This window comes from Cyclospora cayetanensis, unplaced genomic scaffold (genome assembly GCF_002999335.1).
Source record: "Cyclospora cayetanensis isolate NF1_C8 unplaced genomic scaffold, CcayRef3 CcayRef3_contig_148, whole genome shotgun sequence".
Taxonomy (NCBI): domain Eukaryota; phylum Apicomplexa; class Conoidasida; order Eucoccidiorida; family Eimeriidae; genus Cyclospora; species Cyclospora cayetanensis.
In genome coordinates, this window is record NW_020312090.1 from 1 (window position 1) to 64,125 (window position 64,125).

General features: G+C 53.7%; 13 protein-coding genes and 1 non-coding gene across 14 annotated transcripts; 8 read left to right on the top strand and 6 right to left on the bottom strand.

The window, feature by feature from the left end:
• The first annotated feature begins 1,999 nt into the window (after positions 1–1,999).
• LOC34618972 (rab GDP dissociation inhibitor beta) lies at positions 2,000–3,308 on the top strand. The gene is made up of 5 exons (XM_026336783.1): positions 2,000–2,077; positions 2,318–2,385; positions 2,527–2,603; positions 2,795–2,960; positions 3,236–3,308. Exons 1-5 carry the CDS (start codon positions 2,000–2,002, stop codon positions 3,306–3,308), a joined length of 462 nt encoding a protein of 153 aa, XP_026192568.1.
• Positions 3,309–3,996: 688 nt separating this feature from the next.
• On the bottom strand, positions 3,997–6,913 carry LOC34618971 (putative uncharacterized protein DDB_G0271606). The gene is made up of 5 exons (XM_026336784.1): positions 6,790–6,913; positions 6,536–6,558; positions 6,128–6,251; positions 4,846–5,780; positions 3,997–4,815 (listed from the first exon to the last, which is right to left on the bottom strand). The coding sequence occupies exons 1-5, from the start codon at positions 6,911–6,913 to the stop codon at positions 3,997–3,999; spliced, it is 2,025 nt and encodes a 674-aa protein (XP_026192569.1).
• Positions 6,914–11,172: 4,259 nt separating this feature from the next.
• LOC34618970 lies at positions 11,173–11,679 on the bottom strand. Its single transcript, XM_022732282.1, has one exon. It carries the CDS (start codon positions 11,677–11,679, stop codon positions 11,173–11,175), a length of 507 nt encoding a protein of 168 aa, XP_022590946.1.
• Positions 11,680–12,263: 584 nt separating this feature from the next.
• Positions 12,264–13,556, top strand: LOC34618969 (60S ribosomal protein L17). Its single transcript, XM_022732281.1, has 3 exons — positions 12,264–12,303; positions 12,821–13,107; positions 13,305–13,556. Exons 1-3 carry the CDS (start codon positions 12,264–12,266, stop codon positions 13,554–13,556), a joined length of 579 nt encoding a protein of 192 aa, XP_022590945.1.
• A 982-nt stretch (positions 13,557–14,538) lies between these two features.
• LOC34618968 (VAMP-like protein YKT61) lies at positions 14,539–16,322 on the bottom strand. Its single transcript, XM_022732280.2, has 6 exons — positions 16,237–16,322; positions 15,967–16,036; positions 15,648–15,760; positions 15,188–15,356; positions 14,811–14,867; positions 14,539–14,643 (listed from the first exon to the last, which is right to left on the bottom strand). The coding sequence occupies exons 1-6, from the start codon at positions 16,320–16,322 to the stop codon at positions 14,539–14,541; spliced, it is 600 nt and encodes a 199-aa protein (XP_022590944.2).
• Positions 16,323–17,464: 1,142 nt separating this feature from the next.
• LOC34618967 lies at positions 17,465–22,600 on the top strand. The gene is made up of 10 exons (XM_026336785.1): positions 17,465–18,288; positions 18,580–18,860; positions 18,918–19,123; positions 19,473–19,693; positions 19,938–20,087; positions 20,426–20,544; positions 20,735–20,906; positions 21,051–21,213; positions 21,379–21,595; positions 22,041–22,600. The coding sequence occupies exons 1-10, from the start codon at positions 17,465–17,467 to the stop codon at positions 22,598–22,600; spliced, it is 2,913 nt and encodes a 970-aa protein (XP_026192570.1).
• A 2,267-nt stretch (positions 22,601–24,867) lies between these two features.
• LOC34618965 lies at positions 24,868–26,043 on the bottom strand. The gene is made up of 3 exons (XM_022732277.2): positions 25,582–26,043; positions 25,290–25,447; positions 24,868–25,141 (listed from the first exon to the last, which is right to left on the bottom strand). Exons 1-3 carry the CDS (start codon positions 26,041–26,043, stop codon positions 24,868–24,870), a joined length of 894 nt encoding a protein of 297 aa, XP_022590941.2.
• An 888-nt stretch (positions 26,044–26,931) lies between these two features.
• On the top strand, positions 26,932–28,850 carry LOC34618964 (pre-mRNA-splicing factor RBM22). The gene is made up of 4 exons (XM_026336795.1): positions 26,932–27,113; positions 27,328–27,445; positions 27,606–27,901; positions 28,283–28,850. The coding sequence occupies exons 1-4, from the start codon at positions 26,932–26,934 to the stop codon at positions 28,848–28,850; spliced, it is 1,164 nt and encodes a 387-aa protein (XP_026192580.1).
• A 1,653-nt stretch (positions 28,851–30,503) lies between these two features.
• LOC113147167 lies at positions 30,504–31,910 on the top strand. The gene is made up of 2 exons (XM_026336786.1): positions 30,504–31,006; positions 31,169–31,910. Exons 1-2 carry the CDS (start codon positions 30,504–30,506, stop codon positions 31,908–31,910), a joined length of 1,245 nt encoding a protein of 414 aa, XP_026192571.1.
• A 6,269-nt stretch (positions 31,911–38,179) lies between these two features.
• Positions 38,180–41,775, top strand: LOC34618962 (probable protein phosphatase 2C 21). Its single transcript, XM_026336787.1, has 8 exons — positions 38,180–38,815; positions 39,242–39,410; positions 39,752–39,838; positions 40,167–40,370; positions 40,523–40,707; positions 40,934–41,045; positions 41,289–41,448; positions 41,694–41,775. The coding sequence occupies exons 1-8, from the start codon at positions 38,180–38,182 to the stop codon at positions 41,773–41,775; spliced, it is 1,635 nt and encodes a 544-aa protein (XP_026192572.1).
• Positions 39,852–39,955, top strand: LOC113147170. Its single transcript, XR_003297372.1, has one exon. It is a non-coding gene; the product is annotated as a U6 spliceosomal RNA (small nuclear RNA).
• Positions 41,776–43,718: 1,943 nt separating the features above from the next.
• LOC34618961 (ATP-dependent zinc metalloprotease FtsH 2) lies at positions 43,719–45,606 on the bottom strand. Its single transcript, XM_026336788.1, has 5 exons — positions 45,342–45,606; positions 44,814–45,174; positions 44,473–44,591; positions 44,079–44,185; positions 43,719–43,835 (listed from the first exon to the last, which is right to left on the bottom strand). Exons 1-5 carry the CDS (start codon positions 45,604–45,606, stop codon positions 43,719–43,721), a joined length of 969 nt encoding a protein of 322 aa, XP_026192573.1.
• A 1,863-nt stretch (positions 45,607–47,469) lies between these two features.
• LOC34618960 lies at positions 47,470–51,068 on the top strand. The gene is made up of 9 exons (XM_026336790.1): positions 47,470–47,800; positions 47,891–48,122; positions 48,249–48,863; positions 49,102–49,414; positions 49,633–49,755; positions 49,951–50,047; positions 50,275–50,448; positions 50,584–50,785; positions 51,005–51,068. Exons 1-9 carry the CDS (start codon positions 47,470–47,472, stop codon positions 51,066–51,068), a joined length of 2,151 nt encoding a protein of 716 aa, XP_026192575.1.
• Positions 51,069–55,344: 4,276 nt separating this feature from the next.
• Positions 55,345–62,892, bottom strand: LOC34618958. Its single transcript, XM_026336791.1, has 10 exons — positions 62,326–62,892; positions 61,414–61,914; positions 59,653–60,648; positions 58,039–59,072; positions 57,185–57,610; positions 56,710–56,867; positions 56,290–56,368; positions 55,906–56,032; positions 55,625–55,692; positions 55,345–55,420 (listed from the first exon to the last, which is right to left on the bottom strand). Exons 1-10 carry the CDS (start codon positions 62,890–62,892, stop codon positions 55,345–55,347), a joined length of 4,032 nt encoding a protein of 1,343 aa, XP_026192576.1.
• Between the last annotated feature and the right edge of the window lie 1,233 nt (positions 62,893–64,125).

Consider the following 64,125-nt stretch of genomic DNA (forward strand, 5'->3'; position numbering starts at 1 on the left):
GGTGTGGGCGGCTGACCAGTTTCTAGCTTTTTGGTTTCACCCCAGCTGCGCCGGCCGCTCCGTTGTGCACTGGGATCTCCAGGAGTCTCCTCCCCCTCTCCCCTAGACGGCGCCCTTCCCCCGGCAGCCCCCCTCGCGCTCCCCGCGCGTCAGCAGGGGTCGCTGCAGCTCCCTTGCCCCCCCCCCCCCCCCCCCCCCTCATCTTTTCCTCCTGTCTCCCTCTCTGGCTACTACCCGTGTCTCTCCAATTTATTCTGTTGGCTTGGCCCTTTTGTTTGCACTCAATAGTCCACCTCGCTTTTTCTCCGGCACTCAGCTGCAGGTCCAGCCCTATTTATATCCATTTCTGCGTATCTAAGTCGGCTCGGTATTTTCGTTAGTGCCTTCTTGACATTGCGCGTGATCTCTCTAAACCTCTGTCCGGATGTTCGTACACTTCATTCCCCTCTTGTGGCTTCCATCCTTCTGGATCTGTCTCCGCTGCTGTCTCAGCCTTCCAGATCTCTACATTTCTTTGTCCTTTTCTCTCCAGGAACTTCTCCTCCTCCCGAATACGGCTCTAATCGAGACTGGAACGTGGACTTAATACCTAAATTCGTGATGGCGTGTGGGAAACTCGTGAAGATCCTTCTCAAGACTAAAGTCACCAGGCATGTATCCCGATACCCTGACACCCTGCCGCTCTCTCTGACTCTTATATGTCTCTCGTGTGCTATCTATCTGGTTATTCGGACTTATGCACATATCTATGTAAACCTTTGCATATATTTCGCTCTCATATCTCTTGGTTTCTATTTCTCTCCTTTCTTTTATGTCTCCTTGTGTATCAACTCCTTTTCTTGTGTTCGCTTTTTCGCCCTGCATTCCTTAAATCTGAGTGTGCCTCTCTTTCTTCCCCAGTTGGCATCGATATCTTTCCATCGGTTTGTATACATCTGTCTTCCTGTCGCATTCAGGTACCTGGAATGGCAGGTTGTCGAAGGCACCTTCGTCTACCAGTACCAAAAGGCTGGCTACTTCTCCAGCGAGAAGTACATTCATAAGGTATGCGGCTTCTTGCGTGGTGTCAGTGCGGCTTTCATAGCGCTTCCCCCCATGCTGCTGCTGCCCGCCCTCAAGAACTACCGAGCTGCCTCATTCGGCTCGACGTGTCGCTCCCAGTTCTCCTGGAATCACTGCAGAATTTCACGCGATTCAGCGGCTACCCTTGCATTCAACTCGTCGGCATGTATATGGGTGTGATTTCCTGTGCCGCAGGTGCCTGCAACTGAGTCTGAGGCGCTTATGTCTCCTTTGATGCCTTTGCTGGAGAAGAATCGCTGCCGTTCCTTTTTCGCATATTGCGCCCAATGGCAGGCAGACAAACCGGAAACGTGGAAGGGATTTGATCCGAAAAGACACTCCATGGATCAGGTCTGGCGCTTTCCTTTGCCTGCATTTTTTTGTTCCCTTCTCAGCTGCCGCCCGCAGTGAGCTAAGGGTGAGTACATGCATGGACGTTTGCGCCTGTGAATACATACTTTTTTGAGGATGAGGGGTATATGGTGATTCGCAGGTCTATAAGTATTTCGGATTGGAGACAAATACAATTGACTTTGTCGGACACGCCGTGGCGCTCTACACATGTGACGAGTCCGCAACCCCGTCCTCCGATCTCTAAGTCATGAATAAGAGACATGAGATGCATTACACACTTGTTTAATTCCCGACCCTCTCAAAGGGGACCGGGTGTATAACGCAGACTTGGGGAGGTTGAGCTGCCATTCAGTGTATGGAACGTACTGGCCTGCCTGCGTGTGTTCGTGTTTGGGGTTGTTTGGGTCGGTCTGCCTTCTTTAGCTACCTGAAGCAGCCCATGCACGAGACCATGGAAAGAATCAAGTTGTACATGTACTCTGTATCGCGCTATGGCCGTTCGCCCTTCATTTATCCCGTCTATGGCCTTGGGGGTCTCCCTGAAGGCTTCAGTCGGCTGTGTGCTGTCAACGGAGGCACTTACATGCTGAACACCCCCGTAGAGTCATTCGAGCTTGACGAGCAGGGAAAAGTGTGCAGGGTTAGAACCAAAGATGGACAGGTCTGCTTTAGAGCCAGGAGTCTTGGGTACAAGCTTTAGCTTCAAGGCTTGGGTATTAAGTGGGTACGGGGGTGAGTAGAGCTTGGTTTGCCGGGGGATCCTGGCTGGCAGGATTCTCTGCGGACTTTGAGGTGCAGTGCATGCGTCGATATGCAGGGTTTTTACCATGAATCGATCCCGCTTTTTTTCGCAAGTAGCTTGAGAAACAGGCACTCGGTGCTCTTTGCGGCGTTTCCTCAGGTGGCCCGCTGCAAAATGGTGGTGTGCGACCCTTCGTACATTGCACAGCAGTTCCCATCCCGTCTGCGGTGTAACGGCAGAGTCATCAGGTGTATCTGCATCTTGGGGGCCCCCGTGCCCTCGACGAATGGCAGCACCAGTTGTCAGATCATCATCCCACAACGGCAACTCAACCGACACAATGACATCTACATCATGGTCGTCTCCAGCCCCCACGGCATCTGTCTCAAGGGGAAGACCATCGCGATTGTCAGCACAACTGTTGAAACTGACGACCCGGAAAGCGGTAATTTGAACTATAAATAATAGGCTTTGGGCGTGGATTTCGATAACCTTGAAATGATATGCCATCTAGCACTAACCTGTGCCTGTAATGTATCCTTTTTGCTTCTTTGAGCCTGGACGCAGCTTTGCTTTAGGGGGCTGCAAAGCTGCTGGTGAAGGAAAGCAGCCGCATTTGATCTTTGGTCTCTGCAGAGCTGGCCCCCGCTTTGAAACTGCTAGGAAACATTGAAGAGAAGTTCGTGGCGGTCAGCGACTTGCTCGAGTGCACAGACACTGGAAGAGAGAGCAATATTTTTGTCTCCAATTCCTTCGACGCCACTTCGCACTTTGAGTCGGCTACCCAGGACGTTCTCAGGATGTAAGCAACTCAAAGTCCAATTCGACGTAATGACGGTGTTTGGCATGCAGACAGAGGGGTAGAGTGGACAAGAAAAAGCAAGTAGACGCACCAGTAAAAGGAAGGCATAGGCAGGGCCACTGAAAGAGGGGACTTCGGGATATATATATTCATATGCAGTTAGTAAGGTGCAGAGTTTTGAGCACAAGGGTGCTGGTGTAGACATGCGAGTATGGAGAAGAATAATTGCGAAGCCTGTAGCTTTTTTATCTTGTGCTGTTCTGCTCGCTCTGCAGTTGGGAGAATATGACGGGGGAGCCCCTGGATTTATCTGTCAAGGCTGACCGGGAGGACCTACAGGAGCAGTAGTCAGTTCGCAAAGAGCCAATGAATGAAGCGAATCACGCATTACTCTAAGCTGTAATGGCTGTACAGACATTCCAGGGGACTGCTGTACCTGCAGCAGCAGTTGCTAGTGCCGCTGCTGCATGTAATGTTGCAGTGCAGTGCACCCCGAAACTTCCATTTTTCTCTTTGTTGGGTGGATTAAAAGAGCCGCCTATTAACCCAAAAGCTGACTATGCACTTCAGCATCTTTCAATGGCAATAGAGGGTGGATATCGCGCCATGGAACGGCGGCAGGCAGCTACAACAGCAGCTTTTGGTGCTGTTGCTTGCCACGTATGAAAAAGCTTTAGGGACAGCGAACTGTTCCTACATCAGCACCCGATGACGCTACTTTGCATGGAGCAACACAAATAAGAGCAGTCGTCCCTCTTGCTGTTAGTACAAATAGGTGGTGTGTTGGCTCAACACTGCACTTGCTAATCAGCACTGACAGCACCACCCGCTGAGAAGGGCTCTTGGCTGCTACTGAATACAGCTCTATTGCGGGCAGCTGCCTGCTGCTTTTACAACGGTCGCAGTGGCAGCAACCGCCACTGCCCCAAAAGTAGTGCAGGAGTTCTAGATATAAAAGCCATAAGTTCACACCTCCGGCAAGCAAATGCCCTACTGGTAGCAAGTCCATCATGCAGCAGCAACCTGAAATTCAGAGCTAAAATCCCCTCACTTCAGTGGGTACTCCGGCCATAAGGTGCTTATCTAACTGCAACTCGTTCCATTCAGCATCAGCAAGGGGTGGCAGCTTGTCGGCCTGCCTCCTCAAGTTTGTTGCATGTCTGCTGCTCTTGCAGTGTACGCGCAGTTCCACTACGTCTTTGAACATGTCGCCGCAAACACGGCATCGTGGTCCACGCTGTTCCTGCTGTTGAGCTGTGGATGCGGAGGGGGAAGCCTCGGGAAAGGCAGTTGTCGTGGATTCTTCTTGGTGTTGCTGCAGCACGTCGCGGTTGAGCCATCTTAGGGCCTCTCGAGTCAGGCTATCGTGCAGTTCTGGCTCTTTCGGCTGCTGCTGCTTTTGCTGTTGCTCCTGCAGCTTCAGTTGCTGCTGCTGCAGCTTCTGTTGTTGCTGCAGCTGTCTCCTGCGCTGGTGCTGCTGCGTGCGACGGGGAGCAGAATCAATGGGTTTGGCTGTCTTATCTCTCTGGTGCACACAGGTCGACGCATGCAGGGGGCAAGGAACTCCAACAAATCCACCACTTGCCCCCGGAGGGAGCAGTCGCTGCTGCGGCTGCCGCTGCTTTCTGCCCTTGCTACCGCGATTCTTCCGCTGAGCCCTAGTTGTGGTGTCTGTCCAGTCGTCGTCCCCCCACTCTGCGCAGCAGCAGCAGCAGAGCTGATCCTCACTGCTGCTGCTGCTGAAACTGCTACGCCTACTGTTGCTGACACTGGCGTCTGTCGATGGAGGCCCTGGGGTGTTTGGACACCCCGTGCCTTCCCTGTGAGATCGCCCGCTGTGAGCAGCAGTGGCTTCGGCAGCAGATCGCGATTGCTGCCGCTGTTGCCGTCGCTCCTGCTCCTCTTGCTCTTGCAGTCTTTGCTCCTGCAGTTGCAGCTGCAACTGCTCCAGCTCCTTCAAGTGCTGCTGCAGCAGCTCCTTATCCTCCAACTCCTGCTCCAGAAGCTGCTGCGAAAGCTCCTGTTGCTGCCGCATTTGCCGTTCCCGTAGCTGCTTTTCCAGCTGCTGTTGCGCTTGTATGCGCTTTTGCGTCTGTTGCTTCGCTTGCAGCTGCTCCTGCCGCCGCTGTCGCCGCTCTTGCCGCCGCTGCTGCTCCTCTTCACGCACCTGTAGCCTCCGCTGAGACTCCACCTCTAAGTCCTGCTGAAGCTGCGCTTGCTGCTGCCGGAGTTCGTCCAGCTGTTGTTGCAGCTGGTCTTGTTCCATCTTGAGCTGCAATTGCTGCTCTTTCTGCGTGCCATGGAGACAGTTCCATGCGACAACAGACAGAGAACCCCCTGCTTCCTGCACCTTTTCCTCAACCTCTCTATACGCTCCGGGGGGCACAAGAAAAACAACTAGCCACTCTGTGGCTGCAGCCGCAGACGAGACATCCTGCTGCTGGCGCTGCAGCAAAACATCTACCGTTGGATCTTGCGTCTCGATGATGCCCGCGCACTCGCGTACGATGTAGTGCAGCATGGAAGCCGCAGCAGCAGCAGCAGCTCCTGGCAGTTGCATCTTGAGTCGCATGAGTCTGCGTCTAATCTGCCCAGGGTTGTGGTGCTGTAGCAACAACGCTGCATGCAATGCCTGGGCCTTGGGAGGCTGCTGAAGCCTCACTGCAAATCCTAAATCCTTCAAAGCTCCAGACACAGCCGAGCGCGAGAGAGGAAGGCCCGTAACCGCCGAGTAAGTAAGGTCTATCACCAAGGAGACAATGTCGTTAAAATGCGACTCCAGCTGCTGCCGCCGTTCCAACTCGGAGACTTGCAGCTCCCCTGAGCAGACAGAGAGAGACACTGAAGTGCGCTGGTCCACTTAAAACGCGAGGGCAGCAGGAGGGAATGAAAGGGTGAGCGCCACAACCCCTAGGCTGAACAGAGAGAGAGAGAGAGAGAAAGAGAGAAAGAGAGAAAGAGAGAGAGAAAGAGAGAAAGAGAGCAAGAGACAGAGAGAGAGAGAGAGCAAGAGAGAGAGAGAGCAAGAGAGAGAGAGAGAGAGAATGAGAGAGAAAGAGCTCGTCAAAATGCCACATTACTGGAGGAATGCAGCGAACAGGAAGGATACGACGCTGGTTCAACGGCGGCAGAGTAGTGGGCCCTGCATGTTGCGACTCTACATTTACCTTTTTCGAGGATCTTTAAGATGCAGGTCCTTCGGTCGTCAGTTCCGAAGTACCTAAGAAGCTCTGCTTTTCTTGCCAGCTCGCCCTTAGACACATTCTGGAAAACCGCGTCAATCTGCAGAACCTGTGGCAGAATTAAGGTTCGCACCAGCATCAAAAACTGCACATGCAACTGCGGCGAAAGTAGCGCAAGAGGCAGGCATGTTTTATAAGGGCCGGTTTCACCGGCAGGAAACATGCCCGTGCTGCAGCTACTAGCTTTCGGATCTACAGCAGTAGCAAGTTGCTCGGTGTACAGTTGCCTGTTTGGATACAACCATCGAACCCTCTTTGCTTCGAGGAAGGCTCCGCAGATGATACGTGCTCATTGAATATATATCACGTGCATGGGATGTGGGAGAAACTTGCCTCGTTCAAATTCGTTTCTTTGCCTGCAAAAACAGGGTGGGCATGCAGCGCAGTTTCGTAACCTACAGCCGTTAGCCACATGTGTATGCTGCAGCCAGCCAATCAGTGTATACAAAGCTACTGGGTAGTATCAGCAGAATCTCAGTCAGTATCGCTATATGCCCGAAACGGCTCCGGCGCAGCAGTGCGTGGGAACAGTTGGGGCTTGGCATGGGAATCTGAACGTGCCCCTATATCTGGTGTTAGCGGCTCACCTTCTCTCCAGTTGATCACTTTATTCTTGTAGCAGGCAACCTCGAACCTCTCCCCTCCTAGCCGTAGCCTAACAACGGCAACATTTGTTAGTCTGACCTGCGTGACAGGCTGCTTGAGGGACATGGTCACTGGGTTTCACAACGTAAGTTTTAAGATTTGAGTGCCCGTCCGCCTATGATCCCACACAACATAAGAAAGTATGTTGAATAGGGAACCAAAGCGGAAGGAAGGAGGCAAAAACGAAGAACCTAAGATGAACCACCAGGAAGGCGCCTAGACCCTGGGGGTTCAGCAGCCGCTGACCATGCAAGCGCTGGAGTGGCAGCCAACTGATGAAGGACACTAACGAAAGTTTGTAGAGAGAGTTGCTGTGTGAGCATTATGGATGTAATGAAATAAAGTAAGCAAGTTAAGAGGTCAACCCAATCATGTTACCCACCGGCCTGCATGCGGCCTCTGGGCTGGCTCGGTCGGGTGTCGCTAGGTGAGCATTCATCCAGAAATCCAAATCGTAAATCCTTAGGCCTACCTCGTAATCCTTACTGCACATTTCAGCCCTAGCATATTATACAGAAGGGGATTCCTTTACGGTGTGCAATTTCAGGAATGTCATCTCACCTTTTCGTGCTCTGTTCGTCCCGCCAACTGCAGTGATGATGTCGAGTTGGTCAGAAGGCACCATGCAAAGAGCCCTAAAAAGAAAAAGTCCACACATCAAAGTCTACCTTTCTTTTAAGCAGCGTTTTACCTGCTCATTTCGTGGTCGGTCGTTTCGTGAGCAGAAACCAAAATCGGCCACGCCACGCAACGAGTGAACAGCTGCAACACCCCTTGTAGAGTCACGTTGAGAAGATTCATAGCCCCTACAGCCGATCCACGCATTAGGTAAAGCTGTTGTGCTCCTACTCTTGAGAGATCCTCCTCATGTCTTCCCGTACCCCATATAGTTTCGGCCGAAGAAAGGGAAGGACAGCGGAGTGGCGCACGCGGAAGTAGCTGACCCCAGTGAGCCATTAGGGTGTTCACGGTGCCCTAACCTGTCGCCGAAACACAGTGTAATGCGCTGCTCTCCCTAATCAGAAACAAATAGACTAGAATAAGCAGGCCCTGCCGCAAGTCCCTCGCTGAACGTTAACTTTACACAAAAGGCCTGCAATCGCGACTGGACTTCGCCAGGCCCGCTGCAGGAGACGGTACACAAGCTCTGAAAAAATCCTTTATTGACCAAAAAGATTCTAATTTCGTAAACTTGCTGAGTAGATTTCAGGGGCAGGAGCTCTGCTGGTTGAGACAGGGACACGAAGTAGTAGACCCGCCAGGCGGGCACAAAGTACCACGCAGACTTTAAAGTTGGGTGTTGCATCTGGAGTATCCTGACTGAAGTCAACGCCCATAAACGTCGCGACACAGAATCAAGGGACCAGATTGAACGGTGGTGAGTTTTAGTGGGCATCTCCTTCAGGTCCCTAAACCACGGCGGAATGGCGAACAGTTTTGGTATCAAGCCCACATTACCTGGACCAAGGCTCCTGCAAGCCAATTTTTTTCCATTGAATGCTTCATAAATAGTGGCTCGAGCACTAAAGCTGAATTACTTCAGATGCGGTTTTGACCAGAGGGCATTGAATTTCGAACCATGTCCTGCCCAGCAAGGCGAAATTCTATGAAGCTGCCGTACAGCAATTTTCTTTACAGTTGGCCTGAGAATACCAACCATGAGGCCTTTCCTCTGTGTAGCCTAGTTACTGTGTTGTGACGATTCACTGTCACGATTGGACGAGCGCGTGTACGAATACTTGGTGGCAAAGCTGTGTGACTCTCTGACTCAACCTTTCAGTCCAGCGAACCATATGATACTAATGGCTTCTCGTACCTGCTCCTACCTCTGTAGACTCAAACAATTCCTGAGTGCGGTAAATAATTTGTGACATGCCTTCGGCGTACCCTCGTGAATCTCTCCAACTAAATTCACTAAGTAACTCCCACTACGGGGAAGCGGTGAAGAGGCTAGCGCCTCTAGGGTGAAGGCATTTTGGCAGACAATCTTCCAAAGAGTGCAACCGAGAAGCGTTGTTGATCTGTTCTCGTCGTTCTTGCAACCCGCTCAGGTGGCTCCTAACAAGCAGCGGCAAACTCGAGGGGAGTGACGTGATGTGTATGCATACAGGATCGCTCAGTGTCCATTGTAGCAAGCCCGATGCTCTCCTCATGCCGAAGAAGTGAGGGGTCATGTTTGTGCAGTGGCTCCTAACCATTCAAAATTTTGCTCCGAAAAAGAAATATCGGAATACTCCAAAAAGCACCCGGAAGAAGTAAGGTGTGAACCCTTAAAGGCCGTCTCGTTTGTGTACCATCTAGAACTCACATGATAAAACTACGTTGATTGTGCATTCGTGAAGTCCCACCAAGTATGACCACTGGAAAGAAAGTAAGCGCCTTTAAAGCTGAGGTGCCCACAAGCTACCTACTTGCGTAGCACAGCGCGAGCATGCAAGTCTATCCCATAAAACCAGAACGGCTCACTGGCAGTGGCTTTGGCAACACGGCGTCAGAAGGTTTGGGGATAGGCCACAACCGTTGAAGCCCCTTTGCCTTACCACTTCACCAGCACTGAACGGCAGGAAATAGCCACTCACATGAACTACCTACAGGCAGCGTTATTACGTTCGGAGAGTGATTGATCTCACACCACAAACCTGCCATTGTGCGATGCCGTATGCTGATGCGAGACAAGCGCTATTATTGTGGTGTGTTGCATTCTGGTCTGCATAGGGTGAGTGCCTGGAAACAAAACCTCAGTATTTATTTCTGTCGTGGGCCCGTACCAAACCTTACACTCTCTTCCTGGTGTTTTCTGCATCGATGCTCATCGCTGTAATTGCTGTCTGACCTAGTGGCTCGATACTCTGTCGTACACCAGCACTGCTCAAAAGTCACGCCAGCTCTCGTGTTCTGTGTAAACTGTAGTCCTAGTCTCAGAATGTTGATTCACAAGAGCTTTTGCTGGTGCTGTGCCATCAAATGCAGCGGTGAAAATTGTACCTTTTCCTGGGCATCCTCTGCTTTGTAAAGCTGTGCAAGTAGAAGAGGTGCCACTGGAATAGATAGTAAGGCGCACTGCTCCCCGAATTCAATGCCTCGCCTGTTCGCAATTTGGGCCCTTCAAAAGGCTTGCCCTTTTCGGAAAATCTACGCAATTTGCGGTCGCTTTAGCAGCTGCTCAGAGGAGCACAATATCAAGCAATTCCCTGAGGCAGCACAAACAGTCCTGTGCCCCGAATACACTGAGTACATACAAGTACAGAGGCAAGGTGATAGGCACCCCAACAGTCTGCTCGAGTCAGGCGGCAACGTAAAACAGACAAACTTTCGTCATTCCTGGGCTGTCCCCAAGGAGTCCATCCTCTAGGGTGTTTCTTATGCCAAGGCCATACGTCCCCAGCTGATACTTTGGCTTAGCCTGACAGCCCTTCTGCAAATCTTCTTGGTAGGACCCTGGAAGCTGGGAGATTCTGGGTTCATGCCTTTCCCCAACTCAAAGTGGAAGCAACTAGACACTGAACATGGGGAAAAACATGGGAGTCTGCAGAGCGACACTACTCTACTCGTATCTCTACCAAGCATGTATCATCTAGTCACAAAGCCACCAAAAAATTGGGGTGCTTTTGAACGCACCACGGCCTGAAGCACAGTAAAACCCCTGGCTCTTCGTTGCTTCCTAGTTCTTGATGCAACACACCTAAATGCTCAACCACTACACGTTGAGCCCTAGTGCCTAAAGCTTTCCTCTAGCTTCTACTTGCTAACGTCAAGACCAAAAGTTCGAAGCCGTATACGTGAGTGTCATCCCCAACTCCTAGATCTTAATTGAAGGTCCCGAGCTCTAGAATCAACTGCTCAACGCAAACCTCAAATTGTGTTTTGTATCGAGGCCGCTCAGTCTCAGCACTTTGCCGATACAGAATAACGGCCCATGCACCTCCATCTGCCCCAGATGATGAACCCCGAAGGAGAGACGGCGGGGTCGAAAGCGCACATGCATGCCCTGTCGTGGCCATAGCATGTGCTGCTGATTATGCCGCCGTTCGTGCTGCTGAGGAGACAGATGCCAAGGAGGCGCAGCGCCCATTTGGTCCAAGCGTGGAACACGCAAACCTTCAACACACTAAGTGCTTCCCCCCCGCTCCTAGTGCCGGTGTAGTTGTTAAGGCGGCTAGAGCAGCCCCAGCAGCTAGCCGCAGTAAGCACTTCACATCAACGCTGCCAGAGCAGCCCCAGCAGCTAGCCGCAGTAAGCACTTCACATCAACGCTGCTAGCTCTGGTACCCGCACATTTAACAGCGGAACTCGAAGGCTGTCACAAGCCTGTGAAAGCTCTCCCCTTACTCCAAGATCCACCAGAAAGGACCCTCTCCCCTGGATCCATCGGTCCTAGCGGGAGTCCACGGGAAGTGTTCGTTCTCCTTGGCGAAAGAGCCGCCAATTATTGTCATGGGCCAGAAGAAGAGGAGAATAGACCAAGTGAACCAGACGCAAGCGACCTCTAGTTTGTTGAATTCCCTCATCTGCTCGATGGTGGGAACCTCCCGCTGCTTTCTTCTCTGTTTCAAACGGTTCCACAGCACGAGACGCAGAACCTCACCACACTCAGGCCCGTGTAGGCCGCTACCCCTCAGCAGCTGGCCCTTCGCAGGTGCAGGGGCTTTAGTGGCTCCTACAGGAAGAATGGCCCCAGAGAGCTGCAAGGAGGGGTGAGGCAAGTATTCCCATTGATTGTAGTCATGGTACCTACCCAGATATACGTGGTTGCCACCCAAGCGCGCGCCAGACAGACGCAGGGGCCCCCCGAGACTCCGCCGAAGAAGCGATGCAGAGGCCGAGGCTGACATCGGGGAGAAGATGGCGCACAGATGACGTGCCAATGCAGGGCAGGTTTACTGGTAAGGGCAAAAGAAAAGGTGGCAGCACACCGGGTGCAAGTCGATCCCAGTGACACAGCTGCAGAGACGGTATATAAAGGGGAATTTTATTGCGCCTTCCGGAGAAAATAGCTGGTGACGCGTATTTTGGCATACAGCAGGGGCGGCCACTATGGCAGCGGTAGCGGCTCCCTGGGGCTGGAACAGCCATTAAAAAAGTGTGTGAAGGCCCTTGCCAGGAGTCTCCTAAAAAATCCTTTCGGGCAGCCTGCTGCAAGCTATTCGTGACGCTTAATTTGCTTGCAATAGAAAGTTCGAAATCATAAACATAAGTATATTGCACTCCCGCAAGAGCGGCAATAGAGGACCTACAGCAGCAGCAGCCTCCGTAGCAGCTGCAGCAGGCAGAGGGGCGCTGCGTGGGGGCTGCTGTTGCGGTAGCGGCACAGCACAGGTTTGGAGAAAAGAGACTGTTGTCGCCTTCAGGCAGGGTTTAGGGATAAGGGTATAGGGTTTAGCCTGCCACTTTTGGGTGTACATTCAGCTCAGTGAAGATGGTGAAGTACTCCTGCGAGGCCTCGCACCCCAACAAGTGTACGTTCCGTTCCTTCGCAGTTGCTCTCTTGGCATTTCATTGTCTGCGTGTATGATCATATCGTTGTTTTTCCCTGCTCTTGTAGCATAAGAAGAAGAGCAACATCATAGTGGCGGTAGTAGCGACGGCATCGGTGGACTCTGGGCTGTGGGGTGCGGGTCTTGACCTCCCGTGCAAACGGGCTGTTTGAGCATCACTAACATTATCAACAACTAAACTTTCCATGGCGGATCATTTTGTTGATAGTAGTCTTCAAGTGCTGCCTCCCCCGTTCTTCCCGTGGGGGATGCATGCAGTAGCCACAGCAGGGTCGGCAACAGAACCGCATTCCCTTTGTTGAACCGTGTGCCCTTTGTTGCATCCCGTTGCGTGAAGTGTGTGATACCAGCTACCAGCTGTTGCCCCAATGGTGCTTCATGGGGAGCGCGTGTACAATACTCGACTGCGGCACGTGTGTGTCACTTCACGGGAACGGGAAATTGCGGGGGAGTGCTGCCGCTTTCTGCATCCTCTCAGGCGCAAAGGCTCTGGGCCAGGACTTGCGTGTTCACTTCAAGAACACCTATGAGACCGCCATGGCCATTAAGACTGACAAGAGAGGAAATCCAATGAAGCTGCAGGCTGCCAAGCAGTACCTGGAGCAAGTCATTGAGGGAAAGAGATGCGTTCCCTTCCGTCGCTACTCCAACAACATTGGCCGCACTGCTCAGGCTAAAGAGTTCAAGGCCACACAGGGTAGATGGCCAGTCAAGAGCTGCAAGATTCTGCTCGGGCTGCTGAAGAATGCCGAAGCGAATGCAGAGGTCTGAACTCGCGGCTGTGACTGAGTTCCTCATTAAACTCGGAAGACAGAGGCCATCCTAACACCGCGATATCCCTTGTCCAGTAGTGTGCTGCTTGCGCATAAATAACGCACCTTTATTCCTAGAAAAGCCCTTTCCCCCTATCGTAGGGCTCGTGTTTATTGTGCTTGCGTCTGCCTGGAATCTTTTCTTTTCAGCAAAAGAATCTTGACACAGAGAACTTGGTTGTTGAGCACATCGAGGTCAGCCGTGCCCCTCGTGGTCGCAGAAGGACGTACAGAGCCCACGGCCGAATCAACGCTTACATGTCATCCCCCTGCCACATTCAGCTCATTCTGCGGGAAGACAGCAAGGCCGTCGAGAAACCAAAGGATAAGAAGATCATCAGACTCAGCAAGAAACAGCTAGCAAGAAGAAGGATCAGAGTGGGCAACGACAACAAGGCATAGATTGTCTAAAATATTGTGCGCGTTTAGGGTTTTAGCGGGGGGGGGGGGACGGGCGCCATGCCCGTTTATTCTTAGACTCCACACCCAACGCGGCAAACGTTGCTGTTTTGCAGAGGTCGTGCGTCAAACTGTTCGTTTAGGGTTCACGGAGGCGCTTAGTACTAGTGGAATCGATTAGAGTAGCGTATTGAAAATTTCCCTTTGCAAGGCCCTGCGCTCTAACTAGACTCGAGATTTAGAGTATCTAGCTCAAGAACCGACGTTTCGGGCTTATTTCTAGGCTTGGCAGATTCCCGTTTCCGTTTTGATGTAAATAGTTGGATTCAAACAATGCAATTTTCCTTCTGTTCCCCCTATAAAACGCCACAGTGCAGGCAGCTGCAGCTCAGGGAGGCAGCAAGAGCGGTAGCGGCGGAGGGAGCTGTGCACTGCAGCAGCGATTACCTGTACGGCAGCCACTGCTGCTGCTGCACAAATTGCTCGGAATTATTGGATCTTGCAGCAGTTGAGGCTGTTTTTGACTTTGTTCGAGCTCTTGAAGAGTTGTTTAGAGCTGCCTGAGGAGCAATGACGCAGGAGAAGAGAGCCACTTCCAGATGTGCAGCGGGAATACGCAGTATTCGAATGAGTCAAAAAGAGAAGCCCCTTAAGGGGCAGAATGGTACGCAAGCAGTAACCAACGCCGGCTGCAGGGTGGCTCGCTTGTTACGTGATTTGGAGGTGCTTCGAATTTATAGGAGGCGACGCCTGCCGCTCTCTCTCTCTCTCCCTCTGAGGGTTTCTGCCTCTCCAGCTGATTTGTGCATTCAATAGAGGGCCTCGTCCCCGTAAAGGCGATCATGGTGGCAGAGCGAATTTAATCCGCTTTGGGTGGAGGGGGGAGAGGGAAAGACACCAAAGTTGCGGCGTGGTTGGGGTGAAGGCTGAGGTGGCCTACGCTAGAGTGAGTGCCTGTGCATGGGGGTCCACAAACCAAGTGTTTCTACACTGTAGTGCCCCTACTTGAGAGGTCTTCGCTTCGGTTGACTAACTCCTGCAAACTCTCGCCATGCCGCAATACCGAGCTGATCGTCTGCCGAGCTACATCCTATTCAAAAGCGCAGCGCCTAGGCACAGCAAATGCCTTTGAGGCTCCAGGAAAAGGCACACCTGCCGCTCATCAGAGACTGCTTCAAGTCCTCTCTCCACCCCCACCCCACCCAGTATCCTAGCCCCTTGCTAAAGGCTGCGCAGTGGCATCTGTGGTTGGCATGCCTGTGCAAAGTTCGCCTTTTGCTGCACCCTGAGAAGCTCATCAGCGCGCAGAGGGTCCTGCAATCCCAGCAGACACACAGATCGAATAAGCGGGGATGCCACGCAAGCGGGAGTAGGAGGAATCAGCATGGATTGCAGTCACCACGATCGGCATCAGCCGCACATACATGCATTTGTGCAGGCATCAAATCCAAGAAAACAGAGCTATGAACACGCAAGCCACCTACCCATGGTTTCCCTAACACCACAGACGCATCCCTTGCAAGGGAACCCCGGCAAACTACATCTCCTGCCTTACACCCCAACTCTTCCTCCTCCCCTACTGATCTTTCTTCTGTGCTCCTCTTCCATGCGCTTTATCTGGGAGTCCTCTTTACCTTGTACTTCTTCAAAATATCTGCGAGGGTTTCCTGGAAAGGAATATCGGGATGGTTGGATTTGCTGCTCTTTGAGGCGGCACTCCGCCCCTCAATGCGTGGCCAGTCCAACCGAGAGAAGCTGCTGGTAAACTCCTCGTGCACCTCGTTCAGACATGCAAATACTATTCTGGAGCAAGAGCACAGAGCATCGAGTCGTTCCCCAGGGCAGAGGAAAAACCGTGGCTTGGGGTTGGGGAATGCGGGGGAAGGGGAAGGAAGAACACGATGGAACGCAAACGCTGATGAGCGTTTGTGCAGATTCAGGAGGGAAGTCAGCTGAAGGCTTCAAGAAATTGTTGAACATCCATCTAAGGCTTCGTGTAAGGTCATCGGTGCAAGACAAGGGATTTTGGTGTGCACCAGGGTGCAGAGCTTAGGAGAGATCCTCCGCTACAAGGCTTCGACATTAGGGTCCTACCTTCTCGGATATTCGTGGTCGCCTATGGCCAGGATCGCAAGAGAGTCAGGGTATCGAAAGACAAAGGCAACAGAACCCTCATGCTCCACCTCCTGCTGACGGCCCACTGGTAGCTGCGCGCATGCAGTGACTCCAGACGTTTTGATTAAAGCCTGCGTGCCGTAGTTTCTGAGGCTGCAAGGCATGCAGAAGCGCGTGGCCCCGAGAACGACACATTAAGATGAATCGAAACAGACTGAACGAGCTTTGAAGCAGCGAACCGAATCCACAGACAGCAAAACGAGTTGGCTGCCGCTCGAAAAATGTGGCAGGCACGTACTCGTGGGATTGCCGTCCGTGCAATGAACTTGATGCCCTCCTTCACGGCGTTGCGCTGGTAAAACGGATACCTGTGGCGTACGCGTCTCAAATCGTATCGGTAAATATAATCCCCAGAACGCAAAGCGCACATTCATGTGTTGGAAGAAAGCGTGCGAATGAGGTGTACTGCAACTCTAGGGGACTGCTGTACTGAGCAAGCACCTCCTCGTGGCTGGCGGCACATAGGAGGCCTCTGCATTTGCATGAGAGCTTTGGCGATGAAGCCCACCCGGAAAGGTCGTAGGCTCCACTCAGAAAGACTAAGTTGTCCAAACCTCCGGAGCAGCGGCAGACGAGGAGCGCAATGAGCTTCATCTGCAAAACGTAGGTCCCCCAAACTAAGCCCCTTCTTCTTCCGATGCTGGGAAGCCTGCGGCTGCATGTGGCGTGCAGCAGCCCATGTAGACCTCAGAGCCTCATCTCATGGAGCTTGGAACCCTTGAAGCGTACGGAGAAGATCTCAAGCGCGACAGCAGCAGCAGCAGGAATATCTTCGCTATCGGTTTGGTGCTCCAGTTGCCCGTGTAGCGAAGGAGATCAAGCCGCCAAGAAGCACCGAGGGACAGGGCGATAAAGCGGAGAATGGAAGAAGGCACAGGATCTTATGAAAAAAAACCAGGAAGCAGTTATTGTCGGGCTACACACCAAAAATAAGAGTTCGCCTGTACACAAAGATATTTCCGCGTTGAACTTATTTTTACTGGAGAAGATGGAAACAAGAGCAAAATCCTGTGATAGAATGCGGAAGGCGAGAAGTGCGAAAACAGCAAAGTGAGGGACGAGCAGCGACCGCCGCAGCAGATGCAGACCCCAGGGCCAAAAGCATACAGCGTAAACACTAGATCATAGAGTTTAGCTCGCTAATTACCGCCCTTTCTGAATTTTTTATTTCGTTTCAGGATTCGGTTGTCTTGTTGAAGGAGCAGCTAGTCGGGGGCTGGCTGCTGGTGGTGTTTACGGGGGGTTGTGCGGTTGTCCGTTTCTCCTTGTCTGTCCTTCACTCTGCTAAATCGAAAGACAGCTCGGATTGACAATGTGTTTCTCCGTCTGTCCGCGCCTCTTGGGGGCTATTAAGCGAGACCGAGGCGGCGCGAATGGCACACTTCCTCTCATGTGCCCAGCGTACAACACCAGCCCTCTTGAATGGGTGCCCTAATCCCCCCATTCAAGATCGAAAGAAGCACAAGAATTCAGAATCCACCTCTTTCTGCGGTCTAGCTCCGCCGTGGGGTCTGTGCATCACGCAACTCTGCGCTTAAGTCCCTTTTTTTGGCTCTTCTCGCAGCGTTTTTTGACTATCCTCCGTCACGTTTTCTCCCCTGTTCTCTTGTTTTCCCCAAACATGACCCCGTACACCTAGGCCCCTTCGCTCCTCGTGTGCGATCTCTAGTGCATCGACAGCCCCCAGTTGGCAGGCATCGAGGCAGCGCCTCCCCCGACTTCCCCCGTCAATCAAGATGGCTCAACAGCAACACCAACACGCAGAGCCACCCCAGCAACTCCAGCAGCATCCCCCCCGTCATGAACCTTTACAGATCCCCCCTGAGCCGCCCTTCCAAACCACGAACGGCCTTTATTGGGTGTTGAAATGCCGGGGCCTGCACACGGCCAAACTCCCTACGGGCTCAGTACAACTTCCCGTGTATAGTCAGCTCGGATGCGGGCAGTTCGGCAGAGTCTTCGAGGTTCTCCCCGCGCAGCCTCCAGATTCAGCTCCTGCTTTTGCTGCGACTCCCGCATCAGACAGAGCCGCAAAAGAAGGAGACTTACCAGCACAGACTGCACCGCCTTCTACATCAGCATCTGCAGTGCCCGGATACGCACAGCCTCCCAGTGTGCTCCCACATGGACAGCTGTATGCAGCAAAGCTCTTGCTGCTCTCCAACTTCCCCACCGAAGGCTCAACCGCCGATTTGGTCCGGGAGTTTTCTCTGTACGGGGACCTCGATCCTCCAGGTTCCGAAGGCTTAGGTTTTGCAAACGTGTTGAGGGTTTACGGGCTTACCAGCTGCGTTACTTTCTCGAAGCCGTTCGCAGAGGTCTACCTCTCAGGTGTCCAGACGGCTGGTGTGCTAGTGGTGGAGCGATGCGCCTCTGACTTGGCGGCGTTTGCCCGACTGCTCCACGCACAAGGGAAGTTGAATCACTCGGCACTCAAATTTTATGCTTGGCAGCTCCTAAACGGTGAGCAAGTGCTTTGGGCTCTGGCGCTGAAAGACAGGCTTCAAAAGCTAGGGTCTAGTCTGAGTGCAGCCTGGACAGTCATGGTTCTAGGATTTTTGTATGGGTGCAGTTAGCCGTTTCGCAGCAGTTGTCTTCCCCCTACACGCGGTGCAAGCTCCCATCACTTCTCGGTGTCTAGCCGTTTCCCACGACACCGGGCTGTGTTGCCGTTGAAGACTTCAGGGTCGCAGTACTCTTAGTTTTTGTGTACGTGTAGGTATACGTGTATGTACATACATATATATATATATATGTATTTATATGTATGTATGAATGTATGTATGTGTGTTGGTGTATCTGTCTGTCTGTTTGTCTGTCTGTCTGTTTGTCTGTCTGTCTGTCTGTACAGGTGTAGCGCGGCTGCATGGTCGTGGAGTAATTCACAGGGATTTGAAGCCCGAGAACATTTTGGTAGCGGCTGCCAACGTTCCTGGAGGTCAGCAGCTTTTGCGGGAAGGTGTCGCCATCCTCAAAGTGGCGGATCTCGGTATGGCCAGAAAGATGAGAAGCTACCTAGGACAGGAGCCTGCAGGCAAGGGCGAAAATGCACTACATACACTGGGGGATGCCCTATCTCTATTACATTGGAGCCAGAGGACACGGTTCCAAGAATATTTGAAGATATAATAAGTTGAACGAGTATTTGAATATGGGTGGAGGCTTTTGTGTTCCTTGTGACCCTTCCAGGAACCTGCGCCTCTTCCCTCCCTCCCCGCGAGGACTCTCCAGCCAACGAGCAGCAGCAGCAGCAGCAACAGCTCCGTCTTGTCAAGAATCCAGAGGACTGGTGCCTGTTGACCATGCGGCAGTCTGGCCGCGTGGTGACTCTCCCGTACCGTCCCCCGGAGATCCTTGCTGCAGCAGCGAATAACCTGAGTGCTGCTAAGCTCCCCGTACGCGATGAGCTGTTGGTGTTTTTTTACTGCGTCGCGCACACCTGCTGAGTCGCTATCAGAAGCAACTGCACCTCAAACTTCTGTTGCAGAGAGCCACCCTAGAATGCATGCAGGCGACAGACACACGCATGCGAACAGCTAGAACTGTTACGGCAGCAGCAGTCCATCAACCCTTACTTCTGACCTCAGGAGTTTGCTGCTGGCGGATCGTCTGTGTAACGACACCCCCCACCGGGCCTCCTCTCTCTCTACGGATACGCTGGTCCTGCCGATTATTAATCGCCATCTTCTTCGCTCCTTCTAGTAGTCAAGATCGCGCTTTCTCACTCTGTGCTTCCTCCTTCAGGTTGCGTCTTACTCCTCTGCATGCGACGTTTGGTCCGTGGGGGTAATCCTCTTGGAGCTGTGCCTTCCCCAGAAAGCCCCACGACCGCATCGGTGGAACTTTGCATTTGTGCTGCACGCGGTAGGCCGTGCGGCGTTTCAGATGGAGTTTATGGTCTTGGAAAACATTTTCAAGGTTCTAGGCAAGCCTCAGGAGCACGATCAGCTCCTCGACATGACGAGGTACTCGCAGCGGCACAGGAGGATGGGGGAGGGGGGGAGACGCAAACGGGGAAAGAGGCTGCTCTGGGTGCATCCGCTGTGGGTGCTGTTCTCGTATGTGCTGCTGCTGCTATGGTCGCTGCATGCAGCTTGCAGCGACGCTGAAACGCATGCTGCTGCAGTGGCAAAATACAGGTGACTGCCCGTGGCTGGCTCCTGTGTGTCCTGCCTATTGCATTTCGCTCCGGATGCTTTGTGACTGCAGGTTGGCGGGTGACCAAAGATCAGACTTGATGACCTTCCTGGGAGCCTTTCCTGCCTTATCTCATGGGGAACGAAAAGCAGCTTTGTTGGACTTCATCCTTGAGAGGGGCGGGTTGCACCTGGATGCCCTTGGATTAGACCTCCTTGCCAGGTAGGCTTTGGTCGCTGCCGATGGCTGCTGCTGCTGCTGCTGCCACTGCTGTTGTCTATGTTACTGCAAAGGCTGCTTGCCCCAGCAGCAGAGGGGAAGCTAGCGACAAAAGCTCCAAGAGGACTTGGCTTAAGAGCTGAGAGGGGCAGGCACAGTTGAGAGACGCAGTGGGAGAACGTGAACGACGACGACACGAGGAGCAGGCAGGGGAGGGGGGCTATGGGTTCGAAAACCCGATTCTTTCTTCTTCTCTTTTTTGTCTGTCTGTCTGTGTACTTTTGGTGTCTTCTCTTTATTCTTCCCTTGTCGGGCTTTTGTTTTGCCTCTTGCACACACAGGCTTCTACACGTCTCGCCCGCGCGCCGCCTTTCTGCGCATTGCGCTCTGTCGCATCCGTGGTTCAGCGACTTACCCTTTGAGAAAATGAATCGACTTGGTCTCTCCTTTCACCTTGCTGGTAAGCGTTAAGCCCCCTTCCCCCGCACCTTGCTCGCCCTGAGGGCATGACGAGACCCTGCTGGAAGCTTTTACTGCCGCGACTTTCCTTCGCACAGCAGTGCAAGGCACGCAGCAAGTCTCCTGTGCAAGTCTATCTATCTATGGGCCTTGACAATCTCTGGACTTTATACATCCGAATTTGCGAGCAGATTTGGAAATACCGTCCCTAAGGGCAACCCTTCCTTCGCCGCTGCGTCGTTGTCTAGTGGCGTGGGAGTCGCGGGGCCGCTGCCCCTCCAGCACGAGGTTCACTTGCCACGCGTTGCTGCAGCAAGCGTTGCTGCAGCAGCAGCAGCAGCAGCATCAGCAGCACCAACAGCAACAGCAACATTTGCAAAAGCAGCAGCAGCCCCAACACCAGCGACAGAGACGCTGTGCCGCATCCACAACGCCAGCGCTCGCCGGAGGGCCCCTCCAGATGATGGTTGCAGGCGGGGCCCAGGTAGGCGCAGTGCCACAGGAGCGGCAGCAGCAGCAACAGCAGCAGGGATCTCTCGAGGTCGCACGGCCAGGAGACGCTACTCGCCGTCCCAGCAACACCGCAAGTGCACAGAGGCTTCGAAGCAGCAGCCGCAGCAGCACCTCCAGCATCAAGTCGGTTGCCGCAGCCGGTACGGCTGCGCCTGCGATCAAGCACCAACAGGGCAGCAGCTGCAGCAGTATTGGGGGATCTGCTGCAGGCCTGCGATTGGATAATGCAAGGGCTCTCAGGTCCACCCATGCTGCTATGATCCAGCGGAGCAGCAACAGTGCCCTTAGCCGAAAAAGTGACTCCGCGTCGCGGGAGCTGCAGCGGAAGGGCAGCGACAGTGCCCCCTTAGGGCCTCCAGTGGGGGTACTCACCACAAAATCTGCTTCGCGGAGTTCCTCACAGTCATGCCTTCCGCTAAACAGGGCAGGCGACCAGAGGCAAAGGCCTGTGCAGCAGAAACAAAGGGAGGGGCCCCCTCAGCCTGCGACTTTTAAGCGGCGGCCTCAGTGCGCGGGTAGCGACGACGAAGTTGTCAGAAGTGAGCCGGGGAGAATACCGGAGAGACAGGAGGAGACGCTAGACAAGCTATTTGCGTTGTGCACTCTTGCTGTGTAAACCATGCCCAGATTAATGCTGTTTCTTGGAGCTTTGTTCCTTCATTTTTGAATCTGCCGGGCCTCCAGGCGGGCTCGAACAAACCCGTGCGTGTATCTACTCCGCCCGCCACATCACTCAAAATTTCAGTTCCACTTCTTCGCATTTCTGCTGTGTCCTTGGTTCAGTCTCCATTGTCAACGCATTTCTGTGTGCGCGCAGTAGCCGTGCCGCATGGCCATCGCATGAGCTCTCTGTATGTTATGCTCTTGTGTGTTGCGCATGCATGTTTTAATTGTGTAGTGCTTTTCGTACACTGCGGCAGATGTGCAGAGGCCCTATGACTTCCAACATACAACAGACGCACGTTTTCTCCTGTCCTGCTGCAGGTCCCTGGCGTTGTGCCCGTCCTGCTGCAGTCAGCGCCTCCACTTCTGCCTTACCCTCTCTTCCTCCTCGCCCTCCTGTCACACAACGGCCCCCCCCACTTCCTGGGGGTCTCCCTGTGGGAAATCCCATGGCAACAGTAGCTGCTTCAGCTGCAGCAGCAGCAGCAAGCAGAGGCAAGACTGTGTCTCCTTGCAAGTGCCAGCGTGCTACAACAGCGCTGGAGTTCAGGTCCGGGGATACCACCCCTTACCACGACGCCCTCTCAGATCGCAGCTGCTCCCCACTTGCTGCCATGGCCTGTGTTGCTGGACCCGCTGACACTACCGATGCTGCTCACTGTAACGATGAGAATGTGAATTCGTCCCAAGATGCGACAGCTATGGACGCCTCGGCTAACACTTCCAGCACAAGGGCGCGGAAACGGGGGCTCCATACAGGTGCACTCTTGAGGGGGTCTTTACAGGGACAGGGATCACTTTGCCCCCCCGATGCGGCCGATGGAAAAGGCCAGAAAACACTTCGCAGGGCTAAGAGGCTAAGGAGTGGGTCTGGCACTTGAAAACATTATTCCTGCTTGGTTTGTTTTAATCCGCTGTCGTTTTTGTCTTGTAGTTTTCACGAGTGCCCAGAACTGCTTTTCCAGCTGTTTAGAAAGTTCAGGTGTACGCACTATCTCATGTGCAAGTCGACGCAGAAACACTTATCATTGTCTTTCAAAGGTACATAGAGGTACACCAGCAAGCACTTCATATCCACATATTAGAATGCAGAATAGTTTATGTGCTTTGGTGTGTGCTGCTGAATGGGGGCTCCATCTGGATTATCCCTCCAGTTGCTATTTCCTTCCCCTCACTGTATGCAGCATGAATTCCCACACTCTCGAGTTATCGTGTAGGGCTGGCAGCCCCCGTGCATCTCCTAGGTTGAACTAATTAGTTGCACGCATGTCTGGCAGCGTCGGTACCACTCGGTCTTTCGCCCACAAAATGTTTTGCATAAGGCTCCCGAGCGAATCTGAACCTTCAGGAAAATTTGTATTTTAGTGAGTGCCCGCACTTGGATCTGCCCAACATGAACCCCGCGGACTAGCAAAGGCGGTACTTCTAAAGGCTTTGCCTGAGCTTACTAAGGTGATACGGGAATGCTAGAAAACTGTACTTTGATCTACCTTGTCTCCACATACAGCCCCACCTCTTTGTTAGCGATACATCTACTAAGAGACTTAGTCCGCCACTAGCGTATACCAGTCGTCCCTCAAACTTTGGTGAGGGTCTGAGGGTGAACTTGGAGACGTGAAATGACAAATTAAGTGCCCCTTAGTATCAGGCGTTTGCATGCATTCTGTTTGTTTCTGGCTTCTTATTTTGCCATCCGACAATTCAGTTGCTTGCTGTGCCCTTAGCTGCAAAAGATGCCGCTCCGATACCGCAGTGTCGTGCTGATGTTGCTGATGCTCCTGTTCGTTATCCAGTAGCGATATTTGGGATGCCCGTGTTGACGGCTGTTGCTGTTGCTGCTTCGCTTCGGGTGAGAGGGCGAAGCCAACAGAGGAGAGGACTGACCACGATAGGTCTGTCCCTGCACCGGTAGCAATGCATAATTATCCTTCTTGGCTGCAAAGTACAAAGCTTTGTTTTAGTTCCGCCCCTTACAGGGTTTTTTCTTCCCAAAGAGGGCCTCAACAGAACAATCCCACAGGGATGGCCAAATCCTCACAAACAGCTGAAACACGATGTCACTTCATTATTTCGGATCCTACACTTCATGTTGCAGGCTTACTTTGCATTCGACTGGATCGTCTGGGGCAAGTACGTATTTCTGTTCTTGTCTACACACGGTGGAGGACTGACACGGCACAATCCAAAGCATTCGGACTTCGTGGAGGGGCAAGCATCTTTGTACCTCTGGAAGTTTCACTGCAAAGTTCAGCTCAGTGAATATTCTAAAAGTCTTCAACTCTTGGGAGTTAGTGTGTGAAGGAGGGCGAGCTTTATGTGTACCTGATTGGCATGTTCTCCACAACAGATTTGTTCTGCTCTGCCTGAGGAGACCAACGTCTAAGCCAGGCATCTAGTAAACAGCATTTCCCTCGAAAGGCCAGAACACCTGATCCCCAGACTCTAAGCCTAAGCCCCGGACCCCTGGGAAAGCTCACCATATTACCGCTTACAAGAATGAAGTTGCACGGGCATTCCATGATGCCGCGGACAGCTCCTGCATGACCAACTAGAGTCAGACTTTCATAATGACGACAATTTGCATGCTGATAAAGAATTAAGGAGGGTTACCCTTTGACGCCTGGCGTCTGGAACAAGGAGAAATCAGGGTTCTAAATGTGCGTTTCGCCGAATTGATTTCCTTTTCCGGCTTGCTGAGCACAGCTGCAAAAAGAACTTCCACGAAATCAGCGCTGTCGTTTTGGATGGAAACGGAGTAAATCGTCCACTTTAAGTTGGTATTTACGTCGGCATGCGGTTCTGCCTTCATGGAAAGGCGGAGCCCAAAATTTTCTGTGGTCGTGCTACCTACAACTCGAATGCCCTCCACGTCTGGAAATGCTGCCATTTTCTTGGTTCGCACAAGCTCTATGGCTGTTGAAGAATTTTGCAGTATTGGAGAGGTTTTATTTTCATATGGCGGGCTGTGCTAAACGGAAGTGCAAGTGGCGAGGTGTGTACCTCCAATGCACGTACAGCTGGCAAGGCTGTCAAGGATTTTGCTTAGTGTCTAGTGCATACAATGCCAAGTAGCACATTCTTTCTCTGCTTATTTTTTCGTTTTCGCTGAGTGAGATCAGTGAAACGTTTTCCTTTAGTGTTTGGCTAATCACACCGATAAATTAATGAGTAAAATTTCTATCTTAGTCTGCTCACTTACATTATTAGCGCCAACATCAAAAATGAATATGTTTTGTATTGGACGCGCCAGGGGTGGAGTAAGCTCCGCCAAGGCAAAAGTTTGATGAGGAGATAAGCGTAATTGAGTACCATACATCAGAAACCCCTTTACGGATATATTTCCTAAAAAAGGCTTGGGTGCTGACGATCCTAATGACGAATTACGAAATAAGGCAACGGCGAAACCGCGGTCTCTGTTGGTACTTCGCAGACGGGGTTGCTGTGGAGATTAACTATACATACCCGTCTGCTGCGCTGATGAGCACCACAGCAAAAAGCGCACTTGAGTTGTAGTGTGGTATGTCGCTGTCAAACCAGGGGTACACCAGGCAACTGTTCCTCTATCGGGACGCGTTAGACTCCTTGGGATTCAATCTTTGATCAAAAACACTCATGTGGTTCTTCGAATTCATCTGCAAAATCTCCATCACTTCAGATGGAGGGTTCAGCCCCATCCGTGCCGCTCGTTTCCATCTCTCTTCTCTGCTCAAGCCAACACTTGGCCCATACTGAGAAGCCGCACAAACCAACTCATGACCTCAAAGCATTCTCGGAAGCTTAGATATTTCTAAAATGGAGCTCTTACAAGGAAAATTTCGTATGGAGTAGGGTTTTCGCATAGTGCGGGGGGAACAGAGCTTACCATTGCCTCCATGTCGAATCTACGCAACAGCTGCTCGGCCTCATCAGCCTCCGCCGAGCACCACTTCAGTCGAGGATCTCCTTTCCTCACAGCCTCTGCACTCGCCTCCAGCTCTCGTTGCGGAAAGCCAGATGACGCAAATACTTCTGGCGCTCGATAACTATCAGGGATTGCGGATTCAGGCTTCGGCTCAGGTGCAACAGAAGAAGCAGCGGGAGGCGTTACGCGGTATTTCGTTTTCTTCCGACCCAGTTTAGGCGTGACCATGGGAGAGCCAAGCGAAAAGGTTTTCGCCGCAGGGCCCTTTGATGGGGTGCGAGGCTCAGAAGATGGACTACGCCTGGTAGCTCTTGGCGTCCTCATTTCCAAATTAGAAAAATTGCACGGAAGGCCGACCTTCATGACCTCATCATCTGATAGGGTGTTGATGGCTTTTGAAGGCTCCTTTCTTGGCATGGTCATTCCTCAGTTTTCGTTATCCTGTAACTCTACAGCCAGCAAGAAATAGGGTCAGGAGACAAGAAGCATACGTAGGGACTCGAGTAAAAGGAGCTCATGAAGAGCTACACGCGGCTTAAAAGCTAAGGGCAGCCTTTAGGGGAAACAAGAGGAGAAGTCAAGGGGCATATACTTTCCATGTATCGATTGTTTCAGTTGCAGCTTCCGCGAGGAGCACAGACCTATCTAATACGCGTCAGCTATATCCTCAGGAGGGCAGAAGTGACTTGATACTTGAGAATATATAAAGAAGTTGAGCAGAAGGAAAGAGAAAAAGAAAGGAGATTAATCTTCCGAGCTGTGAGCAAACGCGAACGGTTCAAACAGCTGCGGTTGGAACAACTGAAATCTGCCCCCTTAAGGACTGTATTAAAGGCAACCATCCATTAATGATGAGTTGTGCTAATAATACTCATTGAGCAATAAAGCAACATCTACTTCTGATTTATCACTTGCTTGGGTTTTGGCCGCGGTTCGCTCCGCTCCTGGTTGCATGCAGTTCAGCGTACACCAAGCCCCGCGTCGGAGTTTCTAGGCACAAGCAATGTTTTGCTCTACCACGAACTCAAATTAACATTTAGCCGTTTTTCTTACTCTATTGGTAAATGTAGGTCTACTTTTCGCGCTGAGAGTCTTAATGCCATTTTCTTGGCTCCTCTTCATTCCCTATGGCTCAGCACCCGCTATGGCCGTTGCCGCGTCCTTTTAGTTTCGCTTCTTGCTAAGCTTTCCAGTCTTTTAATGAAATAATTAGTACTGGGGACATCTCTCTGTCTATTTCCAGCCGTTTGGAGGTGCCTTTGCTGCGCCCTGCATCCTGTTGCCAGCGTCTGCCTTGGAGCCACGTGAAAGATGCATTCACAGGGGAAGAGCGGCTTTGGAGTCGCCCACGACTTCAAGGGCTCTTTGAAGGAAGAGGCTGACTTCCCAATTCTCTGTGAAACATGTCTTGGGGAAAACCCTTACGTCCGCATGCAGAGAGACAGGAACGGGAAGGAGTGTCACATCTGTACTCGTGCTTACACCGGATTCAGGTGGGAGTGGTTTCACCCCGGCAGACTTGTTGGACCTTTGACAGCATCTATTGCTTGCCCTTTAAATTAATGTTACTTCTCCTGCTCTTGCAAACGCCTTACCTGCAGAATACATCTCTTGTGTTTCATGTCGACCTCCTTGGAATCCAGATCGCACGATTATACGTATTCGGTATGTGTTCAACTACCTCCGCTGCTTTTTCTTTCTCCTTAGGTGGAAGCCCGGACCCAAAGCTCGGTATAAATGCACGGTTGTGTGCCAGCAATGCGCGCGTCTGAAGAACGTGTGTCAAACCTGCCTCTTCGATCTGGAGTACGGCTTGCCTGTTCAGGTCAGCTACCGTGCATGCATCATGAGCTTGGGGTCCGAGGCTATTGAATCTCGGTTCCCGGCACTTTGCTAAGGGGCTGCCCGCATGGGATCCTGGTTTCGATTGCAGCAACGACGGAAGCGAGTCAAAGGATGGTGTAGCTGGTTCGTTGTGTGTTCAGGTACGAGACAGGATAATGGGTGAGAGTCGTGTTTCTCTGCCCGAGCATCCGGTAAATCGCGAGTATCTAAATTCGCGTATGGGGGGCCAGACGGAGGACCTACCTTACGGGAAGAGCGAGGAGATAGACCAAAGGCTCCGCCGAATCGCCCGCACCACTCCATACTACAGGCGCAACCTACCAAGAGTTTGTTCCTTCTGGCGCAAGGGAGAGTGCACACGTGGAGACGAATGCCCATACTTACACCAGGAATTATACACAGATCCGGCTTTAGCAACCCAGAACATGAGGGATAGGTAAGAGCACACGCAAGAGACAGTGGAATAAACAGATTGAGAATTTAGGGTAGTTGTGCTACGCTAGTTAGCCCCTCTTTCCCATATTTTCTTGGAAACAGGGTCCTTAGGTCTGATTACAAATGCTCTGCCGGCCCATGGCTGCTGTAGATGTGCTGTTTAGTACAGCGGAATATCGCCACTTGCGTGTCTGGGGGGAATCGAGGTGCCTAGGTGCATGCAATCGTGCATGCATATATGCGTGCATCTTTGCCTTTATCCCAATCGGTCTTTTTTTGCATATGTGCCATATGGTTGTCGATCTTATTCCCCGTTTCGCAATCCACAGTCGCAGTAACGCGCTGCTCGCTTATGTTGTGTTGCCCTCGTTCGCCATTCTAGGTACGTTGGGCAGGACGACCCTGTGGCGGAGAAGATCTTCCGTCTTGCTTCAACCCGATCTCAGGAGGAAACAGCCCCACCTGCAGACGAGTCGATAACCACCATCTTTGTGGGGGGAGTGCTGGAGGCTGTACGGGAGAGCGACCTGATGGAGCGCCTGTATGGGTATGGGGAGATTTTGGCGATTAGAATGAACCCTCAGAAAAAAATGGCATTTGTATGCTTCGCGGAGAGAGCAGGAGCTGTTGCCGCTATGAAGCAACTAGCCGGAACGCTCACCATCAATGGGGTCACCATGAGGGTTGCATGGGCGAAGCCCAAGCCTAAGCCAAGTGTTGCTGGCGCAGAGGGTAGTGCTGCCGCTGGCTCTTCCAGCGGCAGTGGCAGCGCCACAACTACGTCTGGTACTCCTATGCCAGCTCCAGAGGGCTACCTTGCCTCTCCTGTGCCAGGGCTTCCCCCTGTTCCGCTCCTGCCAGGAATGCCTGCCCCCCCGCCTGCAGTGATGGGAGGATCTGTGCCGTACCGTTCGATGATGCCGTCCGAGGCAGAACTCTCTAGAAAGTAGGGAGTAGGGGAAAGCACGCGTTTTTTCTGCGCCCCCCACTGTTGTTTTTCGGTGTCCAGGCAGCAGAGAACTAGCGAGGGAAGTACGCTGTGGCACCATGAGTCTGTAGGAACAAACTTGGGAGAACCTCATCGCAGCTTTTCGTTAGTGACTACGATACGTATTTGTTGGGCCTGTCGTTATATGTATCTTGGGGCAGGGAGATGCTTGGGTTTCCGTCTAGAGGCGCAGGGCTTTCTCTATAGTACCCGGGGAAGAGCGGCGCAGTATATCTTAGAGCATAGGAAATGCAGGAACGGGGCAAAGAGAAAGAGGGAGTCCAGAAACAGCGGTCGAGAAGGAAGGGGGAAAGCTTGCGGGCGGGCAGTTCAAGTGCGCATAAGGTGTCTATACCCTCAGTGCCTCTATAGGCTGTTGGTTTCATGGGGACGGTTCGAACCCCTGAATTCTTTGTTCTCCATCAAATGTCTCCCAAGGCTAGACAGCGTCAGTCAAGCGCCGCAGATTGCAGAGGCAGTAAGTATACAGCTTCCGAGCTCCATTTCAGCATCTGTCTCTTAAGAGCTTCCAGTTTTGATTTCCAAGCCCTTAACTATCTGCCCCTCAATTCTTGAGTCCTACCACTATGTTGTGAAGGGAGTCAGGGTTCCAAGGCTCCCGCTAGCGTACTGAAGGGCAACCGCCAACGTGAGGAGGCTGCTAGCTACAGGGGGACCGGGGAGATGCTAAGTTATCAGTAGACGCCGTTGCTGAAGGATACTTGCGTAGATCCGCCGGCCACAGCGTAATTGGTCTCCTTCAGTAGCCGGTCTGTAACGGAAGCCCATGGCCAAAAGGGATCCCCATAAGCCTTTGCAATACAAAGCATCTAAATGCAGCGTTGTTGGAGACTAACTGCAAGGGTCTGCAACCGGTCGAGAGACGGTGATCGCTGCATACTGAGTAGCTGGCCTAAGTCTGTGCGTGACCGACATTCTGCTCCCTTTCCTCACGCGGCTTGGCCTGCTCATAAATGGCTTCCTCTTTTAGCTGATTTGAATAAAACAATCGCAAACTTTAGGTAGCAAGGAACCTGAAACCAGAATAACCAGTGGTGCTGCTTTGTCCGGCCTTCTCGGCGAACCCTTGTCGCCAGCGGCGGCTCCAGCTGCACCAGTGGCAGCAAACGGCGTCGATATCAAACATCCGCGTGAGCGGCATTGCTCTGCTCATCTCAGTTCTCGTTGTTTATCAAGGAAGTTAACAACCACCTTGAGACCGCCAGCGCCATTCATGGCCTTCAGCCAATCGAGAGCGACATAGGGGGCCCTGCTAGTATACACCGGAGAGGCCTCTTGCAAGCACCCGGGGACCCCCAAGGACTGAACAAGTGGCTGCGGCTCCTAAATGAGTGCATAATTCTTTGGGCTACGCTGTTGGTGCTTCTGGCTCACTGCTGCAGCAGCATCTGTCGAGGATCCCCTCTCCCCGTTCCATTAAGCGAAACCACCTGACTGCCTAGTGAAATACCTCCCCGATCGCTGCTACTTGTGCTGCCTGCACAATCGCCGTGATGGGGGCTGCAGATCTATGCCTTGAAACACGGAGGCCTTCTTGATGACAGGGCTCAGCTTTGAGCATCGCTGGTTGCTCCGGCAGCGTCAGCAATTGTTCATGCTGCTCCTGCTGGTGCTTGCAGCTACTGCACCCGCGAGCGCTGAGCTACAGCAGCTACGGACGCAAGGCTTGCAGAGTGCCTCAGAAGAAGCGGCAACGCCCCCTGAGCGCCAGCCCTCCGCTGTTACAGATCCAACAAACGCATCATCAGCAGGAGCAGTACTAGAAGCAGGAGCGCAAGTTACCAGCGCAGCTGAACTGCCGTCTGTATTCGACACCGACTACCTATCTAGCAACCTTGTTAGCCCTGGGAGCAGCACCCTGCTACAAGCTCTGAACAGCAACGTTACGGATAATAGCAGCGCCGACGGGAGTACGAACACCCCTAGCACTGCCGCTTCGGCTGGCAGCACGGGGACTGGCAGCAGCCAGGATGAAAAGGGAGGGCATAGCAGTAGAAGCAGCAACAATAGCAGTACGAGCACCAGGAAAAACACTGCGCTACAGATTGATGCACTACAAGAGAAGGTCAATAGCCCGGCTCAGCAGCAACCATTGCAGCCAGAGCAACAACAACAGCCACAGCAGCAGGACCAACAGCAACAGTCACCAACACACCAGCAGCAGCCGTTGCAACAGCAACAAGACAAGCCGTCCCCCCAGCGGCTCGCTTGGGAAGGCGGGGGTCCATGTCCGCACACCAAGGGGGCCTCTGATTGCAGCCGCCAAACAGCAATGCAAGCTCGACCAGCAGCAGGAGAGCGAAATTCAGAATCGGCAGCAGTGCAAGATGAAGCGGCGGTAGCAGAAGTGCCTGCCTTGCGCCTTCGCACGCAGCTGGACTCTCAGTGGTTGAGTCCATCCCCGCCTTCAAAGGAGGATTCTGTGCTTGAAGCACCCGAGGAACTCCTCGGAGATCCTGATGAGTCTCTCGATGAGCCTTACGATGCTGGTCCTCTAGCATCTTCTATTGAGGGGCAGCTGCTATGTCTTCAATGGAATATCTGCAACGCGGCTCTGAGCCTGCTCCTTGCGTATGCCTGCTCTTCGAAGCTGCAGCATGTACCTGCTGGCGTGGTATTCCCTACAGCAGCAGCATCAGTGCCAAGAGCCCCCATTAGGCTGCCTCTAGGCCACGGCATGCACTTCACCAAAAGCTTTCCTAAGATAGAAGACCACCTGTATTCATTGTCTGCCGTGTTTCAGAGGGACCCCTCCTCTGTGGGGCATCCCCAGTGGGGCCACCTTGGGGGTCGGCGGGTGTTGTGTTACTTGGGTCAAGCGGCACAGGCGAGTTCTGGAGTTTTGCATGCGTTCAAGTGCACCTATACGACACCAAGCGCCTCCATGTTTGCTTGGCTCACTGCCACACTGTCGATGATCAGTTCTTTTCTTGACCCCCTCTTCTCCCTCACCGCCAATTGTCTTTCTGCGCTGTATGATATCACCGCGCTCGCCTTCTAGCAGAGCCCTAGAGGGGCCTCTTACAAAGAGACCGCAAAGTGGGGACGGCGAAGGGCTGGGCTTGTTGCGGGGTCTACATCTGTAAAAAGCTTTTCAAAGGGGAACTGTGCGCGGGGCACTCCACGCCAATTTCTACATTGAGACATAAGGAGATCTACTCAGATTGAGAGGAGCCTCTCCAGGGCTCTAAACCTGATGCTTATCTATTGATATCTCCTAATTAGATCTGTCGCGTCCTCGGTGACCTGTCTTCTATCGTTCGTAACAGCTCAACGCGCACTCTACGTTTGCAGGCACGGTAAGCAGGTAAAACTCGTAAAGCCACCCTCGGCCTGAGAGCAGGAAGGCAGCCTATCAGCATGAGTCGCACAACCTGGTAGCATGTCTTGTGGCTGGTAGGTTATCACCCACCTGTGGGGCTGTCGCTAAGCAGCTGGGCAGGCTTGAGAGTAACTCGCGAGCCAATTGTTGGAGAGCATTGTAGCGTCGGACAGTCAGCTGCAGGTCGTGCTGCGGCTTTCTAGATAAAGGGGCCCACAATAATTTCAAGATAATAGCAGGAAAATTTACTGTGTTGCCGCCAGCGAACAGCCCAGTTGCCACTGTAACACCCTGGCGAGCTCACTGGCAAACCAGCTAGTACCCCAGTATGCCCACTGGACCCAACTCCGGTGGCCCTCGCTTCAGCTGGCTCGGTCTGACAGCTCCATGTGTGTGTTTTAGCCAGTAAGTGAAATCTCCCCACGTTGGCACAGTGGATCCTAAGTTGAAAGGAGGGGCTCACCCTTTCAGCTGTAAGCACTCAACGTACGAAAACCTGCCCCTTCACACGCAAATCCCCTGAGGACCTCCGAGGTCTCTCCACTGGGCTGTGTTTATTGACTCATCCATCCTCCAGATGAAGGGCTATACGTGTGGTTTGCAGCTTACAAAGCCTTAGAGCCAGAGAAGAGCCCGCTGCGTGTATCCTCAAGTCCATCTCTATCATGGACATAGCCAACACTCTTGCTGCAGGTCTTCTCAAAGAGGAGGACCTCCTTCTGGCACTGCGATATATCTCCCTCAGGCACCAGACGCTGCTCTTGCTTCTGATCCTGCTGCTGCTGTGGCTTACTCAGCTGATGCTGATGGAGGCATTCGAGGAGGGGCCGCATGGTGCATACGATCTGGCCCCCCTTCTTGCTCGAGGGAGGGTTCGCGGCTAGCATCGCGCACGGCTGCTGAAAGAGTCGAGATGGAGGGGGATAGGGGGGGCCCCCGAGGGGCAGAGCAAAAACAAAAATGCAAATGCGCGTTAGACAAAAGCGCTAAAAGAAACAGGAATACATAGATGTACTTATACAGAAAGACGGATGCTGTGCAGTGGGACGCCGCAACAGCACGTTTTAGGCGAACAGGCAAAAGGGACAGACACAAAAATGTTTGTGAAAGCAAGGAGACCGATGGCGGTCCCCAAGGAGGCTATAACACATCGATATTAAGAGGGTATGTGAAAGATCTGCGTCCAAACTCCTCCAAACACAAGAGTTCTTCGAGGTGTCGGATTCGGCTTTGCCTTCGATCTGCCGTCCTGAAAATTGAGTGTTTGGACGCAAATCTCACCAGAAGCAACGAATAGGCCACCACAGAAACAACAAAGAGAAATAAAAGCAATAAAAGAAACCCAGAACGGGGAAAGGGGGAGCAAGCGAAGGCGCTTGCGCATACTCTTGTTTCTGTGGAGCAAGAGCAGCTAAAAAAGCAGAGGCACAAGTGACAGAAAAAGGAACGGGACGTGAAAAGCCATTAGCTCGCCATATGCCGAGACGAAGAATCTTGCTACTGCATGCGATTAGCTGTGTCTGGGCCTCATGCAGCCCCATCGTACACTCAAGCCCCCCATAGAACACGGTAATGCGTATTATTGTGCTCTTCCCCTCCAACACTGTGGCATTATCATGAGTTTTTCGTCGTGTGAGCCTAGTGCAAGTACAGATGCATACACATCAATCTATGTCTTGTGGATGCTATGTCCCTCTTGTATTTAGTTTTCTTGGCGAGCAAGAGTAGCCGTCCAAGCACGATTTCTGTTTCCCCCTGCTGCAAGTCTTTTCCCTCGCCTTTACCTCCTTGTTTCTACACTTTTCAGTTCCTCAGAAACGGAGAACCCCTACCGCTCCATAGTGTGCCCAGTTCTTCAGTATTTGCGGTACGTGTATATGAGCCACTGCCTGGCCGGGATATAGGTTGAGAAAGATACAATGAGGCATGAAAGGAGCTGAACTCGAGCTATTTTGCTTTCATACGAGTGTCACACTCATCCATCAGACTCTGAGTCCTGCTACCACTGTACCGGGTAGTGTATGTATAAATATGTACCGTTGGGTTTACAAGGTGCCCCCTAGCAGCAGCCCCTGCGACTCCTGCTATTGCGTACCCTGATGCTGTGGAGTATTATTGCATCGCTCGCAGGTTCAGTCCATACGGGTAGCTCTTGTGAAGCCAAATAACCCCTAAAGTGTAAACCTTCCACAACAACCAATGGAGGCAAGGAATATTGTCCATGGCGACAAGCTTTGATACCGAACAAAAACGCGAATTCACCTCTGGCAACGAGACCCGCAGCTACTCCTCTGTCTACCACTGGGACTGGCTTTCGCCACCTGATTCACTACAAACTCCCGTCTAGCGTATCCTCGGCGCTCAGTACTCCTAGATCCCAGCAAAGTTCGCGTCTCCTTGCGAAACCTAGGTCTCCACGAGCGTCGCTTAGCTGCGCAGAAAAGTCTGAAAATAATTCAGGAAGCTTAAAATTTCTTCAGAGGACCCGTATCTAGTGTCCTTTTGCCCCAACTTTAGGGGAAAGAGATGGGGCAAGAAAGAGCATTTATTAGCGAGGGGACTGCAGTTCTTTGTAGCCACCTGCTTAGTGCACCTTTTGCGGCCTGCCGATCCACTAGAGTCATATCCTCAGGGCCGAAACACACAGCCGACCGTCGTTCTTCATATTGCATACTTGTTTCTGTTCAGCTTTGTGCAGACATTCGCGCGGACTAGCCAACTCTTCCTTTAAATCCCCCGCTCCCAACGGCAACTGCTGACACCGAACCACCGGGTCCATTCCCAATTCGGAAAAGAGCTCAGTGTAGAGAAAGCATGCCCGTAGTGCACGGGCAGACATGCATGCCACTGTATTATTAGCCCATTCGGCGCAGCGAAGGAAGTATGACCAAGTGGTTGAATTGTGCAGGCGAGATATGTCAACTTAAGCAAAAATATGCTGTTGCCACGCTTCCTGTGTCCATCTGCCACAGGATGGTTCCCAATGGTCATGCTAGGGCCGATGTAAGGGCGGGTCGCAGAGGCACGCCGTCACCCACAAGCATACTTCGGATTCCTAGCCGTAATGATGCTTCTAAGGATTCCGTAAAGGTTACACATATTATTTAAAAATACTCGAGCCACTACCTGGGCCTTGATATAGCTAAAGCAGGGGATGAAATGGACGCTTACGCTGATCTCTGACAGTCTAAGAATAAAGTGCACTGTGATAATAGTCCAAATTCTCTTAGGAGCTGGAAGGCTTTGGAAAGGCCAAATCTAGGATAATAGCGTGGGTTCGGCGCCTGCCAAGCTGAATATGACAGTGCATACTCCTTTGCGGCGGGACGCATCACAGGCTACCAGGATGACCCTGTGACCTTTCAGGTGTATTGTGAATCACCCCAGTTATTCAAAACAAGATGATAATGTGATTTGTGCAAAATGGGCCTGTAGAGTGAAGTCAGGGCGTTCAAGTGACTGATTCCCCGCTCAGCTGTGTACCACACCAGGTCAGCGTCTACGTGGTAGTGCTTGATCCTTGTTTATATAGATTTATTCAATAATAGTGGATGCATGGGAGAAAACACACAATGCGCAACTGCGCTAGAAATCGTGAATGATTACGGAGTAGAGCGGTTGTGCTGCACATTGCTGAACCGCTGAAGCATCGCGTTTACGCCTCGGTGACCATGTTGGTGAGATGCCCTTATTATACCTTACTGTAAAGTCGCACTGTAGGAGACGACCAACCTAGCGAACACCTCTAGGATCAGCAAAGTCCTGACAGTTCACTGTACGGTATGTTAAAATCAGGGCGTCGATTTGCAAAGTAAATCTATGACCGTGTAAATGGTGCTTGCATCTTATCTCACCTCACAACACGGCATGGAGTTCCTTTTCCCGCACTGGCTACCGCTGCTTGGTTTCGGTGAAGTGATAAGAAATATAGGCAATAATTTGGTGTTTCCGAGAAGCTGTAGCCCACTAGGATGGAGTGATTTGCCCCCTTAAGCGATTAGTATGCCAATCTATTGGTAGATTTCCTAGAGTTCCTTGCCTGGGCTTCTTCAGTTCCTCAGTTCTGACATGGCCTACTGCTGAGGCGGTTTCCATTTTCAGGGCTTGTACGGATACTTGAAACGTTGTAATCCCTGCAAACAGCCAACTTCCTCTGTGTAAATATGTCAAGTATCAAACTGATTTTACCCCTAAGCAACGTGCAGCAAGGATCCCCCCTATGGTTGTCAATTGCCAGGGCACCTCCACGGCTGACTAGTAAACTCCTCGGGAACTTGCCCATGCTTGCGGCCATCATACCTTTCTGGTCGGCATAGCATGACCGACGTACCCATAAGCATTTTGGCAGCCAAGTAATGATGCTTTTCTTGCCGTTGTTGAGCTAGTTCAAACAAGTACATTTCTCAAATGTATGCGCGCTTTAGGTCTGCAGACGTCCGCCTCTATCTACGGTCTGTATGGGAAGACCATTGATTCCAGACGTAATAAAACATGAGTAAAAACCAGAGAGTGTTTCCTGAAGAACTGCTGCCTCCCTCTGCCCCAAATGTAACTGTTGTTGTACAAAGGATTACAAAGCATTGACTATTGAGGTTGTGTATTCTTGTATCTTATTTATTGCAGGGTTCTGTCAGATGGGTACAAAGAGACGCAACACTGTGTGTTTGTACGCTAGATGCTATTTGCATATACCTGTGGATGCTCAAAGTGCCCGGAGAGTGCAGGTACTTGCGTCTAGCTGTTTTTTTCTCCTCATATCAAGAACTCCATGGGGCGCGGGCAGAGGTAGACAGCAGTTCTTCAGGAGAACAGCTTTTAGTTTTAAATAGTGTTTGTATTCAGTTTGGAGTCAATTGCCTCCCTAGGTAAACCGTAGATGGAGTATCACACGGTTCTTTAAAAAAAGCTCCCTCAGGTCGCAAATACCCGCCTGTACTGCGAGTCCAGTCACCCCAGCACCAGGGCAACACGCTGGGCTGTTTGCTTAAGCGCTTCTGTTTGACTGAATGGCCCTGAACAACACAGGTTGAAGGGCCTTTCGCATACTGGGTGATGGGATCAAAGGAGCTCTAGTGAAGCGCCTTCTAGGCTTCAGATGAAGTAGCAGCTACACAAGATGCAGGAGCCCCACGAGACAAGCAAACGGTGGAGCAAAGAAACTGGAATGAAGCGTGTCTTCTGCTTTGCAGCCAGAAAGACTGCGTGTTCTTGGCACGTCTACCGACAATGCGATATTCATGGGAGACGTCCTTTCTGACTCTGTCTCCTCGATAATAAAGGCTTCGTTAAAGTCATCTACTTATATACAGGTTAAATTCGTGGAAAATAGACGGGAGGGAAAGGGGGGCCTATCGAGGGCCCTCCCTGCGCTGCTGCAAAGCATGGCAGCAAATGGCTGAGTGGGCTAAGTTGTCATCTGTGCCCGGGAACCCAATTTTCCTGTTTATATTTTTTGAATTTCTCTTCTTGGTGCCACCAGGCAGATACTGATCGGGGGGAAAAAAATTTCTCTGGGAGCGGGGCTCCTGCTTCCCTGCTGTTGCCCTTCACCCTGTTGCTCTCAGGCGTCCCCTGGCGGCTGTGCTTTCCCTCCATGCCTCAATATTCAAAACTTGAAAGCTTAGGCGCCAGTCTGTAGAATCTGTGTCCTGGGTTTTACAGATTCGAGCCGAATTCAGGGTGCCACAGCGCATACCCTTGCCCTCTTTCGTCCCTCAGTCTCGCACCGTCGTTGTTTTTTCCGTCCGTTTCTCCATCCATAGCGCTATTCTGGTCTCTCTTCCTTTCATTCCTTCCGACCCTCTTGCCGCCCAATACTTGTGGAGCCCTTCAGAAAGTCCAGCCAAGGGCAAGCAGCCACTTCAGGCCTGTTAACGCCAAGCGGCATTCAACTGCACTTCCGTCCGGTATTCTTCTTCTGATACCGTATGTTCATCAGTTGCCGGATGATGGTGCTTCCAAGCCTGCTACTGCAGGTAACCCTCGGATTTCTGGGCTTATTCGCGATCCCCTCTTACGCTGCGCAACGCCGACTCGATATCCCCAATGAGAGCCACAGCCACTGGGTGGGCAGAGCCCACAGGCCCCAACAGAAGACGGATGTCTCTAGCAGCAAGCCACCTGCAGCAGAAAGTATTTTCATGGGCGCGACATCTGCGGAAACCGAGGAAAAAGACGCTTCCAAGCAGCAGCACTGGAGCAGCCCGAGCGGAGCAAAATCAGGTGATGATGTTGCTCTGTTCTCATTTTCTGAACCGTCGTCAGGCGTCATGAAACTTTTAGAAGGGGTGCAAGCTTCCCAGTTGGCTCGTCCGCTTTCTCGTGACCAGTCCTCGTCTCCTAAGAAAAATAATGCCAAACTCTCCGCCTTCGACGGGGTGGGAGGATCTTCAGAGAATGCCTCAAAGGAACCTTTTTCCGCTGATTTCTCTGTTCGCCGGGATTTAGCGAAGCTGTTGCTCAAAGACCAGTTTAGTGCAGATCCATCCCCAAATTCGAGACTCAAGAAGGCCGTCGAGACAGAGGGTGGACATCTCTCGTCAGTGGGTCTTACCATGTGTGGAAGAAGAGAACAAGATGAGGACGTGAGTGCTGCTTAGGGATAGGCTTAATAGCGCGCCGCTGCCGAGGGTGTTCCGGTTGCATTTTCTAGTTCCAAGAGATGCAACCTCTGTGCCCTTAAGATGCTATTCTGCCCTCCCCCTATGCTCCCTCTGTTGCTCTCCATGATTGCTTGTTACATCCATGCATACCTGTCTTTTTCTCCGAGTCTTCGGACGCTTGCTTCAATGTGCCTATGCAACACTTATTCATCTGACGAACTCGATGCGGTTTTTTTACATCGCGCCTTTGTTGGCCCTAGAGGAATCGCTTCACACCGCTTTGTATTTTCTTCTCTCTACCCTTTTTCTTTCCCGGGATGAAGAGCTCTGCGTTGTTGCCTCCTCGAGGAGGAAGCTTCAGCTGTCTTGCCCCCTATTCGATGCTTCGTGTGCGCGTCTTCGCTTCAGGCGTTGGTGGTAGATGCGGCTCTTCCGAATTCGCCGTTCCTCCTTAAAGCCCTCTTTGATGGACACGGGGGCCTCTCAACCTCCAAGTACTGCTCAGAGAATATGCATAGATTCCTCAGTGAGCCTTCACCTTGCCTATCAGCTTTTCTCGCCGTTTCGGGGTCTGCCTGTGTGTATGTGTCGATTGCGCCTTCATTTTAGGGTTCCTTTCTTTGGGTAACGGTTTCGCTTCGCATTTTTTCGCACACGGGTTTTCCGCATCTGAATCTCCTGTGACTCTGCCCTCTGTATCGCCACAGCTCCAACTTTCCTGGATGTTGCAGCGCTGCCTCTGCGCGCTTAGTGCCTGTCCAGATGCCTCTGCACCATATTCGCTCGCTCTTGCTTCGACTTGCTGAAGGCCTCACGAAGAATCTCCGCCTCAACACGCCTCCCACTGTGCTCCGAAGGACCACCCCTGATTGCAGGTATTGCGGCTTTTCGTGTCGCTTTCAGGCAATCTACATGTAGCGACCCCGGAAGCGTTGCGGGATGCCTTTCTTGCTCTAGACGAGGAGATTCTCGGAGCCACATCAACACGTCAAGCAGGATCCACAGGTGCGGTGCGAGGGATGCATCGATGTCATCTATTGAAATCGGAACGATCCAGAGAACAGCTTTGCATGGCCCCTTTCAAGGGGGACTCCCACAAATCGAGAAGCGGAACCAATTTTTTGCAGTGTCTGTTTTTGTCCTTTTCACCGCCGCTTCGTTAAAGGCGCTTTTTACGACATGTGCTTCCGAGCAGTTTCTGCTCAACTGCTCGGGGTATTATCACAGACTTTAAGACATCATTGCCGACATTTCCCTGTCCGGTTATGACTCATTCCACGCCATGCAAATGGATTGGATTTTTTTCTTGGGTTTGTTCCGGGCTTGCACGTAGGTATAGTTGCGCTGATAGAGGAGCTGGAGGAGTCGCGGGAACTGCTAGTAGCTGGCAGAGAAGTCATTCAATCCACCTGTGCGGTGACGCTCTACCAGAAGCTAGAAGAAGCCGACAAGCTCGGGGTTTCCGAGGGGCCCCTTCAGCTCATCAAGTTGGGAGGGCCCACAGCACCCGGCTTCCTTGTCACCGTCGCCAATGTTGGTAAGCCGGCCATGATCAGAAAACTTGAAAGCCAGCCGGGCAGTCAAAAATCCAGTGCCGTTCATAAACGGGATGCGTGTACCGTTCAAGATCTAGGGGTGCGGTCATCGGGTTGAAGATTGAATTTTTGGAGAGTTGTGGCTTGCGATCAGGGGATTCTCGTGCGACGCTGTTGCACGCCGACGGAACCTTCACCATCTTGTCGAGAGATCATAAGCCCACAGACTTCGAGGAGCTCGAACGCATTCAGCGAGCAGGAGGATTCGTGTCTTACTCCAGCAGCACTGTACCGAGAGTAGACGGCATCTTGGCGCTTTCTAGGGCCTTCGGAGATGGGGTGCGCTCACTGCTGCGTCAGATGCTGCTGCTGTCTCAGCCGCCCAGTGCGGCAGATGCATGATGTGTGTGAGTGAAGCTCCTGGCTGCTTCCTGCCTGGGGTTTTTCCTTGTGTGTAAGATGGGCGCGCGGCAGAGTTGCCGCGAAGTTGTATGTTGCATTGCATCGGGGACCTACGCATTGAGATACAGGATTGTGGCCTCTATCGCCTTTGCGGCATTTTCAGGCTTTTAAGGCAACCAAGAAGCTGGGCCCAACGCAGCAGCGCGTGGTGGCAGTGCCAGAGGTGCACACTTTCTATGCGAAGCCGGGAGACGTCTTGATGCTCGCTTGTGACGGTCAGTGGGCTCTCTCATCTCGCCTTCCTCGTGTATCGGACTCTTCTCCCGTCTGCTCTCTGTCTGCTTCTCCCTGACTTGTGCTTGCCTTCGCCCTCTGTGTGTGGCTTTTTGTGTCTTACCCTGGAGAACAGCGTCTCGGTTTTGTATACCCTTTTCCTTCGCCCTCTGTTTTCGCGTGGAGGCGTTTTCTTCTCATGGCGTGTTGTTGGTGTGTCTCTTCGTGCGTGCATCCGTCATCAGGGGTCTTTGAGCCGGATGCCATGAACTGGCTATATGTTTCCCACTTCATGATAGAGCTGCTTTATGGGCACGGAGACGACCTCACGGAGGCTGGGGTGAAGCTGCTTGAGCACGCATATGAGTCGCTTTCGGGAGATAACATTTCTGTCGTGCTTACCAGGTAGGGGCCTCGTATACTACTTCCTAGGCTCTGTAGCGTGTGTGTATCGCCTATGAGCATGCTGACTGGCAACATTATCTCTCTTCTCGAGTCTTATGCCTCACCTTCACGCGGTTGGCGTGTCTGTGTTGGTGTATCCACAACCTGTCTCCGCTGTGTGGATGTCTTGCCTCCTCCCAGTCCAGGATGGCTGATGGATGTTTGCACATTTTCAGAGACGCTTGGAGTGTATGCTTTGCGTGTAGGTTTCATGATGGCCTGCGCAAGGAGCGAAGGTCGCGGCGCTTTGAAGTGACTGTTAACGGTGCGTGCTATGTGGCTCCCTAATGCTGCTGCAGCTGCTGTCACGGGTATGGGTATGTCCGGTTTCATTCTCCATCAGGCCCCCGCGGCAGCAAGTCGAATCGGCGGTGGTGCTTAGCCTTTGCTTCTAAGCTTTGGGCAGCTTTTTGTCTGAACTGCTACGCTGCAGGATACATTGTGTCTGAAGACCCCGCAGGTTTGAGTGAAGCGGCAGATGGCAGCATTGAGGCACAGAAGGGCCCGATGAAGCCAGAATTGTCGGACCTCATTACGCTGTAGAGCGCTTGAGATGGCGGAGCAACGGCCTGGGAGTCTCCAGATTTTTCACTGGACGCCTACGGGCTTCACGCTAACTGGCGTGATACTAACCAATTTTATGAAAGGCCCTGCGTTTTGCATTCTTTTTACGTGCGAGTCGGACGATGTGGAAACAGATAGGCGAGGAGGTATGCCTTGGTTTATCTTTGTGTATGTGCAACTCTTCCACGTGAACGTGCCTATGGATGATTAGGTATATACCTGTGTATACACAGGATGTATTTTCTGTGTCGATCGTGCATAGCATGGTATGGTGTGCTGATGGACTATTATTTGTTGCAAGAGGCCAGAAAGGGCTAGGGTTTCAAGAAATCGGGGTTCATGTTCCGTGCCAGAGTGCTGCGATGACGAAGCAGTGGCTGGCCCCCCTTGGTCATACTTATTCCAGGCACTGCGAAGCGAGTCACGTTCAAGCAACTTTCTCCAGTACTACCATGTGGCATCTTTATCTATATCTGTGAGTACGGAGAATCGGGGTTTGCCCAGCTGCCCTTAACTTCCTCCCATTCTACGCCCCCCTTTTGGATGATCTCTTGGACTTGTTCTTCCGTGCACAAGACAACGGGGCCTCCGAACAGCAGAGCTGGAGTGGAGGTTTCAGCTGGCGCACCAGCTGTAGAGGCAGCAACGATGCCAATAGAACCTGCTTCGAATGGGATGTATTATTTGAACCCTATGGGACGGGGCGACGAGCCGCGTCTCAGCTCTTCCGTTGGCATTTGGCTGTTTGATGGGAACTATAGTGTCTCTCCAGTCGCGCTCTGTCGTTCGCATTCCTGCACCAATGCTCACTACGTATCTTTGTGTTTGAACATGTAGTTGCGTGGTCACGTGAGGATGTATCTGCCCTTGGGGGCCAGCTTGGCCATTCTTCATCAGGCCTTCCCCCGATACCCCCCGTGATTAATGCCGGAAACCTCAATGGCTTTCGTTTGCAGCAAGAGCTGCTCGAAAGCCAAATGCTTAAAACCAGTGAGGGCACGGCGTGGTGTTTGGAAAATAGAGTGGGGATGCAGCTCGAGGGTTTCTAATTTTCAGGCAGGGTAGATACATTGAGGTTTAGCCGTCGCGTCTTGCAGTTAGGGCGCATTACAGAGAGCGTATTATTTTTGGTATGATAGTGTGTATAGACAGAGGATTGGGGCTGTCACATATTCAAGGATGAATCGTGCTTCGGCCCCCCTTCCCCTGACCCATTGTGTGCCCTTGCTTCTTGGATAGGAGCCGGCTAGCTAGTTGATCGATTGCGTGGCTACGGTTTGCTAGGTGCTGCTGCTGCTGCTCAGTGACCCCAGCAGGCAGCGGGGTGGTGTTCGCCTGGCTAGCCGAGCTTGGCGCGTTGTGCCCTATGTCGCTGCTCAAACACCCAGCCACTCGGCTGGCTGGTCACTTGCTACACCTCACGAAAAGCGCCTGGTTTTGAAGGGGTTCTAGGAGTCCACACGAGGCGACCTAGGCCTAGTAATCAACAGGGGTTCAGCCCCGCTGACAGCCTAGGGGCCGCTCTCGAGACTGCCTCCAACTGGCGAAGGAGACCCTCTTGCACACCACGCAGCTGCAGCTCAGTCATGCGCTGCTGTTCCTCGGCATCGTCCTGCAGCTGGTGTTCGCGAGGCCGAGTGGTGCTTGCGTTGTGAATGGGTGTCGCCTCACTCCGAGAAGTCTGAGGAAACACCCACACGCGCACATGAGGGGCATCTAGAGTTCCTCTTCGTTGTCTGGACGGAAGAAGTGCTACTGTACTCAGCCGGCCCCTGTTGGGCGAGCTTCAAAACTTTTAAAGGCCTTAAGTATATGTATCATACCTGGGGGCTTTGGAACCGAAACTTTCTGCGCCTATTGGCGCTGCCCTGTTTGCTTTGCTGTTGCAAGAGCTGTTGTGCAGCAGCCGCTGCTGCGGCTGCTGCCTTTGTCTCCGCGGCAGTGGCAGCAGCAAGAGCATTGCTAGCTCTCCCTCTGCCTGCAGCCCGCATGTCTCGGAGGGCCTCCTCAACCTCCACGCAGCCTACGGCTGATAGGCCTTTCCTAGCCGCCAGCAGCGCTGATTCGTTGCAGAGAGCGGCCAAGCAGGCTCCCGAAAAGCCATCAGTTGCGGCAGCAAGACTCCATAGAGACACTTCAGGGTCCACAGACACCCCGCGGAAGTGCAGCGCCAGGATGGCTTCCCTAAGAAGCAACGAAGAAGACACTCAAAGAGAACCGAGGAGGTCACATGCGCACCTAGGCTTGGGGGTTTCTAGACGTACATATGCAGCTACACATGGGCTCGCAACTTGACACAAACTAAGAAGCCACAGCTTTCACCCGGTTTACAACGGCTGCTCAACTAGAGGTCCGAGAGGGCGTCCCATTATATATGCATAGAGATACGTATATGCATGCATGCGTGTACATGCATAGAGCCTGACCGTTCTTGTGCATCCGGCAGGTTGACTGTGATGATTTGATCGAAGCGTCCCGGTCTTAGGAGGGCCTCGTCCAGGCAGTCTGCACGGTTTGTCGCAGCCATCACCAGTATAGGTCTGCATGCAAATCGCAGGGTCAGATTTTGACGCCCCCTGAGTTCTTGCACCCGGTGAAGGGAGGCGCACCGAAGAGCAGGACACGATGACGAACGCCAGTGCCTTTTCTAGCCCACTTTTTGCTGGTTTCCAAGCCGTCCATCAGCGTCAGCAGCTGGTTAAGGGTTTGCACATACTCTTGGCATGCACCCGCTGCGAGCATTCGCAAGCCCCATGAATCGCATGTCCACAAGATCGAAGCCTGACAACACAGGACTCTTGGTAAGGTCTAGGGATGCGCCACTCAAGAAAGCATACATACCCCCTCGCCCCCTCCACCTCTCCCTTGCAGACATAATACACCCCGTACACTTGCAACCCGCAGACTTTGATCCGCGCTCACTTCCTGACACGCGACGCGAGCCAATGGCGTCTATTTCATCGAGGAACAAGATGCAGGGAGCAAGGCGGCTCGCCTCCGCGAAGAGAGCTCGCACACGGGACGCCCCCCTCCCAGCAAACACCTCCACAAAGGAAGAGGCGTTCCCCCAGAGAAACGCAACACCTGCTTCCCCTGCCAAGGCACGTGCGGCCAGCGTTTTACCTGCGAGAAACCCGACCCGCAGCTGCATGAATACACAGTATGCGCAAGAGGCACTGTGCCAGAGGGCGCTTTCAGACAAACAACCTTCTTGCATACGCTCAAAGGCAAGCCCGCATGCATGCATGAAGCACTCTTGCCGCTGCAGCCTGGGCGTTGAGCTCACACACCGGTGCCGGTGGGCCCCTCTAGGAGGATGCCCTTTGGGGCCTTCGCTCCGAGGGCCCCGCATGCGTCTGGAGCCGTCAGAAGTAGAGCCGCCTGCGAAAGACGGGCTTTAAGAGCTCGTGATCCTGCAATATCGGCAAAAGTGACCTTGGGGGGCAGCCCACGAGCGTCGGCTCTGCCCCAAGAAGGCTTTTGCTGCAGCCAGTTGAAGTGGGAACCTGAGGGGAAAATCGCGCAGTCCAGCCGCCGGCGTGCAGCGTTTCTCATCATGGCAGAGCCGCACGCAGTGGGCGTACGGCGAAACGCGCACTCTACGAACGAAGCAGGAGGCGGAACGCGCCAGGGTTCGCAGGGCTCAGAGTCTACAGCCAAGGGGTCTAATAAGGCGCACATGCAACAATGGCGAGACCACTGATGGAGACAAGAAGAACCAGAAGGTCACAAAAGGAGAGCGAGAAGCTCGTTGGCATTGCCTGAACCTCCAAGGCATCGCCGCCAGCTGCAGCGACAACGGGGGCCTGTCGGGAGAGACTCGTCTGTCGGGCTACAGCAGACACGAGCAACTGAGCTACCAACCCCTCGGCTCCTGGAAGCATCTTTGCAACAAAGTCGGTAGAAAGAGGCCCTCCCTGTGTCGCCCCTCTGGAGAGGCCCCCATTCTCCCGTCCATCGCCCGAAGCCGCCCCCAAGACTTCTGGCTTTACCCTGAAGTACACGAACTGCTCCGAGTCCACTTGGTGTATCGACACGTGCTGCAAATCGCCTCTCCTCAGCCAAAAAAGAAACTGCGAGAAAGGGGCCTCCTGCGGACCGCCCCCCCTGGAAAACAGCCTGCGGATGAACGCACAACAAACGGCGAGAGCTGCGCCGTACGCGATCGGGCCCATCCACTCGCGCAGCCACGCAGCGATCGGTGGACCCCATGACGCGAGGGTGCCCACAAGTCTGCGACTTCCAGGCTTCAGAGTCTCCCCTGTCAAGGAGCTGCCCGACGGCGGGTGGCTGTCAACTGCTGAGGGGCGGCCTTCTGACTCAGGCCTCCCGCGCTGGAGAGACACTCTGTGCCCAGTCTCCAAGGAAAGGGCCCCAGACAGAATGCGCGAAGCCCAGAGACGGTCCCAAGACTGGCGGGAGAGCGGCCTAGAATACCCCATGAGGAGCAACGCATTCAGCTTGTGCAGCGTTCCCCCTCCACCTCGAACTTGGATGCCCGCTGCCCCTTCTACTCGGGTGGCAGCAGCAGCCGCTGGAGGCGTAAAACTCTCCGGAACCGATACGGGAGAGGTCGGGGGGCAAGAGGCACTCGTGGTACTCGGCGCAGAAAGGTCGCTGTCGCCAGAAGGACTGCTGCTGCTGCTGCTGTCTCTGCAGCAGGTATTGGGCACTCGACTGTGGTGCTGGCAGCGGCCCCTGTGGCAGAGCGGAGGCGTCGCTGGGGCCCCCATTGCCTAAACAACAGGATTAGAGCACGGGTATACCCTCTGGATCACCCCTTTAGGTAGCCAGGCCCGCGCTCAGCTGCAGCTAAACACCAGCAGCAGCTGCTGTTGCTCCACCAACGGAGCCGTTTCTGCTGTCTCGTCCCTCAATGCCACCAACCCGTTCTGAAATTCCAATGACCAAGCAGCTGAAACCGCTGTTACTTCCGAAACAGTTACATCTGCGACTGAGGCTGTTGCTGCAGCGGCTGCAGTTGCTGCAACAGCAGCAAGGCAAAAGGGGGGCCCGCTGTACCTGTCGAAGGCTTCTACTGAAACACTGAAAGCAAGAAATATATGCAGCTGATACCACTGCTGATGCGTGTTTGTTTTCGCGTGGAAGGTGTCCATACACCCGGGAGATGCCCGGTCAACTGCTACAGCAGCTACTGCTGCCGCGACTGCTGCCACTGCATGCCTGGCCCCACACCCGCTGCCCACTGAAAAGGTTACTTCAGTTTTAATCTTTGCCAAGATATCATAGGCAAGAGGGAGCAGCAGGAAGGCAAGCAACTCCCCGAACGCTGACAGATCGAGCGGCCAGCCGCACATCGGCTCTCCGCCCTCTGTAAGCTGCAGGACTTAGACGTTATCTCTAGAGCTTATTTCTGCTCCTGCTTCCTCCCCCGCGGCTTCGACGTTGGCAGATTACATGCATCATTGCGGCTTAAGTGGCGAGGGAACGAGTAATAGTACGAAGAGCAGCAGCGGTGGTTGGCCAAAGGTCGCTCTCAAGATACCCCGGGAGATGCTGTGCAACCCGCTGCTTGATGAAGAGGATGCCCATCCTGCAGTGCAGCAGGAGCCGTCAGCAGTACCCCTAAGTGGAGCGGCTGGAGAAGAACCACCTACAGTGGAAAATGAGTGCTTATCGGCACCCTCCAAGCTTCCATTCTGCAATGGCAAGAAGGCAGCGGCCTGTGCGACTGAAACCCTGAGGCATAACCCGCTTCACGACAGCGACGGCGTTCCCTTCAAAAACGGTAGTAGTAGTAGCAGCAGCAGGCATGGCAGTAGGAGTGACGCTGCTGCTAATGGAGTACCCACAAACGAGAGGGGAGGGCATCTGGAAGGTTTTGGACCTGCGAAGGAAAAGCGATCTGCTGATGGTGCAGGCTCCCACCGGGAGCCTCAACGGAAGCGCTCGAGGGGTGAAAAGATACGGCAGCACATGCAGCGCCTCATGAAGCAGCAGCAGCAGCAACAGCAGCTGGCCAGTGGAAATTCGCAGGACCAGGCAGCAGTAGAGGCGGTGCCTATGAAGGTACCTAGACCCCCAAAGAAGAAGTTTGTACTTTTAATTGGGTACGGAGTTTGTACTTTTAATTGGGTACGGAGTTTGTACTTTTAATTGGGCAAGGAGTTGCAAAGTCAAGTTTGCGCTACGGGGTCTACCGCTTGTATTTTAGGGTTTGGTGTCTGTATGTACAGGTACAACGGATCCAGGTTTTTCGGCTTTCAAAAGCAGTTTCAAGTGGACGGAAATTCTGCAGAGGCCAATGCCTCATCAGGTGACGAGGAATTCCAGCAGCAGCAGGAGCAGCAGCAGCTGCTGCGAACGGTGGAGGGGGAGTTAGAGGCTGCGTTGGTACGCAGCGGTGGCATCGCCGCAGAGCACTTTGGGTGCTTGCAGCGGCTCCAATGGACTCGAGCAGCAAGAACAGACAAGGGCGTTCATGCAGCGTCTAATGCTGTGGCATTGAGGCTGTCCTTAGGACCCGTGGCGTTTGGCAGAGAAGAGCAGCAGCAGAAGGCGCAGAGAGATCCGGAGCAGGAAGCTCAGGGGGAGGGCGAGCGAAGACAAGACGAGCAAAGACGAGACGAGCAGCAGCCTGGGAAGTGTTTAGCAGAGCAGCAGCTTCTTGACGCGTCTGATGAGGAGTGTCAGTCTCTTTCCCTGGGAGTAGCCTGCCCAGCCGATAGGGAGGCGGTTGCTGCGTGGCAACAGCAGCGTGTGGCTGCCCTCCTGCAGCGCCTTAATAAGGAGCTGCCTCTGGATATCCGCTGCTTCGACATCCGCCCTGTTACCAAGAACTTCGATGCCAGGTCTGAAATAGGGTATAGAGGGCATATGGTATTCGCATTCACGGTTTCGCGATGGAAGGAATATGAGGGGGAGTACGTATGAGGGAGAATACATAAGACTGCGCATGTTTGTTTGGAGTTCGCTCTTCCTGTGACGGCGTTTGGTGCCACCGTTGCCGGCACTGTTGGTAATGATACCTTTTGCCCCTCGTAAAATGTCTACAATTCAAGAGTGTGCTGCTTGTTGTTGCCCCTTTAGAGTGAGCTGTTCTCGCCGTGTCTACGAATACGTCTTGCCGCTTTGGCTTATCCAACCGGTGGCCATTAGGGCGGATCTGAAGGCGCGTCATACCCAGTGCATGCAAGCGGAAAAAGCAACGGCAGCTGCTCCCGTAGACGGCCCAACGTGCGCTGGTTTGGAAGATTCCGCGGCAGATATCCCAAGAGGGGTATTGGTACAGGAAGCGGCAGAAATTCCAGCTGAGGCTCCCCCTGCGAGCAGTGAACTTCCTCCCCAGTGTATTGCGTTGTATCGTGATATCCCTGCCAAGGTTGCACCAGAGGACCTTATCGTAAGACATATAGCCGCTTAAAGCCTGGAGCACAAGAGCCAAGGGTGTTGTGCCAGGAGCCTGCGGCTTGAAACTTCAACTCTAGGGCCCCACACTCTCCTGCCCACGGAAAACAAGGCTCGCAGCCGCTTAGCGACTGAGGGGGAGGAGCAAGCACTGCATGCAACACACCCCACAGTCCTGGATATCCGGTGTGTGGCCTGTGTTTTGCTGTTCAGGATCGACTGGGGAAGGTGATGCGACTCTACGAAGGGACGCACTGCTACCGCAATTTTACGAGAAAGAGCAAAAACAAGGATAAGAATCCTGCAGCTTTCAAAAGACACATACATTCCGCCACAGTGAGCCAACTCCTAAATCTGAACCCTAGGGAGGGTAGGGCACCCCAATGCGAGACTCTTTGTCTCCTACTGATCGCCGCCATCCGTAGGGATTCATTGAGGGGCCGTTCGTGAGTCTTTTCTTCAACTCCTCCGGCATGAAGTAGCGCACTCGATGCTCGTATCATGAGTGAGGAGCGGTCTACACTGCAACAGGTGAAGCTTGGAAAGCTCCCCGGAAACGAAGAACCCGTGGCGATCGTGCGACTGGAAGGCCAGTCTTTCCTCTATAACCAAATCCGCAAGATGATGGGTGCGCTCGAACGTGGGGGTTTGAGTGTGGCGTAGAAAAAAGGGGGAGGCACAGGCAGGCAGAATGACTGTGCCTCCCCCTTTTTTCTTCTCTCGTGGAGTGCTTCTGACACTGCAAGGTTTTGATCTGACGCTGCACTCACAGCCCGTCTTTTCTGTAGTGCGTGTGATCTAGATGAGGGGGGCCATAGTTTTCTTGTCGGTTCTCTTTCCCGATCATGCGTCTAGGACTGGCAATCGAGATATGCCGTGGCACCGCACCAGTCTCTGCCATTCGTTTTGCTACTTCACGAGCCGCCGCCTTCCTGCACACAGCTCCAGCGGAAGGCCTGCTCCTGCTACAGGTGACCTCACTGGCTTCGCCTTTACTTGCTCAACACAGGAAGCGAGACACACATGCAAGCACAATTCACACTATCGTCGAGAGCGATCGCGGAAATGGCAGCTAGGAGTCCACGGCAATGTGAACATGCTCCATTCAGCTTCTTACATCTGCACAAATTTTAAAGCCGTAGACATATCTCGTGCCTTCGCTAGGGCGCTCTTCTGTAGTTCGTGCTTTTGTGCAACTGCCATTGCTGCTGCTCCTGTTGCAGCCATGTTACGATGCATACAACAACGGACGGGCACGTTTGGCTGAACTTCCTGCAGTTGAGTTCGATTCTATCGCAGAAACTATCGCGGCCTTCAAGGATTCCACCATTTACCCCTCAGTCGCGCATACATTGAACACCCCTATGTATGTCAAACTCTTCAGAGTTGCTGTGCTAGCATCCGTATACTCTCCCCAAAAAGAAGAAGCAGAGCAACACTCCATGTGTCGTCTGATGCCGCGATAGTTCTTGCTGCTGCTTCCGGTACTATTGCTTTTGGAAGACTCCCTTTTAAATTATGTGTTGCGTCGTGTTGTGCTTTGTGCTCCTGCGTTTTCTGCTCCGTCGGGTGTATGTATGTGCAGCTGGCGCGAGTGGATGCAGGGCATCGACCGCCATCCTTTCTTCGTCGAAAATAATGCTCTATAACGTTTTTCATGCGCTTTCGATAGCCCACAGGGAATCTCTGCTTAAAACCTCTTGTTTTGTCGAGCAGCCACTGTAGCAGCATCTCTTGCTGCTCGACATGACGGGAGCCGCAGCATTGTGCTGGTCGAGTAATATGCGCGGAGCCAGAACGGCTCTCTTGGCCTTTGTGCCACACCCCTAAGAAGGCGTTCCTCCTAAGGCGGAGCCTTAGGAGGAGCGCCAGACACGTTGACATTATTTGTCTCTTTCGCGCACTACATTAATCTCTGCCCTGCAAGTTCCGTTTCCTCATCTGCTTGCGTCCAGCCCTTTGGCCGTCTTTCTTTAAGCCTTTATTATGCCCTTGGTGCCTGCCTTCCCTCGTGCCACGGTGTCGTTCCCCCCCTCTCTAGACCCTGTTCCCTCATGCTACCCTCCTCCGAAGGGCCCTAGAAAGAACTGCACGAAGCCTCCAGCCCAGCCACAGCCCCCTGCTGCTGCTGCAGAACGCGCGATTTTCCCCCCTTCCTTTGCGTAACCTTAGACCTACATACCAGGCGCAGTGCCTGCACGCTCACACAGCGTCCTAGGGATTCGCACTAGAGCACCAGCTCGCGACGAGCGCGCGCAGCAGCAAAGCCCAACAGTGTGCCATCACCAGAACAGTGCCTGGGTACGCTCACGTCCCCCCACGCCTCTTGCTGCTGCTGCTCTTCTTGCCGCTGCTGCTGCTCATGCGGAGTGGCCCCTTCCCCAGGCGGAGTGACGACCACGGGCAGCTCCCAAACCAAATTCGCAACGTCGGATAGCCTCACCTTGGCGGGTAGCGGCTGCAGCTTGCGCTGCTGCTCTTCCTCCTGCGCGTGCTTTAGTAGAGGGCAAGTAAACTGGACCACAAGGGAGTACGACACTTGCAGCAAATCGGAGGTGAAGGACGGAGGAAGGGCTGGCGGCGCGAAAGCCATGAGCGATACCGTGTCTCTGTGCAACACAAACTCGCTTTGCCCCCACACAGTGCGTGCCTGCTGCTGGTGCTGCTGCAGCAGCTGCTGCTCTACCACGGCTAGAGCAACCGTCACCTGGTACGTGGGGAGCTGACACCCCCTAAAGTCAAATGCAAGCCTCAAGGCCTCCCCTGCAGCAACTGCGGGCTGCTTGTTCACATGGCCCCCACTCTGCAACCACATAGCACAGAGCAGACGCCCCTCCAGGCTGACTCTAAAGGTATCCCCTCTGCTGCTAGTACTGTACGCGCCACCGCACGGCATCTCCCCCTCGGCCACACACTGCAACACGTGCAAACGCCTTGCATGAGAATCTGAAGAAACATAGCCGCTCCTGATGCTACTCTTGCTGCTGCTCCAACTCCTGATGCTGCTATTGCTGCTATTGCTGCTGCTCCTGATGCTGCTATTGCTGCTATTGCTCCTGCTCCTGATGCTGCTATTGCTGCTGCTCCTGCTCCTGATGCTGCTATTGCTCCTGCTCCTGCTCCTGATGCTGCTATTGCTGCTGCTCCTGCTGCTACTGCTGCTCACGCTGAGCTGGGCAGACCCTTCTGCAGCAGGGGACTCCGCTGTTGAAATCGCCGCTGGTGTGCCGTCTGCGCTGTCGATGACGGCTTTCCTTGATGCAGTTGCTGTTGCTTCTGCCGGTAGGGCAGGCTGGCTCGCTTCTTTTTCTGTTCTAAGAGGCGCCGTTTGTACTGTCTCCTCGGGAGCTGCCTCGGGGCCCTGGCCTTCTGGCGCCTTGTAAGAAGGGGCGACTGGAGCAGCTGCAGCCAGGAGAGACGTTACCAGTGTGTTTCCGTAAGTCCTAATGCAGCCGCTGGCGCGCCAGAGAGCCACTGCATCTTCAAGCGGTAGCCCACCAGGATGCGGCTTTTTCTGAGTGTGCTGATGCAGCAACGAGCTCCCCGGAAGGCCGTTGAGCAGCGGCTCTGAGGGGCCCTCATAGCAGCCTTGGCGGCAGCAGCGACAGCGGGGGGGCCTGAGAGGCACTGCTTTCGCGCCAAACGAAAAGAGCATGGGGTTCCTGCATGCGCCTTTTTGGCTGGTATCGCTTGTCGCTGCCGCTGCTGGTGCTAGCTCTGTCTGGACTGCGGATTCTGGCTCGCGCTGTTTGCTGCCCCCGAGGGAGCGAAGCACACCGGACAGCTGCAACCACCGAGGCGGCTCCGAATCCCCTTTGCTGGTTTTGGCTAGCTGCTCGTTTTCGCGAGCCTGCTCTCTCTTCTGCTGCTCCTGCTGCTCTCGGAGGCCCTTGCCAGCGCTGCCTCGCTCTCCTGGTGTTGGTGAGACTGCTGCTGCGCGAGCAGAAGCCGCTGCCTCTCCAGCAGGTGCTGCGTCAATTAGTGCGTCACCACCAGCGGCGGGAAGAACGGGGGGGCCCAAAGTGAGCAAAAGCGGCATATCGGGCAGTGGGCAGCCGCCAAGCCAAATAGGCACTCTCCCGACTGCGTGGCGTGGAAGGCTAGCGGAAGCAGCTGGACGAAATACATGAATCACCAAGAAGTATGAGTAGCCGCCAGCCCTGTGAGATGGTGGCAAGAAAGGGGGCAGTGCACATTCGTACTGGAAGCTCGTGCAACTTGGGGGCCTCTTTTGGTCCAGCTGTATGAGCTGGCGCTGCCGCTGATGTGGCCAGCAACTCCCCGTGCAGAAACGGCTGCTATTCTGAGCCTGAGGCAGCGAAATGCTTTCCGCGACAACACATGGCTCCGAGAGGAACAGCAGCTTGCTCTCCTGTCCATACACCGCGGCAGCAGCAGGGTCCTGCAGCAGCTGCTGCTGCAACGCAAGGGGATCCGTTTCCCCATGCCATGAAGGGGGGCTGCTCGGCAGATCCCCTTCTGCTGCCGCGGCAACAGCAGCAGTGGCAGCCGCACTCGCTGCTGCGTTGCATGTGCTGCTGCTGACCAGCCAAGGGGCAGCAAGGTGTCTGTACAGCTGCTGTTGCGGCTGCTGTAACACGGAGAGCAAAGGGCCGGACGCCCCTTCACCCCTCCGAAGGCATGTCACTACACCGCATAACTGAACCACCAGCGCTTCGAGTTCGGTGGTCTGTCCACGAAGTTCTCCGTCCTGTCTCGCCGACTGCGCAGCTCCCGATGCCTCAACACGCTCTAGGGTAAGCACGCAGCGAAAACGATCTCCAGAGAAGAATCTGGCTTGAGACAGTGACACACACACCCGGATTTCTCCGAGCTGCTGCTGCGGTCTCATGGCTGCGATGCGCACCAGCAATACCTACAGCTGCAAGCCTCCGAATAGCCTGGACCCCACAGAAAGGTGAATTAGGGAAGAGAAGCGACGGCCAGCGGCAGCGGCTGTCTGCGGCTGTGAGGGCCCCCCAAGCAAGCTGCGCATGGGGCCCTTGCCCCTTGAACGTTCTTTCTTCTTCCTCTGAGTCCAAATAGCCCACACCGAGTCATTTCCAACGTTTTTCTGGCTTTTTTCGTTAACGCCTTCTGGCGCAGCCCCAGCGTCGGCACGCAGTGCATGCGCCCTGTGCCAGGGGGCCAAGCCGCGCCAGGGGTGACACAGCGAAAGGCTACCGTTCCCGCGAGGGAGAGCAAGCTTTTTGGTGTCTTTCGCGTTCTTTGAGGAGGCTAGTATCCGGTCACAACAGTTCAACTTTTTTACGGCCAGCGATCGGGAGTGTCACCATACACCCACAGACACGCAACTCGGAACCGTCTCAACGCAAGAACTCTGGATAACCACTCCTAACTCTTGATCCGACAAAATTCACCCGACGCAGCGGCACACCTGAATTCATTGAACTCCGGTCGTGTGCGTAGGAGGAAGGTGACCCTCAAAAGCTACCCCGCCCAAGCCACCACTCAGCTAACGTCCCCACATACATTCAAGTTTCTCTGGGGGAGAGAAAGCAGAAAACAAGGCTGTCCTCCTGTATGCATCTGAGCCTATTACCTAGCAGATGACTCCCGCCTTCCTAGTTCTACCTCCCTCTCAACCCTTCTATTTCTCCCTGCCGTCTCAGGCTAGCTGATCGCGCCCGCCCCCACGTGCGAATCCCCGATTTTCCCTTTGCCCCGCTCGCATGCTTCTCTCATGCAAATTTCGGGAGAACCATGAATTCTCCTGCCAAATAGACAGTACTTTGTGCTGTGCGCCGTCAACTTTCCCGCGGCCAAGATACATGCAAATCGCAGGAGTAGCGGAGGCGGCAGAAGCAATAGTAAAAAGAGTCACAAATGTTCTAATACCAGACTTTCATATGCATGACGCATGGTTCTATTCCCCTGCTTTTCCTGCCATTGTGTTTGCTGCCCCTATTCGTTGAGCCAGGGGTTTTGCTTGAGGGCCTCTGGGTCACGTTCCCCGTAGTCAACCAGCAGCTCCTCGCCCCTAAACGCACATTAAAAGCATACAAAATAGCCAGTCGCTCTTAGGCCCTTTTAAAGATCTAGGAGCGCTAAAATCCCCTTATGCACTGTAACGCCACACTCTGGAGGCTGCCAACACGAGGAGTAAATGGTGCTGAACCCGTTTGCTGTTGCCGGTTCGCTTCTTTTAAAGCTAGGAGAACCTGCTACTAGGGTTGATGATTACTCGTCTATGTCCCTTAGAGCAACGAAAAAGAGCCGTAGATCATTGGAGTCGCCGTCCAGAGCCTCCGCCTGGCCAAGACATCACCCATACGCAGAAACTCATCCATTCATTCTCCTCTGCCTTGCATTCTGTTGCCGCCTGCCCTTTCGTGTGCCCCGCCTCCTCCTTAGCGTCAGCTGCGCTGCCCTTCGCTCTGTCTGTCGTCTTTCTACTCTCGTTCTCTCTCCCACCCCCCACGCGAGAACACGCCTCTCCCAAGGAATGGACATTGCCTTCCTTACCTTGGGTTTGAGATTCGGATTTTTTCTAGAGTGGTTGATGAGCCGCGCGGGACCGAACTCAAGGCGTTCCTCTGTCGCATCGATGCTCATTTGCCTCTCCTTGTATTTAAAATAAAACATGAAACTCCTGCACACAAGCCGCCACGCCAAGCTCTACAGCACCCCGAGGTGGGTGCAGCAACTACACCAAAGGTTGACACCCGCACAGAGAGGCACGACGGTGCAACACGAAGGAGGAAACACAGTCATCGCGCATGCAGGCAAGTGCAAGCCCCTAACCCCAAGCCCCCCTTCTTAGACAGTGAGAACGAGTTATCTCTTTCTCTTTCTTCCTATTTCACTTTCTCTTTCTCTCTCTACATATGTAGATATATATATATATACCCCTTGGAGCACTTGGAACGGTCATAGCGAATGTCTCTCTCCCTGGCCTCTCTCTCCGAGCAGAGCTCGCCCTTGTATTCTTGAGCGCACAGAGTGCAAAGGACAGATGACTGAGAAAAATTTTGGATATGCGGGTTCAAAGAGCACCCGCGGAAATGGACAGAGAAGGCAGAGAGCAAGGAGGCAATGTCGCAGCAAGCAGGATACAGAAGACTTTGACGTTTTTGGAGACAGGGGCGAGCGACGGGGAGCTACACTTGACAAGACTGTCTCCACGTCAACCGCCAGTGCGCCAGGAGGAGCACGCAAGAGCAACGCAGAGACGAAGACATCATTAGGAGGAGTCAAGGCACGAGGGGAGAAGGAAGGGGGGCGAGTAAAAAGTCGCACTGAGAAGGGGCGTGACAGTGCTAGTCGTACCTAGTACAAAGTCATCTTTCCTTATCACATCTGCCGCCAAGACTGCACGGCCCTTGCCTGGTAGTCTGCTGAGCCTTACGTTCGCGTGAAAATTGTTGCGCAAGCAGTGAATGTATAAAATGCGGCGCTGGGAAGCAGAGGCCAAAGAAAAGGGCCGCCTGGAGCGCCAAAGAGGCACAAGCACACACACACACACGCACTTCTTTGAAGCCTTGAAAAGACATTCCTTTCTGTAGAGGGTGTTTCTTTCTGTGCGCTGCAAAAAGAGACTGAGCGTATTTGGCCCCCTCCTCTTTGGAGCTTCGTATTCTACTTGCCATGCCTGCTTGCCGTCCTATCCAGCCCCCTCCCTCCTACTTTTACTGCTGCCTTTCCTTTCATGCTCCTGAGGCGTGTCTCTCTCAGCCTCGAGCGGCAAATACGCAGAGGAGGTGTCACCTACACCTCTGCATGCACCAACGGGGAGCGCCCTTACTTGATGAGTCCTGTCTCTGCATCAATGAATGCATTGATGAGAGCCACATCCCCGCCATCCACTGTCGCAGGCAATCTGATTTTCTTGTTCTCTTTTAACGTCTCCCCAAGCTCTTCCTTCCTCTGCTTCAGCCTTTGGCTCCTCTTTGAAAACTCTGCCGCCATGAAATCGTAAAACGCATCTGCCTCGTTTTGTCGTCGCTGATCCCGAGAGACAGTAAGGCCCCCCTTGCCACGCTTTCCTTGTTTCTCATCGCCAGCAGATGCGCTGCTGCTGCAGGCTCTTCGCCGCTTCAGCCTCAAGCCGCAGGACGGACATAAAGATTGCAATGCTGCCTCCACGCAACCCCCCCTATCAAAGCGACTCAGATTCCAGTACAGATTGGTTGCGTTCTGCGCCAAGTTAATCGCTGAAAAGTCAAGGGACCTGCACGTACACCCCGGTCAAGCACAGAAAAGCATCTTCATGAAAATAAAATCCTTCTTTTAAGAAGACGCATACCAGAGATACACATGGACAGAAGGGCACACAGAGAGACACACACACAAAGAGACACATACACACAGACACACACACACACAGAGACATACACACATACACACACAGAGAGATACACACATACACACAGAGAGACATACACACACACAGACACACAGAGAGAGACATACACAGACACAGACACACAGAAAGAGACATACACACATACACACACAGACACACACACATAGACATGAATGAAGCAAACCAGACAGAACCCGAAGCGAACAGCCAGTCCATAAGCATGCATGTGCCTCTGGGGGTGATGGGATGCACAACTCTATTATTGTGGTCTATCTATGTTTTGCGCATCTGACTTGTTGAGCTGCTCAGCATAGGCCTTGAGCTTCGCTAGGGCGCTGCGGATCTCCCCTTTGCTGGCGACTCGCACTCTGTCAACTTCCATGAAGGAATGAAACTCGGTGGGAAATTCCACCTCGATGCGGCAGCCGGGGGGGAGCCGTATGGACGAGACGAGCGACGAGCTGTCTGCTGTCGTAAGAGACTCGGCAGAGAGCTCCCCGAGCACTATGTAAGACTCCTCTTCCCCGTCTTGATAAGTTGTTCCTCCTCCCGAGACGCTACCCCCGCCTGCGGTTAGCCCAGTTGGTGCGACTCCTGTGTCTTCCATCGTCTCACAAGTGCCCCCCCCCCCAGTCAAATCCGTGTTGAGGTCCTTCTGCCCTTCCTTGAGCGATCCTGTTGTCGCCCTCTCAACATGCGCAAGAGGTTCTTCTTTGCCTTCCACATCCTCCTGCGATTGCTTGGCGCCTGCACCACTCCCCTTGAACCCATCGACTTCAGACTTGCCCTCAAACGCCGTCCCCTCACCATCTCCCGTTGCAGTAGTGGCCTCGTCTGCTGCTCGTGTTGCTGCCCCCTCTTCCTCCTCTGCTGCATGCTTCGCTTGCACCATGCTGGCATCACCAGCGTCTCCATCCGCGGCATCGCCTCGTCGGGAGTTGCGCCCGCGGTGCTGCTGCTGCTGCTGCGAGCCTGTCAATTCGTCTTCTGCTGCAGAACTGCCACCAGCTCTCTTGGCCCTTCCCCGTGTACGTCCAGCAATTTCCGCCTGTCGCTGTGGCTGCTGCTGCTGCTGCTTCTGCTCCACAGGAGCCGCATCCTCCTCTTCCTCGTCTTTGACTTGCCCGAGCTGCAGCTGCTGCTGCTGCTGCTGCTGCTCGGCAGCACCAATAGAGGCCCCACACTTTATCTGCTGTTGCCTATAGGCCGCCCACGATTCATCTGCTCCTTGTCTGGGATCTCCGAAGGGGCGCACCTCGCCAATTCGCTCGTCGCCCTCAGCAGACAAGACAAAGAAGCGGCAGCGACGTTGCAAAGACGAGACTATGCGGTGGTTTGCCAGAGAGACACTGCACGCAGGAGCAGCAGCAGCAGCAGCAGCACCGTGGGCAAGTGCGAAACAGGGTAAAGGGGACAGGCGAAGAGGACAAGATAAGACACCATCGCCAGCGTCTTTCGGTGTTAGCTGGCCCTTCCAAACACCCCCTCGTCGAGGACGCGTGCGGGAGGAGACGCAGGGGGAACCGCCGACAGAGCATGCATGCGGTGACAAAGGAGCATTGCACACATATCTTATATCTCAGGCAACTCGGGAGCTGTAAGCCCAGCGACCAACAAAGGAAAACTGTCTAGCAACGAGCTCCATTCAAGCTGGAATAAGCTTCGTTCCCTAAAAGTAGTGCCAACTGAAAAACTGGGAGACAACCAGCTAAAGGGTTCACAGATTCAGTAGTTTTTTCAGCCGAGGCTTGGGGCTCTGTATGAGGCCATCCAAGGCTCGTACCGTGAAGCCTTAGAGGAAGACAGCATACATCCCCCACAATGGGAAGCTACCTTCTATTAGGAGTTGCCAAGGGGGGCGGAAAAGCCTTCTTTAAGGGGGAAAAAGAGCTCTCTCAGAGTTCTTACTTGCATCTATGGGCCATAATGGAGGGCTGCAAGCCGAGCAGCACGCGAATTTCGCTGGCGAGAGCTGCAGGGAGTTGTAAGGCAGCATCGTATCCTCCGAGGTCGCAATTGTCTTCTGCGTAAACCCAGCCTCGCCAGCCGCCCCTGTCTCTTTCTAGGATGTATCGCTCTTTCTCGAGTTCTAGCTGTTGCAATGCCTCTGCCTCGGCTGCTAGCGGCTGCAGCTCTGCGGCTGCACTCTCCGCCGCTGCCGCTTTTACCGTTCCAGCGTCCTCTTCGTCTTCTGCCGCGGCAGCAGCAACTGCCGAGGAGGGTGTTTCCGCACTTTTGGGGATGGCGATTTTGGGGGGCAGCGCGTCGAAGCGAAAGTGGTGCTTGCTGCACGTCTTGGGTTGTCTTTTCACGGAAACGGAGAGATTGTAGAGGGCAGCCCCTTCGTCGTCACAAGTTCTTCTCCTGTAAAAGACATAATCTTCCCCAATCACCCGGCCCTTCTTCGTCAGATAGTGCAGCTGCATATCCATTATCGGGGGGGCCCCTGTCGCTCCCGTGGGGGGCCCCCCAGTGCGACCCTTTCGACCCTCCGGCGAAGCCACTGCCGCAGCGCTCCTTGGCGAGGGGGAGACGGCTCGCGGCGTCTCCGCTCTCTGACACTGGGAAAGGCTTCTATTGCTAGCGCTAGTGCTCCCCCCAGCTCCCTCTGCCTGCAGATCTCCCTGTTGGTGAGACTGATTCGCTGCAGCAGCGGGGTTCCCCCCGAACTGCGCATCCGCCTCGGGGAGGGAGAACGCTAGAGCAGCGCGACTCTTCTTGCCAACCGTGTAAGTCCGCAGCGATACCACTTTCGGCTTGGAATACACCAAAACACCCTGCCGTCGCAAGACTCCTTCGAAGAGACACGCAAGAGAAGCCGAGGAGAGGACCAAGAAGGGCCGCAGGTTCTGCCGTTCTCGACTTGAGCACGAGACAGGGCACAGGTAGGACGGCAAGACGTGCTGCGCGTCGCAGAAAGCGGCGTTTAAAGCAACACCAAACAGCAGCACACGGAAAAAGAAGTTGGGCTGGGGTAAGACGGAGCAGGCGGCACAGACAGACACGGTGAAGAGAGCAGAAAGAGGGGCTGGGGAAGAGGGATCTAAAAGGGCAGGACCCCTAAGCCTAACAGCGAAAACTCCCGTCAAGAATCTAAACAGCCTGTTTGCGCCTAATTTGAGGCAATAGACTGCATATGGGTGGCACTAACGCGTATGTGCGGGGCGCAGTATATGTGCGACAGCGACGAACGCACATACACATACACACATACACACAGACATGGACATACACATACACATACACATACACACAAACACACAGACATGGACATACACACACAAAAACATACGCACAACACACAGACATGGACATACACACACAAAAACATACGCACAACACACAGACATGGACATACACACACATACACATACACACATACACACAGACATGGACATACACACACCGACACCCATACACAGACACCCATACACATACACACCGACACCCATACACACACCCATACACACAAACACACAACACACCGACACCCATACACACAAACACACAACACACCGACACCCATACAAACACACCCACCGACACACCCATACACATACATAAACACACCCATACACACAAACACACAACACACAAACACACCCATGCACACACACCTATCTGAGAGTCGAAGAGACACGGCGAACTCGTGCCTAGTGAAGAGTTACCTGTATTTCCACGAGAACATCAGCCCCTTTCTCTGTCCAGACAAGGTATGTGCCTTCTTCCTCGAGACCAGGGAGAGGCAGGAGGCCTCTCGCATCGCTTCTGTCCATCCACACGACTTTGTGCTGCTCCCGCATAGCCCTCCTCACGAGCTCTCCCAAGCGGACAGACAGACAGCTCCTCTGAAACGCGAAAGCAGGCAGCTGGGGACCTCCACTGCCTCCGTTATTCCCCTCCTCTGCCCCCCCTGCTGCTGCTACGGGAAAGTCGGCACCCCGATGACTGCACTGCCTCCGAACCTTCCGACGCCTCATTGCAGCCAGACGGCTCAGACGAACGCTGCTCTTAGCCGCGACACGCGACCCCCGCAGGCGTTGCTGCTGCTGCTGCTGCATGTCTGCGCCAGCGGAATTTCCCGCTGCATCTTCGCCCTCCGTTGCACTCATGGTATCCTGTTCCTGCTGCAGACCCTCTGCCGCTGCTGTCGCAGTGGCGCGGGCGCGCTGCTGCTGCTGCTGCAGCTGTTGCTGCCTGCTGCTGCTCGCGACGACGCCCCCGCAGGATGAGGCGCCAGACGCAGTGGCAGTCGCTGCTCCTGCTGCAAGGGGCGTCGCTGAGACGGCAGCAGCAGCAGGAGCAGCAGCAGCAGCAGCAGCGGGCCTCATGATACCCGCAACTGTGCCGCGAGTGTGGCGGATGCTTTCTGCTGCAAGCATTCTTTCGGCGAGGGAGGGGGCCCCTTCGAAAGGCCCCCTCTTGAGCGACGCCCTTCTGCCCACTGCAGCAGTGGTGGCTATGGCCGCAATCGGCGAAGAAGAAAGAAACGGCTGCTGTTGTTGTTGTTGTTGCTGCTGCTGCTGCTGCTCCTGCTGCTGCTGCTCCTGCTGCTGCTGCGAAAGGCTGTTGTCGGCGAGCTGCTGGTGCAGCTGTTGCTGCTGCTGCTGGAGGGCGAAGAGCTGCCTCTCCCTGAAGCCGAAGAGACCCTCAGCGGTCGCCCCCCCCGAGAAGGGGCCCCCATCTGCGACAGGGGAGTTGTTAGCTGGCGAGACACTGTAGCCATGCGAAATAAAGCCTGCCAGCTGGGGGCTACCGTGTTGGACGTCGGAAGAGGCAGAGGGACTGTTTGCTGCTGCAGGGTCGAAGAAGGATTCGGAGAGCAAGCCTCCATTATCCCGTTCCCCACCGTCTCCTCCCGCAGCAGTCAGACAGCACGATGGACCCCCGAACGCCGCTGATTGAACTACTGAGAAAGCAGCATTGCGTGGAGCCTTAGCCTCAGGAGTCGGGAAGGGGTCTGAGGGAGCACCTCTGTCTAGAGGCTTGCTGTTACACTCCCCTTGTCTCGACTCATTCGCGCCGAGAGCTGGAAGCACCGAACTCTTGAATAATAGCGACGCGGGGGCCCCCGCTGCAAGGCCAGGGGCCTCCACGACCTCCCCGGGGCCCCCTAGCTCTGCGGGAACGACCGGTGGGGCCCCCATCGTGCTGCTGCTGGTGCCTAAGTTTGCTCCGATGAGCGGCGAACACGCCAACCCTACGGGAGCCGCCAGAGGAGGAGGCTGTTGCTGCTGCTGCGGCTGCTGCGGATCCATTGGCACGCAGAGACTTCTGGTGTTGCTGCTACTGCTCCTGCTGCTGCTGCTCCTGCAAAAGTCTCTCTCTGCTGCAGCTGCGCCGCACATACAGCTTTCGTAGCGGGGCCTGGTGTCTTGTGTTTTCTGCTATTGCCGCTGCCGCACGCGCAAGCGGGAGACGTGCCGCTCCACAGGGCCCCTGTGTGAGCAACGGACACCGCTTCTCGCCGGAGCAATAGACGGAAGCCCTCCAAAGTGAACTGTGTTCTTGGGAGTGACAGGATGAATCGAAAGGCGTGATGCGCCTGTTGCTGTGCTCTATCTGCTGCTACTGCTTCGACCGCCAGGCCGTAGAGGGGTAGCAGCAGCCGCAGCGGCTGTAGCGGCAAACCGCATCCGGCGGCAGAGACAGATCGAGACAGCGAAAAAACAAGATCGCAGAGTGCGAGGAGAAGTCACAGGGGGAAAAGACAAACAATCAATGGTTGCACTCTCCAGCAGACAGAAGCCCGGTGAGGGGGGGACGCGGGGAGGGGGCCCTACTGATCCTTTCGCATCATCAAGTGCGCGGGGCCCTGCTGCAGCTACTGGCTCTCTCTTAGCATTAAGGCAAAATACCAAGCAGACGCAACGTTATAATGCGGCAGCAGCAGCCGTAGCAGCACCTGCTGCTGCCCCCATACTGCACATACCCCTGCACCCCCCCTATGTTGGCGGTGGGGTCGCTCAGACACACACACGCAGCAGCACCCAAACTCCTGCTGCGACCTTCATAGCTCGCCCTAAACTGCAAGTGTCGGCCTATAATGCATTTTGACACGCCAGTGGCGATCTTGTTCGCTGCTTCGGAGGAGCTGGGGGCTCAGTGAACGCAATCGACGTCGGTGGATTCGGTGGATGGTCTTCCAGGGAGCATGTGTTCAAGGAGACGATTAGCTAGGCGAAAGCCTGTTCCCCGTTTGATGCCGGCAGGGAGTTAGTCACGCATTCACATGAGTTCCCTTGTTCTATATGCTGCTGGGGTCTGTTGCGTCTTCGAGGTAGGACTTAGGGCTCTGTGTGGCCTGCTACCACCCGTGCTGCTGCTCTAAAGGCGTTTAAATCCTACTCTTGAGCCTGGAAATACTTCGCTTTTGGCCC

Coding starts and splice junctions, on each gene's coding strand:
- LOC34618972 (XM_026336783.1), top strand. CDS start 2,000: ATGCTGAACACCCCCGTAGAGTCATTCGAGCTTGACGAGCAGGGAAAA. Junction 2,386..2,526: donor CAGTTCCCATCCCGTCTGCG/GTGTAACGGCAG, acceptor GGTCGTCTCCAG/CCCCCACGGCATCTGTCTCA. Junction 2,961..3,235: donor ACCCAGGACGTTCTCAGGAT/GTAAGCAACTCA, acceptor CTCGCTCTGCAG/TTGGGAGAATATGACGGGGG.
- LOC34618971 (XM_026336784.1), bottom strand. CDS start 6,913: ATGTCCCTCAAGCAGCCTGTCACGCAGGTCAGACTAACAAATGTTGCC. Junction 6,559..6,789: donor AGTGATCAACTGGAGAGAAG/GTGAGCCGCTAA, acceptor CTGTTTTTGCAG/GCAAAGAAACGAATTTGAAC. Junction 4,816..4,845: donor AAGAGGAGCAGGAGCGACGG/CAACAGCGGCAG, acceptor CGATCTGCTGCC/GAAGCCACTGCTGCTCACAG.
- LOC34618970 (XM_022732282.1), bottom strand. CDS start 11,679: ATGTCAGCCTCGGCCTCTGCATCGCTTCTTCGGCGGAGTCTCGGGGGG.
- LOC34618969 (XM_022732281.1), top strand. CDS start 12,264: ATGGTGAAGTACTCCTGCGAGGCCTCGCACCCCAACAAGT. Junction 12,304..12,820: donor GGCCTCGCACCCCAACAAGT/GTACGTTCCGTT, acceptor GCATCCTCTCAG/GCGCAAAGGCTCTGGGCCAG. Junction 13,108..13,304: donor ATGCCGAAGCGAATGCAGAG/GTCTGAACTCGC, acceptor TTTTCTTTTCAG/CAAAAGAATCTTGACACAGA.
- LOC34618968 (XM_022732280.2), bottom strand. CDS start 16,322: ATGAAGCTCATTGCGCTCCTCGTCTGCCGCTGCTCCGGAGGTTTGGAC. Junction 15,357..15,647: donor GACCACGAATATCCGAGAAG/GTAGGACCCTAA, acceptor CTCTTGCTCCAG/AATAGTATTTGCATGTCTGA. Junction 14,868..15,187: donor ATATTTTGAAGAAGTACAAG/GTAAAGAGGACT, acceptor CTGGGATTGCAG/GACCCTCTGCGCGCTGATGA.
- LOC34618967 (XM_026336785.1), top strand. CDS start 17,465: ATGGCTCAACAGCAACACCAACACGCAGAGCCACCCCAGCAACTCCAG. Junction 19,694..19,937: donor CAGCTCCTCGACATGACGAG/GTACTCGCAGCG, acceptor TTGTGACTGCAG/GTTGGCGGGTGACCAAAGAT. Junction 21,596..22,040: donor CGACGACGAAGTTGTCAGAA/GTGAGCCGGGGA, acceptor GTCCTGCTGCAG/GTCCCTGGCGTTGTGCCCGT.
- LOC34618965 (XM_022732277.2), bottom strand. CDS start 26,043: ATGACCATGCCAAGAAAGGAGCCTTCAAAAGCCATCAACACCCTATCA. Junction 25,448..25,581: donor GATTCGACATGGAGGCAATG/GTAAGCTCTGTT, acceptor GCGGCTTCTCAG/TATGGGCCAAGTGTTGGCTT. Junction 25,142..25,289: donor AATCCCAAGGAGTCTAACGC/GTCCCGATAGAG, acceptor CCGTCTGCGAAG/TACCAACAGAGACCGCGGTT.
- LOC34618964 (XM_026336795.1), top strand. CDS start 26,932: ATGCATTCACAGGGGAAGAGCGGCTTTGGAGTCGCCCACGACTTCAAG. Junction 27,446..27,605: donor AGTACGGCTTGCCTGTTCAG/GTCAGCTACCGT, acceptor TTGTGTGTTCAG/GTACGAGACAGGATAATGGG. Junction 27,902..28,282: donor ACCCAGAACATGAGGGATAG/GTAAGAGCACAC, acceptor TCGCCATTCTAG/GTACGTTGGGCAGGACGACC.
- LOC113147167 (XM_026336786.1), top strand. CDS start 30,504: ATGCTGCTCCTGCTGGTGCTTGCAGCTACTGCACCCGCGAGCGCTGAG. Junction 31,007..31,168: donor GCTCAGCAGCAACCATTGCA/GCCAGAGCAACA, acceptor CTCTGATTGCAG/CCGCCAAACAGCAATGCAAG.
- LOC34618962 (XM_026336787.1), top strand. CDS start 38,180: ATGGTGCTTCCAAGCCTGCTACTGCAGGTAACCCTCGGATTTCTGGGC. Junction 39,411..39,751: donor CGCCGTTTCGGGGTCTGCCT/GTGTGTATGTGT, acceptor ATCTACATGTAG/CGACCCCGGAAGCGTTGCGG. Junction 40,708..40,933: donor CTAGGGCCTTCGGAGATGGG/GTGCGCTCACTG, acceptor CGGCATTTTCAG/GCTTTTAAGGCAACCAAGAA.
- LOC34618961 (XM_026336788.1), bottom strand. CDS start 45,606: ATGAGAAACGCTGCACGCCGGCGGCTGGACTGCGCGATTTTCCCCTCA. Junction 44,592..44,813: donor GGCTTCGATCTTGTGGACAT/GCGATTCATGGG, acceptor ATTTGCATGCAG/ACCTATACTGGTGATGGCTG. Junction 44,186..44,472: donor GGATGCACAAGAACGGTCAG/GCTCTATGCATG, acceptor TGGACCCTGAAG/TGTCTCTATGGAGTCTTGCT.
- LOC34618960 (XM_026336790.1), top strand. CDS start 47,470: ATGCATCATTGCGGCTTAAGTGGCGAGGGAACGAGTAATAGTACGAAG. Junction 47,801..47,890: donor CGGCGTTCCCTTCAAAAACG/GTAGTAGTAGTA, acceptor GGCATCTGGAAG/GTTTTGGACCTGCGAAGGAA. Junction 49,415..49,632: donor TTGCACCAGAGGACCTTATC/GTAAGACATATA, acceptor TTTGCTGTTCAG/GATCGACTGGGGAAGGTGAT.
- LOC34618958 (XM_026336791.1), bottom strand. CDS start 62,892: ATGGGGGCCCCACCGGTCGTTCCCGCAGAGCTAGGGGGCCCCGGGGAG. Junction 60,649..61,413: donor ATGTTCTCGTGGAAATACAG/GTAACTCTTCAC, acceptor TGCGACGCGCAG/CACGTCTTGCCGTCCTACCT. Junction 56,868..57,184: donor GCAGAGACAGGACTCATCAA/GTAAGGGCGCTC, acceptor TTGGCGCTCCAG/GCGGCCCTTTTCTTTGGCCT.